Source organism: Phaseolus vulgaris, chromosome 1 (genome assembly GCF_051622355.1).
Source record: "Phaseolus vulgaris cultivar YP4 chromosome 1, ASM5162235v1, whole genome shotgun sequence".
Classification (NCBI taxonomy): domain Eukaryota; kingdom Viridiplantae; phylum Streptophyta; class Magnoliopsida; order Fabales; family Fabaceae; genus Phaseolus; species Phaseolus vulgaris.
The window spans coordinates 39359142-39431230 of record NC_143498.1 but is presented as its reverse complement, the minus strand read 5'-3'; the positions used below and the strand labels follow the sequence as shown (position 1 = coordinate 39431230).

Below are 72089 nucleotides of genomic sequence, written 5' to 3'. Positions count from 1 at the left end.
TGAAACCTCACGTAGTTCCAATGAATGCATGACAATAAACCTAATTCTAACTTAGAAAATCTTCCTCCAAGCATTAGATGTTTGTTTTGCACTATCCAATTACTAAGATTTTTATACAATGATAAATTACAAAATATTTTATAGAAATATTTTGCTTTATGTATTTCACTTTTAAATTTCTTCCTAGACATGTTACCTTTTTTCACAATTGTTTTATGCTTTCACGGTTAGTAGGTGCACCTATTTCTAGATGAAATGCCCACCTTAGATGTTTTCTCTAGTTTTTTTTATCTTCAACCCAATTATTTTTTGTTTATCCAAAAGGTTTCTGTACCGCCCAGGTAGTCGGAAGTGATGACGTGGCAGCAAGCGATAATATAGGCGTGTTGAACGGAACACCTGGCTGACATAAGGGAAGGAAGTCGAGGAGCTCGTGTAGTCGCCAATCGTTAAGTTGGCGTGCTCCGATCTCTAGCATATCTAAATCGGCGGTCACCAGGTTTGTGTCGTAGTCGCCGGATGCGAACCCAGGCGACCAAGTGATCAGAGATCGCCGAGAGGAGGACATCGCCGAAAGATCAGGACAGCTTGTTCAAGGCTTTTAAAGGGCACGAGTGCGAAGGATGAAGTTATCAGATGATCATTCCCTAGCTAGCCAGAGGTTGAGGTCAGGGAACAACTTACCAGGACATGCACGGTGAAGCAAGTGAAGCAGATCATGATGGCGGTCGGCGAGACCACAGGGAAGGTGTGCATGGTGACACCCCGTACTCGCCACACAGAAGGGATCGCGCTCCAAGGCAGCTATACACCGAGTTACTCCTTGCATGGGTAACTTAGTCGAACAGCCTGAAGAGTAAGAAGTGACGCTCAAGCAAAGGACGCTCCAGATGGTGACACGTGTACAGCTGGATGCGAGCCACGTGTTCAGATGTCTAACCGTCAGGAGAGAGAAAGTGCACAGGTATATAAGAGATTCTAACGAACTTCTGAGGTATGCGCGTTTAGAACACTTCTTTACGCTTGGAGAATACTTGAGTGACTGAGAGAGTTTTTGCACGGTTCCTTGAGTTCTTAGTTTTCTCTCTTAGAGTTTTGGTCGTTCCGTCACTGACTTGAGCGTCGGAGCGTGATCGGCCGCAGCGGCACCACTCTGTCTTTTGCAGGTTCTTGAGGTGAATCGAGGTGTGAAGGACGGACGCTAGCGTGGTGCAAAGCCGATCCAGAGGAAGAATACCTTTGACGAGGCGAGGCTCTTGCGTCCTGGTCAACCGGCATGATCAGTTTCACATTAGTGTTATTAATGTAAAACTTTTATATTGAGTTATATCTACTTTTGTTTGTTTCTATTCTTCTTGATCTAGTGTGAAAATTGGTTTAAAAAAAATTATTGAATTTCTTCAAAATGTAACTTTCATATTTCTTTTGGATGATAAAAATCTTAGTATTTATTTGAAGAAAATAAGACATTAGGAAGATCTTTGGAGTAAAATGTAGAAAGTGTTGGCTCAATAAAAAAATATTTCTTGATAGTGGGGCACTTGCCTAAACTTCATGTAAAAGACCCCACATTTTAAAGAAACCTCAAAGCATAGTGCAGAAGGTAGAAGGTATCAGATTATGTATTTATACAACAGGAAACCCCAAAACAAAATAACCAATGTTACTAATTCATCTTTTATTGAACACTCTATCTAGTTTTAATAGCAACTTAGAGTAGCATATAAAATAAGTCATTTTAGTTCCTAACCTTTTTTTCCTGTAATTTTAGCTCCTTAAATTTAATTATTTTACTTTTGGTCTTTCAATATTTCCACGCAATTTTGTCCCTTAATTTTTAGTTATCCGTAACTTTATTCAATTTCCAATTTAATTATTCATAATTCTTTGTCACTTTGGACATCACTGTGGATATGACATAATAAGATTTAGAGAAAACGTGGTACTCACAACTTTAGCAGCTATATAAATTTGCTACTAAATACGAAATGTAATTTGATAATGATTTAATATATTTTAAAATTGAAAGTTAAATAAAGATAAGATAATTAAATATTAAGAGACAAAAATTAAGGGATAAAATCACAAGGAAAAAATACTAGAGTTAGGAACTAAAAAATTTATAAAAATATAGGAACTAAAATTACAATTCAATATAGTTTTTTCAAAACTAAAATTTTTAAAATATGTGTACGTGTTAACAAGTTGATTCTCAATAACTACCAAGAGAGAAGTTGAATTTACTACGTGATTTCAATTGAGATTTACTTAATGAGAACTTAAAGTGTAATGTTGACATTTGAAATCGTGATGTTTTCCATTATCTAATATTGATTACAGTGGTTCAAAGTAAATGGTTTACGAAAAAATTGACTTAAAGTTGATTAGATTGAATTGGAAAGGTCATTAGATTTGAATGGTATTGTTATAGACAAGTGGCGAAAGACTACATTATGTAAATAATGAAAATGAAAAGGAAATGAAAGAGTACATTATGTCATGCCACCAGTCGTAAATAAAACCCATACCCCTTTCATTCTAATCTGTCTATAAAAGTGATACCAAATAAATACACATTTTCGTCCACTACACAGATCCAAAACAATACCAAGTACAAAAGCCTTCTACTTCCCTATGGATCAACAACAGCACTATAAAACAATGCAACCATTTCCGAAAACTAGTCAATGAAAAATTGGTAAAATAACATTTTTAATTGCATGACATTTCTACTTCCAACCGGGGAAAACAATCTCAACCTCTATATCACTGTCTCTCTCAATGTGTGTATAAAAAAATACAAACCGCCAATATTTTCCATTACAATGGCAACCAATATGCTGAAATGTCTCTAAAAATAGGAGGGGATGAAAAAAGTAATATCAGATTAGATGTGAAAAAGAATAATTTAAAATGCTAGCAAAATCTGCTTTGTATGATTTCTATCTACGATCTATACCTGAAATTTACATAAGCGCTTGGGTAATGATCGGGAAAAACCCCATGAATCCAAAAAACTGGAATGCCCGTCATGACAGCCAGAAGAGCTTCTATCATTGTCTCTTTTTTTTCCTCACAATTCACGTAACACATTATCTTCGAAATAATTTCTGGCCATGGCAAGGAGTCGGTCAAAAAATTAATTAAGTAATAAGGTCAGCATGATCGTAGCTTGGTGGAGACAACGGTGGCATTGCAGATGGGAGTGATTCATCTATAACTTTCAAAATTCTTCTTGCAGTTGTTTGGGATAACCCACCAGCATCAATTTTTCTAGAAGAAAACATATCTGATCTGGAATTCCTAGTTGAATTGCTACTGTCAACAGATTTTAAAAATTTCTCTTTTGATAACTTCGTTTGAGCAGCTTTTGCAATCACAGAGCCAAACACACCAGATTCCCTCAAACTTTGAATAATAATCTGCAAAGATAAGTTATAGGTGAAAAAATGAAGACAGTTTCTGGCAACTATGTTGATGAACTATGTAAATTGTTAGGAGAGAGACCAGAAAGCAAATTCCAGGTATGTGAACTTACCATGGGAGCATAAATACGAGTCAAGATGCCTTTTCTCATAAGTTTTATGTTAAGTGCTTTTTCAGTCCAGACAATGCGTTCACGATACCTACGTGAAAGAAAAGGCCCATTTAAAATAAATAGTTCAGCTGGTTATATACCCTGAACCCCACCTTAAATAATAGTAAGAACAACACCTTAGTAAAAAACTATGTAATTGTTATCATATCACTACTTACCATTGAAGCATTTCTTCCTCAGTTGCAGTTGAAGCAATTATGAAAGCCTAAACAGAAGAGTTGTGTCAGATTAAAAATATAACATACATCGATACAATGTCAACCTTTGTGTGGCCTTAGACAAACATCAAATTGTCAAACCCGTTAGATAATCTTTGGAATATAAGAATGTAATCACAACTAATACTTTACTTTTTAACCTAGATAAAACTGGTAAAATTTATAACTACAATTATCTAAAGCATGTAATTGGCAACTAGAACTCACAGATCTATCAAAATCCAACATGAAGCATCTTTTAACATCTTCTTTAGTAGGCTTGCAGCCACACCGATCACGTCTTGAAGTCAAATCAGAAAATTTGGTGTAGGTGTAATGCAGAACAGCAGCTTCTTCCAATTTTATCTCACTGATGAAAGATTTGGCATACAGATCAGTGTAAAATATAGACACAGAATAATGCACTCTTCATTATTAGGTATTAACATTAGGGCTTTCAACATTTTATTCAAATGATTCACAAGGAAATTAACAGCAATAAGCAGCTACCAAGTATTTCAGAAAAAGGTCAAACATAAAAAGAAAAGGCAGCAATACATTCACAAGGAAATACACCCTACACTTCTTTCAACACATTTACGATTGTATGAAATTTATTTGAGATGAGACCTACCAAAACAACTAAGGCTTGTACAAGATAGCATGTATTGCTGGGAAATTAGGAGGTAAGACAATATGAGATCAAGAGTTTACACTAAGCTCGAAATAATTATAGGGTAACCTATATATGATACACGACTCAAATTTTTTATGATTTTCAGCTTGTATACTAGACATTTATTAAACTCCAAATAAATGCGGATTCAGTAATAAGTACCCTTAACAATAAAATCATGTTGATAGTAAAAATGAATACATATGCACATGTCTTATATAATACAAACTCATAAATTAATGACAGGCAGCATCAACATACTTGGGTGTCTTCATATAGTTGTGCCATCTGTGGGCACCATTAGGACGGAGATGATCCTGAATCCTTGCAGCTGATTTCCCATTTCCGTAAGTAAGAAAATAGTTTGGATTGCCGCGGGTTGCTTCTTTGTAATTTCCAAAATATACATCCTTTGGAAGATGGTCGTAGTTCTTCTTGAACATTGAAACCTATGATAACATGCAAGCTAAATGTGTCAATAACACACTTGATTTCCAAAAGCATAAAAAAGTTTGATACAAAGAACAACATTAGCAAAAAGGCTCAAGACATGGTAAAAATCTGGAACTGCAACAATATCTTTTTACCCAACACATGCTTTTCGTTTTTTAATTTAATTAAAAAAACACTTAGAAATTGCAAGTCTGCAACAGTGACATAACAAGTTTTTCAACAACATATCTTTAACCAACCAAATACCACCAATTGATATGAAAGTGCATGCAAATTGGATTGGGTTTATGTTTGTATACTTTGTATTAGTGTAATGTAGACACTGCTTACCAAATGACTTATTTGGACAAATTTTTCCATAAGGACTTGTGAGAGAGAATAATGAAAAACAAGAAGACAAAGTTAAATGAATTTCTCCAAAACTTAAAATTAGCTTATGCACAAGTTAATTAATAGAAGCTCTCTCTTATATGACTTCTCTAAATGTTTAGTTTTTTAACTTCAGCATTAGTTAACTTACAGAGAAGCTCATTTCCTCTTTTCTTCTAGAAGTCTTTAAGGAAAGTTTGTCCAAACAGATCCTAAACTGTATTAACAAGTTGGATTCTGAATCACTCAATCCTACCAAGTTAGCTTTTGCCTCATTTCAATTCAATAGACATTATTAGAAGTTAAAAGACTCCTGTAATAAAGTATAAAATTATAAAGAACCAATCTTCAATGGCTAAAAATACATCATTTCTGCGCTGTAAACATTGCATAAAAGGTTCATTGTAAAACACAAACAGACAGAACTCTTGATTATGAATGCATATGCATGTCTGCTTTAGTATAACAGAAGTTATGATAAACATGAATAGATTTTACTATTTTTACAACAGATGTTATCATAAACAGATATTAAACAGTAATTAATAAAAGAAATTATCATATCAATTCAATATTCTTTTATTTGATACTAGACACCAAAGTTAAAATGACAGTCAAAAGTCCAAGTTAAAACACGGTCTGACTTGCACATAAAACTACAATGTGTGTGTGTGTAACACTGTCATTTAGGGTTCATTGTCAATTATGTCATTTCTCTGACAGGTTAGATTCAAGGACAGTCATGAGGGGGGAACAGAAGATAGAAATGCAGTGCAACATGATTTGCCCATTCCAGCCCTTGGAGGAGCAGTAGGGTGACATGCCAGAACACACACACCATAATCATGTGATGCAGCCAGAAATCGTGATTCATGCAATTCCAAAATGATTCTGGTGATCGCTATGTAATTCATGCCCAAAAAAGATACAATCTCCAATTCGCATCACTAGCATATGGAATCACATTGTGTTGACTGTATCATATTTAAATTAAATTTAAATGTGTTACTAACTACACTGGTTTAAAACTTAGGGAAGCTATTTTAACAAATACCTCACTGAAAGGCTCCTTGATATCATCTCGCTCCACACTGCTTTCCTGAAACAAATAACATTCCATAACCAAGTTTAAAATTATCAATGAATACCACAAGAGCAAAAAGAATACAGTTCGGTCAACTATATCAAACAATAGTTTAGTCAGGATCTAAATAAAATTCCTGCACTCACATAATTAGGGAAAATGACCATATCAACATTTCCAGGCACATCCGCTAATAACTGTCTTAAAGAATACTCTGGTGTTCCTGCTGGATGCATCAGCTCATCAGTGTCCAGATGGATGATCCAATCCATTCGAGAATCCTAAAGAAAAAAATATCATCCAGTCCAGAACAAAATAAGATCATAAAAAGATAAACTACAATGTTGAAGGTATGATAATAATTAATCCAATAAAAGAAATCACAAACCCATACCCTTGCCATGACAATAGCCATTTCCATGTTCAAAGATTGCTTCACAAACAACTCATAGTTACATGGTTTGTAGAAGAAGCTTGCCAACCAAGTCTCATTCCATATTCGGCTGAAATAATAGAAAATAGAAACATGCAAATAAGGAACAAATCATTTATTAAACATTAGCATGTAATTTTAAAATCCAGAAACTCCATACAAATAAAAAATTTATGAAGATTATTAGAAACTACTGATCTCAATATCTTATGCTGTGAGTGCAATAAGAACCTCCCAATAATGAATTTTATATTTTAAACCAACCCATCATTTTAAGATATTTGGCACTTCATCTTATATGCACAAGTCATATCATAATTCATTATCCATTATACTTTATCCATTATTCTATATAAAAGAGAGTAAGATTCACAATACTTGGCCCCCACTAGTGCTAGGATGTTCTTCACAACTAAAACCCACTGAAGGGTAAACTAGACAATTCATAGAAAAGGTTTCATGTCTGAGAATCACATTATAGCCAGAATGGGACTATTATGACAAACAAAAATAAAAGCAATAGAGCACTAGATCAATCAAGCCTTGATCTAAGGTCGAGGAATCGTTTGACCAAAAGAGTTTAACTGTTTTAGCCATGATTTAACTGCTCAATGCTGGTTTTCATAACAAAGGATAAAACAAGGAAAGAATTTCCATGTGGATCAGAACCTTGGTGACGTCAATTTTTTCATATGCCAGCAAGATCTTCCAAGACAAGCATTTGATCACATACATATTCTGAATCCCATCATTATGTCCCCAAATAGGCATACATTTAGATTTAGATAAAAAGAATAAGCCAGAATAAAATTTCTAAAAAATACAACTATTACAATCCACAAAAGAAACAGTGATTTAGTGGATAACTCAAGCTCAGACCTCCACCAAAGATCTCCATCAACAAAACTAACCACAAATCTACCAAACAATTTAAACATAAACCTCCAGCAAAGATCTGTATCAACAAACTATACACAGACCAGATCCAGATCGCATCTCAAACTTCAAACTCAGAAAAACAGACCACCAGCACAGAAGTACACAGAATAAAAACAGTAAACCCCGTTTAAACAATAGAAAAAAAAAAAAAAAAAAACATTCAAAAACCACGCTCTACAAGTTCGTTTGAAAAAAACACTCAACACTCAAACAGTAAAAGAAAAACTCCAAAAAATGTCTCAAAAGTGAAACAAAACAAAATACCTTTTAGCTTGCTGCTCCTCTAACTCCCTCGTTCTAAAGATAACCTTCACCCCCTGATTCAAAAAAACAAAAACACGTTTCAAATTCCAATCAAAGATCCAAAAAAAACGTCAATAATCCCTGGATAGCAATAAAAAAAAGTGAACTCACGGGAATGCTCTCTAAAACCCTAGTGACATTAGGCGACGCAGCCTTCCCTTCCACAAAAAGGAGGAAGTTGGAGACTCCGATGACCTTGTGGTAGAAGATCCACGGCAGCGTCTGCTCCAGCCCCGCGGAGGTGCTGGTGGTGACACATATCTGAACGAATTTCAATAAAATAAAATAATCAACACAGGAAAAATCAGAAATCACAAATTCGTAAAAGAACGATGATGATGATGATGATGGTAGTGGTAACAGGAAGGATTTATGATGGGGGGTAGGGGACCTTGGGCGAGAGGTGGGAAGAGTAATCGAAGTTCCAGTCGCGGAAGTACGGGAAGGAGGGGTTGAGAGATTGGGAGAGGGGGTTGGCGCAATTGGAGGGGCGGCGAGAGGGAGTGGAATCGACAGAGGACATTCCGGGGAACTGGGGTTGATCGGGAGACCAGCGGGTGAGGGGGTCGGTGACGCCGCCGCGCCATTGGAGGATGAAAGCGATGGAGGCAAGGGTAAGCGGGAGGAGAGTGAGGAGGAGGAGGAGGCGCGAGGAGGAGGGTGGTGGTTGGTGCTGGAATTGTCTGTGGGAAAGAGCACCCGCCATCGGTGGAACTGTGAGGGATCAAAGTGGTGGAAGGCGCATGTGATGCGATATGATGAGATGAGATGAGATGAGAATGTTGTCGTTTATATAATGTTTGGTTTGGTTGCCTATATGAGAGTGTGGTGAGAGGAATGGAAGAAAGGAAGAGGAGAAGAAAAGAATGAGAGAGACGACTCACTCCAAACTGAAATACACGTTAGGAACAACAACAGCTGAAAGGAGCCGTTTTGTCGTTGCCATTTTCGTTACTCTAACCACTTTTTTTCACCTTTTTTATTTTGCAATAAAGTTTATTCTCAGATAATAACATTCGTAAGCTGGAATAGCTCAGTTGGTTAGAGCGTGTGGCTGTTAACCACAAGGTCGGAGGTTCAACCCCTCCTTCTAGCGTTTTACTTTTTTTATTTTGATAAAATCTTTATAAATTTATACTATTTTAGTCATTTTAGAATAATATGATTAATGTCTTATGTGATGGGTTGATGGATAACTTTCATCTTTTGAATTGAGATTTGGTTAGAGAGGGTGAGTTACAATTGGATATGGCATCTTTCTATTTTGGCTTTGTTAATTAATTATAATGGTTGTTTTAGTTTCCTTCTTAGTGAGGGTAGATTAGAGGGACATTCAGTTTTATGGTTAATAAAGATACAATTAATGTCATTACATGACATGTTTGATAATCTGGTTCAAGCTTAAAGGGAAGCCAAAAAGTAAAGGTAAAAAATCTGATATCAATCAATTTTTGTAGACAAATCACATTCAATAAATAATTTAACTTTTTTTCTTCTAAAGGGTCTTTGTAAAATTAGACACAAAAAGTTCTTATCTTCAAAGGATTTAAAGTGCTCACTTTCTTCAACCTTCTCTTTTTAGTAGAAGGTCCATCCCATATATTAATATTATGGGTGTAGATTCTAGGAGATTCCAAGAGAAGTAAAATTAAAATCCATTGTTAACTTTTAATTAAAAAAACATATTACCACTCTTTCATCTACCATTTTAAAAGCTTTTGTGTGTGTGTTTTTCTATTTGGAATTGACCCAACATTTCTTACATAACATCTGAAAAAAATCTAATTTACGATTTCAAAGAATTTTGATTTGTAATCTAGTTATTTAATTTGTTTTCCTTATTTACTTCTTTTGGTTATGCCTATGGTTAGATACATGGTAATGAAATGTGCTGAAATGGTGATAAATTTAAAATGGGAAGGAATGAAGTATTTTTGAAATGGTGATAAAGAATATTCCTATTTATTTGTGCTTATATTATATTAAGAGAACAAAAATACTATAAAAAATTAGGATGGGAAGATTCATGTAGTTATTATGTTCTTTTGACTCTCTAATATATTTTCTATTTTAGTTTGTTGACTTTCTTTTCTCTGATTTTCTTTTATTAATTTTGGTCATTTATCCTTTTATTGAATTCATTTTAGTCTAATTTATGAATTATGGTGGTAATTGCAAATTTTTACTGAAAAAAATTGTCATAATCGATAAATTAGACTAACTTAAAACTAAGATAGAAAATGGAAATGAAACAAATAGTAGAAAGATCAAATCTAAGAAAAAAAATATAGTTAAAGAACTAATTTGTGTGTCTCATGAATATCTCTTTAAGTGTACTAAAAAAATATCTAAAAGCTAAAGATTAATTTATTAATTTTGTACCGTACATGACTAAACAATTCTCGTGCGTGTTGGTATCGAGTACCGACAGAACAATACAAAGTTAATGATAATTAAGTCGTACAAAAATTATGTAATGTAAATTCTAATTATCATGCACTACTTAATCAATGCCTAATAGTAAAAGGGTTCATTAGATATTATAGATAAACACTACAACTAAGACAAAGGTACATCATTATTATAACATTTATTGCATTTCATACCAAATACTTACTTAAACGTCGAAGAACTTTTGCAGGTACCTTCCAAACGAAAATCAAAATTAAAAAAAAAAAGAACGAGAACGACAAAAAAAAAATTAATTATCCAACTAATTAATACTACTCTTTCAACCCCTCACACAATCACAAATTCATAAATTCATATATTCGAGACGTTGAATTCATTATTGAATTTTACCTTTAAGAATAAAATATTTTTCACCTATGTATATAGTTGGAATAAAACTCTAAATAGCACATTTAATGACACATTTAAATGTTTATGGTAACTACTTCTCTCCTTTAGGCGTAATTATTAAATTCAATTAAAGGATCCAAGTTACTAGTTTAATATGTTGAAAAAAAATTAAATAAACATAGAAACATTCAAATATATTAAAAGTCATTGAAACCAAAAAAAAAGTTATAGTTTGTAATAATTAACACATAACACGTTCAAAACATAAAATTAAGCAATGCAAATTCACAGATTTAAATACAATAAATAGTAATAAGTCCAAAATGCTAAATTTGTATATTATTTTAAATCCCATGATAACATTTATTAAATTTATATTTTTTAATGCGACATGCGCTTATGATTTTAATAAAATCCAATTGAGGACAAAAAAAAATTCAAAAATCAATCTCGTCAAACCAATCTGAGTTTAAAAAATAGATAAGTATTCAATTTATTTTAGTGTGTGCACGCACTTAAGTGATAATATTATTAGTATTAACATTTTAAGTAGTAGGAAGTTTTTTTTCCCTTTGAATGAAGTTTTAGGTGTGAATCTTATAAAATAAAGATTTAAGAGTTCTCATAAGAATTCATTTGAAATTATTTATTTATAAAAAGTAATTTTAAAAGTAAATGTTAAAATTCAAAATGATTCATCTAAGTTCTCCTTTATTTAACAAAATCCAAGGACGAATAGTGTATCGCACATGGTCGGGTCCACAACATCCATGATCGAGATTCTTACAAGAATCGAGTACATTTTGGAAAATCAAGTCTAATCATTGTTTAAGATGGTCAATTAAGCATAATCTATGTGTACGAAATTTTCTCTTTACATCAAGATTAACTCGGTAAGTTGTGTCAAATCAAACTCACATGTATAGAGGTCTCATTGGTACTACAAATAGATGTTCTAAGACAAAACAGTGGTACGCATTTAATAATATATAGTACTCTTAATCACTGAATACCGAATATTAACTTTAGCATCAGAGAACATTTTGCAGGTACCCTTCCTCTCTTGACCAAAACCAAAACCTGAGACATTCCAAGGACTGACACCATAACTAGTGAGACGAGATGTTCTCAATCCATAAAAAACATATAATAAACAGAAGTCAATTTCATATTCATAAAACATGTTCACATTTCCATTGCTTGACCATAAATCGAGATCACAATACTTTTTTAATAATTTATTAATATCAACTACATATTATATTAATATTTATATTATTAATACTATTTTTTTAATATAAGTACTTTAATTTAGTAAGTATATTAGATTTTTAAGAGGAAAGTGATTTGACTTAATAAGTAGAAATCAATTTAATGAAAACTTTAATAGGTTAAAATCTAATTGTTATAATTAAAAAAAAATAGCATGATGTCTCTTTATTCTTCCTAGTAAGTAAATGGTCGTCCCAATGATATATTTGGCATATACCTAATTGTGTTAGTATAAGGAGGATGATACATGGTTATTGTACTTATATACATTCAAGTGGGCCTAGATAGTAGTAATAGTTGTTGTTGATATTGGTTGCTCTTTTTGTATTCACTTCCTTATGCTCAATCGTTCCTCCTTCGCTCCTCTTGTGCTCTTTGGGACTTCAACTCTTCAATTCCTTGGCACTCGGTCGGGAGTTAACCTGTAGAAGGTTCTCCAACGATCAAGTATGTATTATGTATTGAGAGTGTATGATGTAAATTGATAAAGGTGTACCTTACTCTTGTGTGACAATGCCTACTTATAGTGCTCATAATGGGTTATTTCGTTTATGGGTAGTACGTAATGCATATATTTGCTAAAACAACATTATTTGATTTATCACGTGTTACCGAATTTATAGCATATTATCTTATTTATAACATATCTCTTTATTTTATATTAATATATTGAATCTATCAGGTCGGGCAGCTTCTGATACCGAGTGACTTGGTCCACTCATCTCCGACCGGTACACTTGCCACCAAAGCTCAAGGGAGAACCTTCCAGAAGAGCCTAGGTGTGATCGTTTGGTGTCTCGAGGTTGAAAGTGACAGTTTTGATATTTAATGGTTTGTAGCATCAATGGTGATTAGACGTACGTCACTCAATGCTTCGTTTGAGTTTAACCTAATTTTTTATCTAAAATATCTAACGGTTTAGTTGACTGTGTCGTTTCTTGCTCGAACCATTTGAACTCTTTGGATTAAAGTGAATCCAAAGATTGAGAACAAAACAATGTTTTGTCCTTTCATGATAAGAAATATATAAATAACGGTTCATTTCGAACTTTTTTACGTTTTACTCTGTTCACTTTAATCAGTTGAATTTTGAGGAAGTTGTGCTTCCATGATTTGATTAGTAAAAGGATATCCCTTAGGTTCCTCCTTAAAAATAACAGTGCATTCTGATTGGTGAAGCTTGGTTGATTGATGAGTCTGAGCATCTGCCTTGTTGATACCATTTGTTGCTCTTCAATACTATTCAGGCCCTACGGTGGACGCCAATTGTACCTGTATAAACTAAAGTAGGCCTAAATAGTACTTGGAATTGGAACTGGTAGTAACAATTGTCGTTGATATCGGTCGCTCTTCTCATATTCACTCCCTTGTGCTCGGTCGTTCCTCCTTCGCTCCTTTTGTGCTTCTTAGGACTTCAACTCTTCAATTCCTTGGCACTCGATCGGAGTTAACCTGCAGAAGGTTATTCGATAATCAAGTAATTACTCTGTATTAAAAGTGTATAACGTAATTGATAAAAGCGTATCTTACTCTTGTGTGACAATGCTTATTTATAGTGCTCATAATGGACTATTTCGTTTATGGATCATAGTTAATGCATATCTTTGTTAAAACAATATTACTTGATTTATCGCGTGTTATTGGATTTATAGCATATTACCTGACTCATCACGTATCTCTTTATTTTATCTTAATATAATGAACCTATCCGGTCAGTTGGCTTCTAATACCTAGTGTCTTAGTCTACTCGGCTCCGACCGATATAGTAACATATTTTTATATTGTACAACCAATAAATATTATCTCAATCATGATACATTCTATTCATAAAGAATCATTTTATTCAATTAATCATCACCATGCATACATATTTTTTCTCTAAATCTCAAAAAAAAATCATCACATCCTAGAGAATAATCTTTAATTTTATTTGTAACTAATTTTTTTTTATATATCTCAAACTAAGATAATGCAAGTCTTTATCCTTGATCATGCAAAGAAAATCCTAATTCCCAACTCACATGCTACAACTAAAATGATTAAATAGCATTGTCCCATTTAAATTCATGCTCCAAAAGTTGTAATAAATTCCAATTCTTTAATCATCGATAAATTTTCAAAGTTGTTATGAATTCCATGTTTTCAATAAAATTGTGTAATATAGAACATAATTTAGGTCGATTATCAAATTGTATTATATTTAATGTTTAATATTATTTTTATATAAAGCTTTAGAATGCAACAAATTGAAATGAAAACATAAATAAAACACAAGAATGGAAAATAAATTAAAAAAATAAAATGTCAATTCACATATTCAAAACTCATATAATTCTTCTTCTCATAGTTTTCGGAAGATTTAGATTCATCCAAATTTGAACAACTAATTTGTTCAATTAATTAATTCAATCAAACAAAGATTATTGAACGATAAATAGAATCAAATCAAAATATCATTTATAATTATTAAATTAAGATTCAACCAATTCCTAATTTGATTTATAGAAATCAAAATGCAATTTAATATCATAAAGTGCAAATCCAAGATTAGAGAGAAGAAGAACAAATTTGAAGCGTTAAGCAATCGGTGAAAAACTCAATTCATATTAAAATTCAAGAATTAGTTCTCTATTGATGAAGAATGAAAAACACAAAAGAGAAAAAAAAATGAAGAGACAATTTCAAAATTGGGAGAAAAGAAAAGAAAGAGACAATTTGAAAATTGAAAAAAAAAAGGGAAAAGAAGAGGCAATTTCTAAAACTATTAAATGAATTCAATATATTTAATTAGAGCGCATCTAGGTTATATATAACCTCTAGTTAATTACAGCGCATTTAAGTTATATATTAGCTAATTATGAACCTCTAAGATAAATAAAGGGAAATCAAATCAACATATGTTTTCTCACTTAGAATTATGAAATATTAACATATTTTGACTACATTATATTAAAATCCAAGTGGAAGATAATCAATCCATCCTAAGTAATATATAAGTTCTTCAAAGGCATACATATTATACTAATTATAAACTTGTGTCCCTCAACAATCACAACACATCCAAAAATAAATTGTAGATGCAATCACCACACTAGGTATTGATGTAGATACTAACAAATCAAAATATTACTCTTTTAAAAGGAATTCATAATTTTTTAACACTCAAGCTAAACAAAAAAAAAGAATGTGTTGCCCTAGAATCATATGTTACGCTTAGTGTTGAACATGCAATAAAATATGTGCCTTGTACTAGATTGTCTAACTATTAAGCCGCGGCTACACTAATAACAAATACTCAATCATTTGATTTAGGTCTCTACTTACTACTTTAGGGGTTCTGTTGTATTGTCCCAAAAGAAGTAGATTCCTTCGTACACCTGCAATCTCTATCCAAATACATAGCTTCTAACATCAGAAGCAGATAATCTAAGAAGAGGATTGTGTCCTTAATCATATGTAGCACACCACATCTAAAGCATTTCATGGAGAACTATTGTTGAGCTACCACCAAAAGTACCATGTGTCTAACTACTTATCACTCTATTGCTAACCTTCAATCTTTTAATCACTTTAGCTTTTTCAACAAGTGAGAAACTCTTTAATAGATAAAGGAATCATTACCTCCTTTATTTCCTATCTCAGTCCATTTTCAAACGTAACTTGTGTATAAAATATGGCTAAGTGTTTAAACTTAGTAGCATACTCCAACATAGAAAATATCACATTGCACAAATTGTGTGAACTACGTTTCCTTACCATATCTGACGTCATGAGGAAAATACTCTTTCAAGAATCTCTCTCTAAAATTTTTTCATTAAAGGACATCACTTCTAACACTCATCATTTTTTTCATCCTCATCCAACTAGAAATTAGTCTCGTTTGTCAACACATACACAAAATAAGACAATTTTTTCTCTTCCAGAATTTGAATTACATAAAATATTTTATTTATATATCTAATACATTGATTTGGATGATTTAGACTAGATCACCCAATGAATTCACAAGTTTATGCCTCATAAACTAGTTGAGTTATATTATGTATGATGGTAAACTAAGGAGTTATCTCAGTTATCTGTCTAGTCGTTTCAAATTGATGTAATGCATTCTAATGTTGTTGAGTTACACTGACACTTTACTACTACAATGTGGTTGTTGTCGCCTTTATGATTTATTCCATTTGGGGAATATCTAATGTAGGATGAGAAGTAGGTGATTCACTCACCATCTTTAACACACAAAGAAATAAGTTTAGAAAACTCTACATATCAAACATAAAATATCCATTCTCCATAATTTTACCCAAAGGATCAAAGTACTTTGATACCACAAATGTAATTAACTCCCCTTTTAATTTGCACATCTACTGGTTGGATACACACACATATACACAAATTTTATCTGCATCCACTTATATGTTTATGTATATATTATTACAACCACTAAAATTCAAAACTATATACCTATGTGAACATATTACATTTCAAAATATTGGGAAACTGAATTCATCTTCTTAAATATGACCAATTCCTTTATTGGTATTTTCAACATGATATACTTTTGTACCAAGTATGATCATAACAACTCACATACACACACAAGGGTGAACTAATTATTTTAAATAAACATCGCACAACATGATATACATGTAAACAACGCTAGTCTTATCACACTCTCACACAATAATTATAATGGAATCACTTATATTTAACAATACAAGAATCTTCAATTACATAACAATTAAATAGTGTGATTTGTCACACTTAACACCTTTTTGAAGACTTGTATTAAGCATGTTCCTACAAAGACTAACACCTAATACATCAAAATCGCATTGATAAATATCAACCTCAGTTTCTTATGTTATGGTGGTTCATTGCATATATTATAGAAAACCTTGATACAAGAACATCATTCAATTTTTCACCACTTGATATCTTATCTATGTGATTAATGGGATGTTTCCTTTCTATAATGAGTTATGTGCTTAATATTATGATCTTTGTGACTAGATTATCATCTCAAGTATTACTTACTACACAACCATAATGTGTCACAACACACCCACAAGTGACAACACATCTATAAAGATCGCAACACTATAATGCAATTCACTTATCAAAGATTATACACGTATCATAGATTTTTTTCATCTTAATTAAATGATATTATCTTAATCAAAATGAAAATTAATGTTTGTTTGTACTAATCAAAATCTCAAACTTAGAATTATTTAATATGGATCTAACTAGAGGAATAGTTAGGAAACAAGATATATACGAATTTGGCAATGTTCTCGCCAGTTGAATCAACTGTCGTTGACTTCAAAGGCATATGGTGACTCCTCTTATCTTCTGGTGGTTTCAGCTCTCTCATTGGGTAGCTGAGAGTGGCTCCGTTGAAACAGAGGGGGTCTTACCTCTTGATTTCACTCCGACGATCAAGTCAGTACTGGGCAAAGAAACAATAAGTGTGTAAAGCAGTTTCAGTCTTAGAAATGGCATACCTTTTCTAGGGTTCTTACCACCCTTTAAATAGGTTGTATTAGGTCAACTTCCCTATCCCTCAAGGTTCTTTCCTTAAGTGGAATTACAGTTCACTGGTGAGGCATCATGTGACGCGTTGCACAAGCTTAGTGCAGTCGCGACACAAGACTTGCCTCTTTTGGAGTGCAATCTTTCTAACAGCATAGCCGCAGGGTACCTACTCATGTACCAGCGTTGCGACATCATAAGTTCTGTGGGTGCCTTAATTATTCATGTGCCAAGCATGTAGTCTTTCCCTGGAAATCCTAACCCTCACGGGCCTTAGCGCCTCCAGGGTGTTGAAGATGGATGAAGCTTCTTCTCTACCTAGTTTTAGTGTGTGTTTGAGGTTGAAAACAACTAGTTTGATTTGAAGTTTGTAATGGATTTAGATGGTCTTGCATTTAGGCTTGTGTATGTGTAAGGTTGCCTTTTGCTACATGACCTATCCTAGATGCCTAATCAAGCTTAGATCAAGCACATGAAGTGGTTAAAAGTTTTTCAAAAAGCCTTTTAGAGTTTTCTCAAAAATCAGGATATTGCACAAAAATAAACTTGTTTCTCTGTAAAAGAATAGGTTTATTTTTGGTTTGCTGAAAGGATTTTCGAAAGTTGGTTAGGGCACTAAAGGTACAACTCAGTTAGTTATTTCAGTTAGCTGAGTAGGCAGTTTTCCTAAAATAAATCTGTTTAGTTTTAAACTGAATCTGTTGTTTTCATAACAGTTTTTCAACTGTTTTTTGAAAAGTAGTTAGAAACTGTTTTCTATATAAAGAAAAGCTTCTCTCACATGAAAGGTTGTTGAGAAATCACGTTTTTGACAGAGATTAAACACTTTCTATGTGAGAAGAAGGATTGAATTGAGTTTTTTTGAAAGGTTTTCCAAAGGGATCTTCAAGTGTGCTTGTTCTAGGAAAACCTTGATCTTGGTGAAGGTGCTGGTGCAGTTCTGCAGCAATTGAACTACTGGTTTTGAGTTCTTGCATCTTCTTTTCAGGTGTTATCTTTCCTTTATTCTTGTTTGTAAAGGTGTAAGTGTTAGTCACTCCTTGATAGGGTTTCTTGGAGTGCAAGGTGTGCTGAAATAGGGTTTTTCAGCATTGGTTGTATTGTTCTTGTAGTGTTCAAGAACTGTTGTGTTTGTAAGTGATTGAAGCTGGTTTTAGTGGATTCCACCTTGGGGTAAGGTGAAACTGGATCTAGCTCTTTATGAGTGAACCAGTATAAAAGCTTGCTTGTACTTTTCTTCTCATCCCTGCACTTGTTTTTGGTTTTTGCTTAATTCTGTCAAGAACGAAATCTGTTCATTTGAAATCAAATCTGTTAATTCTGGGCTTAATAAAAACTGTTCTTCTTAATCTGAAAAAGTTCTCTAATCATAAACAAAGCTTTTGAATATAAGTTTGTAATTGAATTAAGAACTAACAGTTTTCTTCATAAAATTCATGTTAAAGATTCATTGCCTTTAAAGCTTTGTGTTGAATAAATTTGATTGTTCTTTTGGTATAGTGTGTGTTCTTCAAAACTGTTAAAAGTGAACCAATCTGATTTAGCTATCTTTCACTATTTGATCTTAATCCCAATCTGGTGGAGTTCTGTTTGTGTTAGTCTGTTTTGAAGAATCAATCTATTCATTCTAAAATCAATCTGTTCTTTTACCTCTGATATACTGAAAACAGTTTGTGTTTGCGAAAATTTTATATGTTCAATTCACCCCTCCCCTCTTGAACTTAGACACTAAGAGACCCAACACAGGGAACACTTGCTTGTTTCGTATTCGAATGTACTATACACACCTCATGCATGATCCTCTCATGATTTAGGTCTTTCTGGTATCTGGGTGTTAATTCACGTTAACTCATACTATTTGTGGGGCCCAGCTTACGTGGCCCATTATTACTATTGGACCATCGAGGTTTGATGTCGACCTCCTCTTCAATCGAGGTCTGGCCTATAGACAAGCCCCTAGGCTCGAGCTGTAACTTTGTTTCAGCAATGAGGCTAAGTGATCGTCTGTGGCGACCTACGTGACACTAGGGTGACAGGATGTAAACAGTGCACCGAAGTGACGTCTCACCATACTTTTTTAATCAGCGTACACGTGGCAAGATCAACGGCTAAGACTCGTTGCCACTTGTGCTTCCTCGTATACGTTAAACCCTTCAAACCCCTACGCTCCTTCACTGTTTCATTTACTTCACTTAGCATTTCTCAAGCATTTCTTACTCTCAAAACGCTTTCTCTTCTCCTTTAACCACTTCAACCTTTGAACCCTAATTTGCTCAAAGGTATGCTTTTTACTCTATGATTGCCCTTGTTTTATGATTTCGATGCTCATAACATGCTATAACTGTTCTGGGACTGTTTATATTTCTGCACTTTATGATTTACGCTCTTCGTTCGAGCATTCTCTGTTTTTCTGGTTTTCAGAGTCGCCCCATCTTCTTCCTCTAAAGCTTCGTTTTTTCCTTCTTTTTTAGATTTTCTCTTTAACATGGCTCAACAAAATCCTTCTCCGGCCTCAACTCCAAATTCTACCCCAACTTCTACCCCAACTTCAACTCCAACCTCAACTCCAAACCCAACTCCTTCTCCCTCCGACTATAGGTCCTTGTACTGCTGGGCGCCTAACAACCTCTTAAAGGAAACTTCCAGCTTTACCTCCTTCTCGAGCATAGCAGCCTATAGGAAGAAACACACCTGTCATAAGTCTCGCGTCTTCGGGAAAGACCATGACGTAAGGGTTGTGCCCTGTAGGGTTGGTGAGCCCATGTGTTCTGAAGAATCATCAGACCCTGAGGGACCCTTTTGCTTTGTCTACTCAACTGTCTTTTGAAGGCTCTCCCTGGGCCTTCCCTTCACTCCCTTCGAACGAGCCCTTCTCATTGAGGTGAATGTCGCACATGCCCAACTGCACCCAAACAACTGGGCATTCGTGAGGGCCTTCGCAATCCTGTGCCACTGTCTTGGCCATACGCCATCAGTGGACGTGTTCTTGTACTTTTTCAAGAAACCGCCCCTTGTCAGTTCATCCAACTGGAACCCTAATGCCAAACAGTTGCATAGGTTGTGGCCAACGGCTTGGTGGAACTCGCACCAAGCGTTTTTACTGGGCCCTAGCCTCTTATTAGTCTTCAGTGGAGGCTTTAATCTGCTGGCCACGTCGGGGATGGCGATCAGCTCCTTAAGGTCCACCTGAAAACTATGTCTGGTGGAGGTCGTGCGCGCGCTGGTCTGGGGCTTCCTTGCTTCGTATGGTGGTTGTGCTCCCGGGGCTTTCTTCTCCATCGTGGACTCATGTACCCTCATAGGCTGAGGACGACCAGTTCCCCGAGGCCGGACAGGGCAAACGCTACCGCGTTTTTATGTGACCTGGTCCTCCACGACGTTGTGGGCCACAACTCGACGCCTGATCTCGCAAAACGTCTTGGGATGACATCTTATCATTGAATCGCTGAAGGGTCCTGGCAGCACTCCCTTGTTGAAGGCATGCAACGTCATGTCTTCTTCCTTGGTGTGTAGTTTCACCACTTGTGCTCCAAATCTGTTTAAGAACTCTTTCAATGAATCTCTCTGTTATTGCCTCACATCAAAGAGATCGTAAGAGACTAGAGGGGGAGCCCGACTGACAATGTATTATTCTCTGAACAACGTTGAGAATTGATCGAATGAAGTAATATGTCCGTCAGGAAGACTGACGAACCAATCCAACGCTATGCCTGACAGCGTACTCATGAACAGCTTGCAGTGCACGACGTCGGAGCCTCCTGAAAGCATCATCTGGGTGTGGAAAGCTGTGATATGAGCCTTTGGGTCCTCTACACCTGTGAGGGTGACATTCGGGCCCATGAACGTGGTTGCTATCACAGTGTCCATGATCACCTGAGAGAACGGCATGGGGCGAGCCTTAACTGGCATGGGAAGGGCCCACTCATCTACCGTGCGTTCTCCTACATTTTGCAAATTCATGCGCAGTTTCTCATTGGTTCTCGCAACTCTTCATTGCTTGCTTGTGACGCGGCCAGGTCGACCTGGAAATGATTCTGGTCAACCCTGGACGCTACTACCGCCTGCTGAAGGGCACGTATGGTATCCATGAGTTGTTGCATGGTGACGTTGTCTCCTCCTTCTGTCGTAGTCGATCCTTGCCTTGTGTTTCTCATGTTGCTGGGTGGCTCTCAACACGATTGTGAATGGGACCTAGTTTTATCGGGCCCCACGGTGGGCGCCAAATGTTCTCGTCGGTTGACTCAGCCGTCGTTGACTTCAAAGGCTGATGGTGGTTCCTCTTATCTCCTGGTGGTTTCGGCTGTCTCCTTGGGTAGCTGGGAGTGGCTCCGTTGAAACAAAGGGGGTCCTACCTGTTGATTGCACTCCGACGATCAAGTCAATACTGGGCAAAGAAACAATAAGTGTGTAAAGCAATTTCAGTCTTAAAAATGGCGTACCTTTTTTAGGGTTCTTACCACCCTTTATATAGAACTTCCCTATCCCTCAAGGTTCTTTCCTTAAGTGGAATTAGGGTTCACTGGTGAGGCATCCGCAACACAAGACTTGCCTCTTCTGGAGTGCAATCTTTCTAACAGCATAGCCGCCAGGGTTCTACTCATGTATCAGCGTTGCGACATCATCTGTTATGTGGGTGCCCTAATTATTCATGTGCCATGCATGCAGTCTTTCCCAGGAAACCCTAACCCTCGTGGGCCTTAACGCCTTCAAGGAACACTTGCTTGTGTCGTACCCGAATATACTATACACACCCCATGCATGATCCTCTCGTGATTTAAGTCTTTCTGGTATCTGGGTGTTAATTCACGTTAACTCATACTATTTGTGGGACTTAGCTTACGTGGTCCATTATTACTGTTGGACCACCGAAGTCCAATATCGACATCTAATGTCGACCTCCTTTTCAATTGAGGTCCGAGGTCTAGCCTGTACTAACATTAATTTTTTTAAAAAAAAATAAATAAAAAATAAATAAATAAATAAATAAAATATATATATATATATATATATCATTATCTTTATTCGCGTAGAATATAAAATTTATATCTTATTTTTCTTTTATCAAATAATGATTTTCTGTCTTAATATTTATGTATTGAAAGCAAGTATCCATTATATTAGAACCTATCACAAAATAAAACATATCCCAAAATAAAACCATTTATCAAAGTGAGAGCAATATAATAATATATTCCGCATTGGACATCAACCCACAGAGCAATCTTACAATCTAGGTCAATACCTCATACATGTTAATCCTTCAACGCAAAGTTTTGAAAAATATATTAATTCTTAACTTTGAATCCATACAACAACCGTCAGAACAAACAATCATGCAAAAATAATAAAAAAATAAAACAATCCTTAACTATTATATATTTTACTCTATCATATATGTTAACAATCCAATGAGTATGTTAATGTTTATTTATTTTTAAAAAGTTCTTATTTAATAAAATAAGCATTTTTTATTTTTTTATTTGTCTAGTCTTTATTTTAAAAATAAATATTTTTACATATTTTAAAATAGTTTTATTTATTTTAATAAGAAAAAATTATCTACCTCTTAATAAGTGATATTGTAAAATTGCTTATTTTAAAATCAGTTCATTTAAGTGTTAGAGATCCCACATCGACTAGAGATAAGGACCTTTCATTGTATATAAGTAGGTGTAATCCTCAACCTTATGAACTGGTTTTATGGGGTTAAGTTAGGCTTAAAGTCCACTTTCAAACTAACTAACTCAATGTACTAAAATTGTTTAACTTTTTAAAAAACTGGAGAAAAAATTCTGTAATTGAAACTTTACAGGATTAAAGTTTCACAACTAAAACTAGATTTAAGTCTTTATTTTTCTAAATTAAGAGTGTGTTTTCATTTTATTTTATTTCAATTTATGATATTTTAATTCATCAAAATTTACCAAAAAACCTCATCTCTATGTCTATGTGTTCTGTTTAAGAACAATTTTATTTTCTAGTTATTTAAGTTTAACTAGCAATCGACAAGATAGTTATTAAATAATAGCTGGATAAGTTTTACTTTATATATTCTGAAGCAATAAACAATTCTTACATTAAAATGATTTTTTACAATTTTCAGATAACATCGTGTAAAGAAATATTAGGTACTTCAATGTTTTATTTTATTTTATTTTAAACTGCAGAAAAAAAATTGAAAATTATTTAAAATATTAAAAGCAATATAATAATTAATTATTTGTATAAACTTAAAATAAGTAATGATAAATAAATAAAAAATTAAAGTATAAAAAGTTAAATAAATAAAAAATTAAAGTATAAAAAGTTAAATAAATAAAAAATTAGAAATTATTCTTAAAATAAGCTATATTTTAAAGAATTTATTAAACACTGGTATTAGCTTATGGAGTAGTGAAATGCGTTAATCTTACCAAGTCCAGTTTCTGAATTAGGATTAAACAAAAAAAAATGTTTGAAGCCTATAAATTGTGACTTGTAATTGAGTCGTTGGAAGTTTAATGACTTCAATAAATATCAACGCTTATGAGAGTGAGAGTGAAAGTGAGAGAGAGAGAGAGAAAGAGTGTGAAGGAGCGACGATCGATGCAAACGAAACTGTGATTCCAATTTCCATTGCAATGGCATCGGTGCGCGATGCTCCGGCATGGAAGTTCCACGTGTTTCTGAGCTTCAGAGGAGAGGACACGCGGAACGGTTTTACGGACCACCTCTACGCTGCGTTTAGGGGACGCGGCTTTGCCGTTTTCAGAGACAACGAAGAGCTTGAGAGAGGAGAAGTCATCGCGCACGCGCTTCTGAAGGCGATCGATGAGTCTCTGTGTTCCGTGGTGGTTCTCTCGCCGCGCTACGCCTCTTCGCGGTGGTGCTTGGACGAGCTTCTCAGGATTCTGGAATCGCGAGCGAAGTTCGGTCGCAACGTTCTGCCGATCTTTTACGACGTGGATCCCTCAGACGTAAGGTATCAACGAGGAACTTTCTCCGAAGCTTTTGCGAAGCATGCGGAGAGGTATGGAAGCAATGAGATTCGGATGTGGAGACAAGCGTTGAAGGTCGTTGCGGATTTGGCTGGCTGGACCTCTAAAGACAAGTAAGTCTAATTTTTGGTTTACTAAGATATGACTTCACGATTAATTAAAGGACAAAATCCAGTTTAATTTGGTTTATTTCACTTTAAAATTTTACGTTTAATAAAATACATTACATATCTTCAGTATGAAACTCAAAATTTAAACTAATTAAACCAGTAATATAGTTTTTTAGAAAGCAGATCCTATTGTCAATGGACGATTTAGGTGATGTGTGGATAAACTTTTGATTAGAAAGTTAAAATAAATTGACCTTTTTCAATAACTTAAAAAGAACTCTTAATTTTTATATGAGCTCTCTCCACTCGAATAACTAACTCAATGAATTACATAAGCTGATTTAACTTATCGAAAAAGTCTGATTATTTTACCTTTCTTATTTTTTTTATAAGCATTTACAAAAAAAAAATATTAAAACACAGTTTTAAAGTAAAACATGTTTATAAAATGCTTTAATTCAAATAAACGGGAGATTCTAGGAAGTTATATGTGGATACCATACTACCTAAAAAGAGAAGGGGAGAAGAGACACGTTGGTAGAAGAAAGGATATAACATTCTAGAAAAAGAGAAACAGACAAAAAAAAGTTATTAGTGTTGATAGAATGTATGATATTTTTTATTAAACTATTATTGAAGTTGGAATGCTTGATATCATGGTATGTGAAGGAGTCTATATACCATCCCTCTTAAAGTATAATTAAGAGGAACTAAGTCTTACTAGGATCTTTTATTTTTGAAGCAAGAAATACTGGGAAAATGTTGGAGAAACTTATTTGCATAAATATAGGTTGTATTGTGTTGCTTTTAAATGAAATTATCATTTTATACTGGTAACTATTAATTCTTGGTAACTAAAATTAGTAGCAGTGGTTATTAAGATGAATATCGGCCGGAGAATACTTCTACTTGTGTTTTATCAACGTATTGTCCTAAATCATGTCTTTCATTAACCAAGTAGTGCAATTTTTTACGTTTAATATGGAAATAAGTAGATTTTTAAGAATAGGTAAGTTTGGTCACGATTTCACTTTCATACAACCAAATCGTGAGTGACAAGGTAATCAAATCAGGACAACGTAATCAAATCATGTCAAGTTGTCATTTTTAAAATATCTGTCCATGTTGATAATCAACATAAAAATTTAAATTACTTTAGAAAAAAAAAACCTCATTAACCTGTATATGAACTAAGGAAAGAAAATGAATTAGGGTGGTCTTTGTTGAAGCAAATTTGATCATTCTTTTCATTAGAAACTTGTTGATGTTTCTATTATAGGCTTTTGCTACCAAAAAGAAAATAATCTAGTTTAAGATTTTGATTCCTAAAATTAATGTGCTCTAACTGTATTTAACTAAGGTTATTTTATAATCACATCAGGAAGCCAGTTTTTCCAAAACAGGATTCCATTATATTTGTTTTAAGTCATGTTAGGAAATTGATCTTCCTCAAACCGACTGCTCAACATTATGGTTTTTCTTAGATACCAAACCGATTTCTCGGCATAACTTTCTTTTTCTTTCTAAAATCAATTTTAAATTAGAAATTTAATATTTTTTAATGTATATTTATTTTTATATAAGAATGATAGCATTTTTTATTGCGCCAATATAATAAAATTATTTGTCGAATTTCAACTATATCAATATATTTAATTAAGATGCATTACAGTCAATTGGTAAAAGCACACATTTTGACTCATGGTTTCCATATTAAAGGAGTCAGCAATCCAATGTGTGCTACGGAACAGCATTGACCATAGTGGTTAGTTATTGTCAAGCATAAGATATATGACTTCACTCATGAACTATTAAACCCCCACTTTTTTAATCACCACTAGACCTACAAACAAATGTGTTTGTAAGCAAACGTGATTAGGAAGAGGAAACAGGAGTAATTGAGGAAGGATATGAAAACAAGTGGAGAGAGTAATGTATAGGATTTAGCTATCTGAAGTAATCTCACATTTGCATTTATAACCTATAAGTCATCTCTAATTACTCTATGCAGCTAATAAAGATATAAAGTAATGGTTTTTTTTGTAAAAAACCTCACTATAAATCCTAACCTAAAAAAATAAAATGGTGGCACTAAATCCTTTAGGGGATATTTCCTTGTTTTTAAAATTTTATGAATGCACTATCAAATTTTTTTTTCATGAAATATAAATAACAAGATACAAGGTGACATTCTTTTCAAATCATGCAAAACCACGATCGAGAGCAATAAAGAAACCCAAAGAGTAAGCAAACAAATGCCTAGGAGACTGTAGATGTTTGGCAAAGAACACAACCTTCCAGAAGTATTACCCTAAGACAATAGTATCCCCCTATTGTAACTATTGAAAATTTTTGCAAACGAGAAACTTCAATTAACACACAAAAAAGGCGTAGTCCTAAATCAAACCTTTATCAAAATACATCCTCGTGATCATTTTGTTTCTTTACTTAATTATAATTCATATCAATTCACTCATTTCAAACCTAATCATTTCTTATGCAGGCGTGAAACAGAACTCATTGAAGAAATTGTTGCAGAGGTGTGGGAAAAGTTACAACCTAAATTGCCATCCTATGATGATGAACTGGTTGGAATTGATTCTAGGATAAAAAGGATTTATGCACTTTTAAGAACAGAATCAGAGGAAGTTCGCTTTATGAGGATATGGGGCATGGGTGGTATTGGAAAGACAACATTAGCCAAGTTTGTCTATAATAAAATCCATGACCAATATGATATTAGTTGCTTTCTTGAGAATGTTAGAGAGGTTTCGAGTGAAAGAGATGGTCTGCTTTGCTTACAAAGAAAATTGCTTTCCCATTTAAAAATAAGAAGCATGAGAATTGAAAGTTTGGACCAAGGAAAGGAAACATTACGGAGTCTTTTATTCAATAAGAAAGTTCTCCTTGTCCTTGATGATTTAAGTTCTGATATCCAAGTAGAGAATTTAGCTGGGAAGCCAGAATGGTTTGGTCAAGGGAGTAGAGTAATTATAACAACTAGAGATAAGCATCTACTTAAATCATTTCATGTGTGTGAGAATTATGATGTTCAGATCTTAAATGAGGATGAATCCCTTCAACTCCTTTGCCAAAAAGCGTTTAGAGGAGAAAAGCCTGAAGAAGCTTACTTAGAGTTGTCTAGTTCTGTGGTTCAATATGCTGGAGGTGTTCCTTTGGCCCTCAAAGTGTTGGGTTCATTTCTCAGTGGAAGAAGTGCTTCCGTATGGGAAGACGCTTTGAAAATGTTAAGGAAGGATGTTCAAAATGATATTTGTAAGACTTTAAGAATAAGTTATGATGGATTACGAGATAACGAGAAGGCTATACTTCTAGATATTGCTTGTTTTTTCAAAGGAAACACCAAAGATGATGTAACACGAATATTGGAAAATTGTGATTTCAATCCACTGATTGGTATAGAAGTTCTAGTTGAAAAATCATTAGTAACTTACGATGGATTGCATTTGGGGATGCACGATTTGCTTCAAGAAATGTGTAGGAATATTGTTCTCCAAGAATCTCCTAATGATGCCAGCAAGAGAAGTAGGTTGTGGTCACTCAAGGACATTGATCAAGTATTGAGAAATAATAAGGTAATTTTTTCTTTTACAAGTTTATTCTTGATTTACAAATTGTTCCTCATTACTCCTTATGTTAATTTTATGTCATGTATTATCAGGGAACTGAATCCATTCAAGCTGTAGTTTTAAATCTGCCTGAGCCTTATGAAGCATGTTGGAATCCGGACGCTTTCTCAAAGATGAGTAATCTTAGATTGCTCATGATATTGAATAAATTGCAACTTCCGCTTGGCCTCAAATGTCTTCCCAGTGGATTAAAAGTTCTTGTATGGAAGCAATATCCTCTTGAATCACTGCCAGTTGGAGCCCAACTGGATGAACTCGTTGAACTTGATATGTGTCGTAGCCAAATAAAACACCTTTGGGGAGGAACAAAGGTAACATCCTTCCCTTCAATATCTGGTTCTTTTGTAATTTATTTTAAGAGCTAATATATACATTTATTTTTTTCCAGTTTCTGGAAAATTTGAAGATCATCAATTTGAGAAATTGCAATAATCTACTCAGAACTCCAGATTTCACTGGAATTCCAAATCTTGAAAAATTGGATCTTGAAGACTGTGAAAACCTAGTTGAGGTTCATGCATCTCTTGGACTTCTTAAAAAGCTTTCGTACGTGACATTTGAAGATTGCAAAAATCTCAAAATCCTTCCAAGAAAGTTGTTAATGGATTCGTTAAAACGTCTAGTTCTTTCAGGCTGCTCCGCAGTTAGAAAGCTTCCTGAGTTTGGAGAAAGTATGAAAAGTCTATCCGTGCTTGCTTTAGAGGAGACTTCCATAGCTGAACTACCCGTGTCTGTTGGTCACTTGACAGGTCTTACTAATTTGCTTTTAGAGGATTGCAAAAATATTGTTCTTCTACCAAATACATTTTCTAATTTGAAATCTCTCAGAAGGCTCAATATCTCTGGTTGTTCAAAAATTTCTAAACTGCCTGATAATTTGAATGAAAATGAGGCTTTGGAATCTTTAAATGCAAGCGAGACTGCTATTAGGGAAGTGCCGTCATCCATTGTTCTTTTAAAAAATCTCAGACTGCTTTTATTTCGTGGATGCAAAGGCCTAACATCAAACTCATGGAGCTCACTTCTCCCTTTTGAGAAGATTCTCAGGTTTAGTAGTCATCCAACTCCAAAGAGATTGATCTTGCCTACTTTTTCTGGTCTATCCTCATTGAAGAAACTGGACTTTAGTTATTGCGATCTCCGTGATGGATCAATTCCTGAAGATCTTGGCTGCTTGTCATCATTGGTAACATTAGATCTAAGTGGGAACAATTTTGTACGCTTACCTGGTTGCATCTCTGAACTTTTGAAGCTAAAAAAACTATTATTGAAGTGCTGCCCAAGCTTGGAGTCATTTCCTAAGCTGCCACCAGAAGTACATTATGTAAATGCAAGTGATTGTGGTTCAATGAAACCGTTATCAGATCCGCAACAGATATGGGGTCATTTGGCATCATTTGCCTTTGACAAGGTCTGTCAATGCATCTTTCTCTTTATAATACAGTCTCATCTCTTGTTAAATTTTTAACATGCTGATTTCCTTTTAACAGTTGCAAGATGTCAATCAGTTTAAAACCTTATTGGTAAGTCCAGGAAACGAAATTCCATCATCTTTTTTCTATCAAAAGCATCTCAACCAAGTCCAAGACATAGAATACTTGAAAGAAAACTACATTTGGGCTGACTCCACTGTGTCAATATCGATGGACTTAGCTCAACTTCGTCACCGGTATCATAGAAGTGAATGGTGGGGACTTTTGGTTTGCCTAGTTGTAGAAGATGTGGAGCCTTCACCTTCACAGGAATATCGCATTGGTTGGACTTCAAAAGTTCCTAGATTCGAAAATATTGTGCAGCAGCTGTGCCACAAGATGGAGCAGGGGCCCATCACTGGAATCCCAAATCATAAATATCCTCACCTGTTGATTTTATATATTCCGTTCTATTCGGCTCGCTGGTTTTATGTTCATGACAAGCTTCAATTAATATTTTATTGTTCTAGCCTCAAGAGCAGATTAGTGATAAAGAAATGTGGATGGCGAATATTATGTAAGGAAAATGCTGAAAACTGGCGCAGCAAACTGTCTGAATGCAACACTAATTCCTCCGATCAACGTGTTTCAAATCCAAGGGGCGGTTGCTTATCTCCGCACTTTTCATCTTGGAGATGGATATCTCGTCTCAAGGTTCCCCAACACTGCAAAACTTTCCTCTTGGCTATCCTCTGTGATCGCTTGCCCGCTAATGAAAGGTGCACATTCTGCTGCTTGGAAGGGACTGCCATCCATGTTTTACGAGACTGTTCAAGAGCTACTGCAATCTGGGTTCAAATGGTTCCTCCAGAGGTGTGTGATCAGTTTTTTTCAACATCTCTTCATGACTGGATGCACAGGTTCCTTCAGAAGCCCTGGTTTCCCAACAGGGACTATTATGTTGACTGTTTGAGGTTTACTGTTACAACTTGGCTGCTTTGGAAGGATAGAAATAGTTCCATCTTCAAGCGAAATTCTCCAACAGATAATGATGGGTTGTATTCTCTGATTCAGTCTCTGGTAAAAGAATATGCAATGCTTTTGCATCTAAAAGGGGAAGAGGGTACTTCTTCTGCGAATTCTCTTTCCCAGAACTCTCGTCTAAAACTTTTTATCAAGCTGAACGTGGATGGCTGTTGCAATGACAATCCTGGAAATGCTGGTTATGGGGGTCTCTTTCGTGACGTAGAGGGGAAGTGGCTTGGTGGGTTCTATGGATCTCTTGGCCTTGCAACGAATGTGAAAGCTGACCTTTTTGCCATTTGTCAGGGTTTGATCACAGCTTGGGATTTGGGTTACAGAACCGTGCTGGTTGAAACTGATTCATTAGAAGCAATAAATCTGATTAAGGAGGCCAACATTGAGGATTGTGCCTATGGTGACTTGCTTGCTGACATACGCTCCCTCATGCAAAGAAATTGGTCCTTGGACTTGATCCATTCTCTTAGACAAGATAATGCATGTGCAGACATTTTATCAAAGCTTGGAGCTGAGCAGCATGAGGTCTATTGCTTCCTGGCTCATCCACCGCAGCAGCTTCAGCTGGCATTGCTGGCTGATGCCCTGCAAGTTCAAATTCCTTGCCTGTAGTTCCTTCTTGCTTTTTCACCGTACTAGTATGTTGACCTGCAACGGAAATATTTTAAATATTTAATATTTAAATAATAATATTATAATAATAAAGCTATACATCAAAATTAAGAATGAGTCAATTAAAATTATAAATCAAAATTATATCACTTATTCAATTATTAGTAAACAATCAAGAATACATAAGATAAATCAATTATTCAATTATTAGTAAACAATTAAAAATACATAAAATAGAAAAAATAAAAATTTATGACCCAAATTACAAATAACATCCTGTATTATATTTATCGTCGTAACAAAATACAAATATATTGAGATTGATCTTTTCTTAAATTTAAAAGGCAGACTTGATCCATAAATAGTAATGTTTTGTTGTGAAACGCTTGAGTATTTTCTTTGGCAAGAGATGTTTTGTAGCATCATACAGAATCTTGTATATACAATATCCATGAGGTAGAATAAAAAAAATAATTTTATAAATCATATATTCATGTAACTGTCTTATACATGTTAACCACATAGAAAATGGTAAACACATTGTTCCAAAAACAACAAGTCTTAAATGTATATACACCTACATATGTTTGCATAATATTGTAAATCACTGTATTATGTTTTCATATTATTAAATAAATACTTTTGACATAGTAAATTGTCACCTAACGCAATATTTCATGAATTATAGGAAATACTATTATAGAATAAATATCAACTTCATTACTTTTGACTAAGTTTATTTAAGGCTCAATTCATACAACAATTTTTCAACAATTTCATGGGAAATGTAAAATAAATTGCATAAAAAAAGATGTATGGTTAAATTCAAAGCTTTATAACAGAAAATATACTCAGTAAAAGAACAAAACATACTAAAAAAAATACAAAATGGACTACATAGTTGCTTTTCTTTAGGTGCTATAATATGAGCATTGATCAATATTGTATTTAATGTCAACACATCTCAATTCGCATCTTATGTTAATTGCATCATTGCAAAAAATAATAAATAAATGAGAAATGTCAATATAAGAATGGACAATTAATAGAATCGTGGAAATATTGAAAATTATTAAGAATGATTGAGTACCTGTCATAGGTTTTGTCTCAGTAGTTTAAAGAAATGTACTGCTGAAGTTAATAGTTATGAAACAAATAAGAAAGAATAATATGATACAATACATTTAATTAGCAAAAGTTCTATTGGTTTTTGGTGACTATGCTGCTTGTTTTTGTAAACAAAGAACCATATACCTGTCTGAATAGAGTTGAAGTTTGATCACTTTATTTAGGAAGCATTATGTAACAACACATGTGTAAAATATTATAATATAGAACCTGTGTAAAGTATAATAGCTTCCTATTTTTTGTACTGAATATCCCCTTCTTTCTCACTAAGTACAATGGATTTCCTATATTAAAACCCTCCCAAAGAAACAAATTCATCAAAACAAAATTATACACAATTTAAATCATGAAATTTTTTAAGAAGTTATAGATGAATACCTTTCTTTGTAATGCATTATAGTCATGTTGAAAGATTTACTGTGGAAATTAAGAGGAAACTTGTAAATACAAAAAAAAATATTGGTTTCCTTTTCCTATATTAGAAGATATATTAGAAGAAAGAAATGAGAAATATAAATAGTTTTCGATTAAAGAATTTTCATACCTGATAAGTATGGTTGTAACATTATGTTTCAAACATTTTCAAATATTTCTCTGTAAACCACATTAGTAATTGAATTAGTGGTATTTCCATCATCATCCAAAATCAATATTTTCAATCCTTTCTTGGATTTTACTTTGGAAACAACAACATATAATTGTTCACGTGTAAACACTGGACGTGGTAAATATAGACCAACTTTATTAAGAGTTTGACCTTGGCTTTATTTATTGTCATAACAAAGCACAAAGATATTGGGAATTGTCTTCTCTGGAACTTAAAAGGCAAGCCTAATTCAGAAGGAGTCAAATTCATTCTAGGAATTAATATGTTAACGCCAATATTTTTTCCGGTAATAACTTTGGCAACAATAACATTTTTCCCCAAGTGAATGACTTGTAATCTGGTTCCATTGAAAAGTCCATTGGCTTGATCAATATTCCTTAGAAGCATTATTGGAACTCCAACTTTTAATTTAACACTGTGATTAGGAATTCTGGAACATTTTATATCATTCAAAAATTCAGTTGTAAACCACTCAGCTTGAGCATTTTCTTGTTGATCAGATTGGCAAGGGGAGTCTGAACTTGAATAAGTAACTTCTTCTCTGGGGTTTAAGGTTAGAATGAAGTCATTCACTTGGTCCACACATTCTGTAGTAGGACACAGTATTGCACCATCATCAAAAAATCCATCAGAGTTCAGATTCAGCATGTACCCTGGATAAACAAATTCAACCAAGTGCAATAAAGGTTGTTCAACATTTAGAATTAGAATGTCTTGTGGTTTTTCAATAGTTGCTTGTCCCAACTCATTTAAGTCCATATCTCCATCTCCAATGTGAAGTATCCAATCTGCAAAATCTTTTATTTCTAATGCAGTTTGCTTTGATTTTTCACTGTTTAATCTCATATTTTCTGTAACTTTGAAGACTTTGCAATGTTTCAACAATTCTGAGTAGTTCACTATTGCCTTCACAATGTCATATCTTAATCCCTTTTTTACAACAAGCAATATCTTCCTAAAATCACCTCCCAAGACAATGACTTTGCCACCAAAAGGTTTAAGAGCATTTTCTTCACTTACAGTCGTCATGACATCCCTTAGAGTTATATCCAGAGCTTCAAAACAGAACCTATTGATCATTGGAGCTTCATCCCATATAATTAATTTAGTTTCAATCAACAATTTGGCACGAAAACTTCCTTGATGTATGTTGCAGGTTGAATGTTCATTTATTAACAAAGGAATGCAAAACGTAGAATGAGTTGTTTTTCCTCTAGGTAGTAACAAAGAAGTTATACCACTAGAAGCTACATTTAACACAATCAACCCTTTTGATCTAATTGCAGTAGAGAAAATTTTCCACATAAAGGTTTTTCCTGTGCCATCATACCCGTATAGGAAAAAAAACCGCCAACTTGTGACAGTACTGCTATCATTATATTCTCATACACAACCAGTTGCTCCGCATTTAGAGATTGAAAAAGAGAAAAATGAATTTCAGACATTTGTATCTTTTCATAATTTAATTAATCAATAATGAATCTATTCTCATAAATAAAAGAATCTGAATGAATAGGTTGTGAAAGACTGTTAAAGTCTTTTAAAGATTTACCATTAGAAATCAATAAGTCTTCTAGTTGTAGAAGACAAAGGTTTTGAATTTGATCATCTTCAATTGTAAGACCTAGAAAAACAACAACATTTCATATCTTGAACAAAATAATATGTTATAAAGTTTGAGGAAAACAGAAAGTTATACCTGGTAGGTTAAACTTTTTTCTTTTTTTTTGTATACAATGTCATCAGATAACAATTTCCAAGTTTTGTTCCAAACTTCCTCGGGTCTAGACATAGTATTCATGAGTAGCAGTGTAACAAACAATCTTCTCAATTGAGTTCCTGAAGCAAGGTTGCTGGCCTCTATAATGGCATCAATAAATTCTTTATCATCTGCCAATATCCCCATTGCATAGCAAGCCTCTTTATACATTTTGTAAATTACACCATTAATAGTCTTGATGTTATCATAATTACAACAACCCTTTTTAAAATTCAACAATAACCTGAAATAATATAATTCCCCTGAGCCAGGAAGAATATATGTAAGTCTTCCAATATTAACTCCCATATTCCTTGGTTTCCATTCTCTTTGTTCTGCCATCCACACAAAATGGTTAGGGTATTCAGAATAAGTCAAAATTTTCCCCTCTGGATAGATTTTATTAGCCTCAAACCAAGCTAAAAACATTGTTCTTTTATGTTCATTTGTATGCAATATCTTCATTGTCTTTAAATAGAATGGCTTGCTCGTATAACAGATGAAAAGTCAACCTTTGAACTAGAGGTCATCTATGATGAATGTCAAAGGCAAATATTCTCCACACAGCTTCACAGGGAGATATATATCTACAATCATAATATTGTTTAATTTAATCTATAACTGGTGTCTCAGTAGAGTCTTTCTAAGGATTAATAATTTTCAAATTTGCTCTATCTGGACCTTTGTTGACATATTTAAAAAAATACTTGATTGAATTGGATTTGTTGCAATATTTCGTGTTAACATGAGCCTGGTACCTTAGTAGTAGCAATGGGCTATATGGGACAACATTTCTATTGTCTAACTTAATTTCATTTTTAAGAATGAATATTCCTTTATCTCGACGTCTGTAACATGGATATCCATCTTCATCAATAGTAGTCAACAATTTAAATTTCTTTGGGTAAAATTTTGAACATGTATCGTTAGTCATGCAAGGTAAGGAAAATCAAGCGGCTCTGCATGGACCATGTATCATGTATGTTGCAACTGCCTTTGACAATTTAGGATATAAATCTGCATGTGGTAATTATGCTGAAATTACTCCATCAATGTTTGTTGGAGTTCTTAACTTTTTCTCTCCATCCAACCACAATAATATGTGGGCATGAGGCAAACCCCTTTTTTGAAATTCCACAGTGTACATACCTATAATAAGATAGAAATTGTTTGAATTATAATGCATAAAACCTCAACGAAATTTTAAAATATGGATTAATGTCATTACCTGCATTAACTTTGCCAAAATATTCATCTTTTTTTAAGTCAACCATCATTTGATCTAATTTCATCTTGAATACTCTGCAAACTATGTCTGGCCTATCAGAAGAAGTTAATCCTCTTGATGTAACAAACTCACGTATTTCAGACCAATTTACATTGCAGGTAATAATGATAAATAAATCAGGATATCCAAACCTTTTACAAATTGCCATTGCATCTTGACAATTGTTGAACATGTACCTCATTCCTCCTGTAAATGATGCAGGTAAAACTATACGCTTCCCAACTGCAGAAGAATTTGTTTCTCCTCTATTCATTGCCTCTCGTACACCGTGAAGAATATCACAACATATTGTTTTTTGGTTTCCTCTTATGAACGACAATCTTTGAGCTTCAACCATAGTATATGCATCAACCAAGAATTGTTGAAACAATCGACGTGAATGGACTATATTTCCAAACTCAACACTTCTTTCTTGAATTCTAAATGCAATGAATTCTCTTAACGATATACGACTTCTTTTACGTTCTTTGCTATTACTTCCAGAATTACGTATTGGAATATCTTATTGATACCCATCTTCTCCAAAGGGGGAATTTTAAAGGATATTGTAATGGGATGAAGGTTGTATGTTTCTCATGCAACCTAAACAATTGTCCAGAAATTTTTTTCACTATGATATCTCGTCCTACATCCATGTTGCTCATATCACCCACAATTAACGCTGCTATCTCATCAGTTGTAGGGGTATTTACACTCTTGGATCTTTGAACCAATGTCTAAATAACCTCAATCCAAAATCTGAATGTACATCAGAATTTACAAAATCTTTGACCCTTCTAAAACATTTTGCCAAAACATTGTTATCATCAACATCTTGGTAAGATCTTGAATCAATGATTTATCAAACTTCAACTCTTTCAAATTGGACCTACGTAAAATTTAAATAAATAATTAATTCAAAATGATTTTATAAATGAATTTCCTGAAAATAAACTAACCTAATGTAACACATACCCAAAGTGAGATACTCTGTTTGAGACTTCATTTTGAGTATCATATATGTAAAGTTGTGTGAACTTGGGCGTTTCTCCACTATCAGGGAGTAAGATTCCAATCCTATGATAGTTTTGTCCATGCAGAATAAATTGAGGAGGCCCAAACCCATCATTTTCCGAAGAGTGAACTTTTCCTCCAATTGAAGTAAATGAAAACATACTATTGTAACTTCTGATATATTGTAAATAGTGTTGGCTTCGTGGATCTTGACCATTTAATAACTCTAGCACCAATTTAGGAGGTTGTTGTAGGAAAGGTAGTTGTACTTTTCCTTTTTGGCAACACATAGAAAAATCAACCTTTAGGCCAGTCTTTGCTTTCAGAGATCTTTCTTCATACCACACCTCGGCCAATCAATATTCACATTGAATATTAGGTTGTCCAAATGAAACAATATAGATATTGAAATATTAAATAAGGTTATACATTACCTTTACATTAATGCATTTAATTTGAATACAAAAGTTAAAGTTAGAGACATGCACCTTCATTTTCAACTTTTGAATACAATTCAGAAGTGTAAACTTTTATGCTCTCATCTGGACACAAAACACATTAAATCAAAGTGCTTTTGAAGTAATTAACTAATTTAAAATTAACATTTAAACTTTTTTTATTACCATTATTTGCTTCATTTTGCTCATCTTCTTCAAAATTCAAGGTCTTGGTAACTGATTGCAGGGCTTGAGCACTATATGTATTGGACCTGTTATCTAACCACATTGTGTTATTACCATTATTTGCTTCATTTTTCACATCTTCAAAATTCAAGCTCTTAATCCTTGATTGCAGGATTTCAACACCGTATTTACTGGACTTGTTATCTAAGCTTATTGTGTTATTAACTACACTTCCTCGATTGTAATTACCTATAGAAAATATGTTCAAAAATGCAGTTAATAAGTATTAAAACATTTGGTAAGTTACAAAGTCAATATAATTTGTATTTACTTTTGGTCATAAATGTATGAAAATCATTCATTTTTTAAATTTATAATTGTAGTACCTCTTCCTGGGTGATATTTTTTGCACAATCTAGCAATTAAGTTTTTATTATTTCCTCATGTATCTTTGAAAACATTTGGATTAATAAAAAACAAAATAACATGTTTCTATATTAGTATATGTTTAACTTTGTACAATCAGTATCAATTGTAATCAACCTAAGTAAATGAGGAGTTATGAAATCACCATAAAGGTCTTCTGTAAGGCTACTTTGTCCATTAGTAATTGTTCTCAGTGATGACACTACTTTTGTCGTTGAATGCATGTTGTTGAATTCTTTGTTAGGAGTCATGTTTTCAGACACTGGATAATATCTGCCCATAATAACCGATGATTGAGAAGAAACATAATGAATTGAGTTGGCAATATTTTGACATACAACAAATAATTTCAAATCAGTGATGTGAATTATCTTCAGTACTATAATACTATAATTAGTACACAATTCATCGTAAGAACATAATGTAATTAACAAACTTAAGAGGTAATTACCTTCAATGACATAGTGTGACAGTTAAACAAAACGAAATGCCATTGTTACAAATGAATTGATTGAATAGTTTAAATTAATTTTAACTGTAAATGTAATATAAAGAAAGGTATAGTACCTGGTCTTTTGATATTTGTATTGCGCAATTCAAACTGTATATTTTTTCTTTTTCTTGTGGCATAGTTTGCATCATCGAGATCCAAAACTAAAACAAAAGTAATTAGTTAAAAAAATTATAAATAACATACATTAGTTTAAACTAAAAAAATAGATAAAATTAAGTTTACCAAGGCTTCTCCCAGATAAGGATATTGCTTTCTGATTTTGATGATCATATTTCGTTGTTCTTCCATTTGCTGCATTTTCAGGATAACAAACTAAACAAAATAAATTATAAAATAAAGTAAAAAGTATACACAAAGATTTACCATTTAAACCAAAACCAAAAAAAAAAAATCAACTTACCATTGGTTATCTCAATTAACGGTTCTCTGTTGGGAATGACGTGTTCTGCAAATAGCAATACATTCTATTATATACATTCAAGTTGAAATGGTTATCTGAGTTAATGGTATTCCATTTGGAATTACTTGTATTGGAAATAACAACAAAAGTAAAAATTTTGATGCTATAATTAAAAAAAAAAACTGGATTTCTTTGGTGGAAACAGAAAAAAAAAATATTTGAAGTATTTTGTATCATAAACTGTTTTCTCATTATTTTGGGTAAGAAATAATATTTACGATAAAAACTACATTGATGTGCATGTTAAGAAAGACAATGAAGAACATATATGACTCAGAAACGTAAATATAAATGTAGTTGTATTCCGTGATACATTATCGTTTGCCTGAGAATGGAAACCAAGTCTGTTTCTTGTAGCAAACTTTGGCCTCAGTTCCTCCATAACTTCAGAGAGTATTGTACTCAGAACAAACTATTTTCAGGTAAACAAATCCTATTGTTATAATTACTTAGTGTCTACACTATCTTTCTTTTGCCGCAAAATTTTTTAATAGATTTGGAGGAACATTAGTTCCTTATGTCTCGATACTTTTGCCATAATACATTTAATAAAAATACTTATCGGATTAGTTACTGTGCAAAATATATACATGTCAGAGTAAGAAGTTAATAAATTTTTAAAGGATATGAAGTTAAAAACAAAAATCTATTAAACATTTAATTGAGTATAACTAATACCAAAAACCAAATATAATATTTAATTTCATGGATCATTAATAAAAAAAGTTAGACATGCAACTTCTTTAAAGAGCATATATGGTTTTAATAAAACTATATTTAATTGTTGATGTTCTTAAATTAAAAAAGTTACCTTTCACCAGGGAACCCAGTTGTACTCTTGTCCATCATTTCAAAATATAACCTAATTAAAAAATTATAATAAGAACAATAAACTGAATTAGCAATTTAGGCAGTATCAGTTTTCAATGAAGAGAATGTAATGCATGAATCCAAGTGGATATAAAAAATGGGAACTTAACTTTTAAACTGTGGAAACAAATTTGCTTTTCTATTGAAAAGAATGTCTTTCTATTTTAAGCATTGCCATTAATGAAATTCTTGTTTGACTTTAGAAACAAACCACCTGCAAGTAAATATAGTTGTCAGGTTGAATACAAAACAGATTTAAAGTGGCAATTATTTGTAAAGAATAACCTTAAAGATGTTAGAATGTATGACTTTAAACTAGAGGGAGGGTGAATGGTTTAAAGAGGGTTTTCACAAACTTTTAAGTCTAGAATGAAATTACTTCGAGAAACACTTGAATCAGAATTCAGTTTGCCAAAACACAAAGCAAATAAGCACATCACCAGAAAAACAATCGGTTGTTTCGCAAAAACAATCAGTTGTTTATACCAGTTCACAAATATAAAAAATGAATTTAAAGAGATTAAGGATAGAGATAATGCACACAGAGGTTTATATTGGTTCACTCTTAACCCAGAGCTACATCTAGTCTTCCCAGAAACCACTGGGGAATCCACTAAACAATCAACCCTAGATTACTTACAAAACAACCAAAGAAGTGACCTTGATCCCCTCAATACACACACTTCCTTTGGTCCAGCACAACACCACTAAGAATGTTGATCTTGATCCCCTCAAGAACACACAACACTTCTCAGCTATACACATAGAGTTTCTTTCAAAGTACAAAGGATTACACTTGTTACAAAAAAGATCTAAAATCAATACAAGATAAATATCCTATCTCACACTCTTTGATCAATTGCAATCTCTAAGCAATTCTCAACTTTTTCTCTTAAGCCAAAATCTGTCTTATGAAAAACTAAAATCTGTTTTTCTATTAAAAAAAGTTTTTGTTTGTTACATAATCTTAACAAACTATTTATTGCTTTTAAAGATTGGTCAAAGCATTAAAAACTGGAGTGTAAACAGTTAGAAAATCATTTAATGCTCAGTCAAAGCACAAAACAGTTTTCTGTTATGGTCCCAAAACAAACAATCAGTTGTTTTGGTTTGACAGCAAGTCAACCATCAAAAACAGTTTTCAACCTTTCTAAAAACACCTAAGTATAAAACAATCGGTTGTTTCGACAAAACAACATGTTGTTTTTCACTTAGTTTGAAAAAAAACTTTTCATTTAAAAGGTTTGAGAATGCTTATGCGTTGGATTCAATCAAGAGAGGATGTATACAATTAATCTAACCCAGATCCTATCTAAAGACAGCTCAGCAACAACAAGCACATCCAGCCTTTCATCAACCTTCAAAGGGTTTGGATTATTCTAAGCTTGAACACACTTGGTTCAACAATCTCCCCCTATTTGATGAAGAAAAATCCCTGATTGCTTGTGTTGGATTTGATTGAATCTGAAGCAGTTCCTGCAAGACACAGTTTTGAGCAAAGCACAATACTTCTGATATAGGGTTAGAACAGAAACAGAAACAGTATATCAGAGCAAAATATCAGAGCAGAAAAACCTATAAGGCTTTCTTTAAACAACCATACACACTATAGAGTTTTGCATAAATAGAAGATAACGAAAACAACAACACACACCATAAATCTCCTCCTATTTGTCTTCACAAATAGACAAAAAGAAGAGATATAAAGATAATTGTTCTAGATAATACATAATTAAATAGCAGAAGCAGAAAAACTGATACAAGCCCAAAAAACAATCGGTTGTTCCTGTTGGGTTTAATAGTGTCAAAGTTCAAGAGGGGGGGTGAATTGACCTTTTAAAAGTTTCTCGCAGAAACAGTGTTTACCACAGTTTACAGAAAATAAATCGATTTATGTGACAATGAACAGATTTATTTTGGCACTGTTTGTGTGTTTGAAAGGCGTTTATACAGCAAGGTTAATCACAAGATTATGCAGATAGATTTTCCAGATGCACACACACTGATATTAGATTGAGAAACAGTGAATCACAAAAAAACAGCAAGCTTCAATTCCAAGCAAAAAGATTTAGGTTCAATTAAAGGCTTGACAATTAATTGAGTAATCTATTACAATCAACCTGTTCTAGTGGCTCTTAACAGATTATAAGTGTTCTTCTTGAAATCAAACAGTTTTCCACAAATTAAGAACAATATGAACCGAGCCCAGAAAGAACAGATTTATTTTTGATTGAACAGATTTATTTCTTTGTTGTTTTAACAATTATGCAGAAACTTAAGTGCAGAGATTGAGAGAGAATGAACACAAGGCAATTATACTGGTTCACTCAACTGAGCTACATCCAGTCTTCACCTAAACCAAGGTGAAATTCACTAAATCACAATTCAAACAACACAAATCCCACTGTTCTTGAAACCTACAAGAACTTAGGTACACTTGCTGAAAAACCTATTTCAGCACACACACACTCTTCAAGAAACCCTATCAAGAAGAGTGTACAACCAAACTTTTACAAGAAATGAAAAGTGAAACGACTACACCTGATTGAGGATGCAGAAATCTGCCTTAAACCAGTAGACAAGATTGCTAGAACAGTAGCAGCACCTCACACCAAGCTTTTGGAACCAAACAAGAACAAGCACTTTGTGATTTTCGAAATCTTTGAAGAACAAATGCTAATTCTTTGTAAACTCTTAATTCTCTGTTGTAAAACTTGTTTTCTGAAATGTGTGAACGATTGTTGAACTCAGAAACAAGTTTTCATTTTATAGAAAACCAACTTATAACAGATTTTTGAAAAACAGTTGAAGCTGTTATAAAATGAACAAATTGAAAATAAAATGAACAGATTTATTTTCAAAAAACAGTTAGAAAATTTGTTAAGAAGGAGACTTAGTCAACCATTCTGGTGCAGGGATAAAACTGAAAAAACGTTTAAGCTAGACATGGCACCAGAGACAAAATGAATCTATTCATTTACAGATGAAAAGATTTATTTTTCAAAACGAAAACAGAAAAGCTTAACTATTTAAACACAGTCGTTTTGAAAGGTAGAAGACTTAGTCAAAATATATGATGCAAGAAAATCTAATTTTCACAAGACTTAGCCAAGGCATCAGTTTAAAAATGAATCTGTTTATTTAGAAAATAACAGATTTATTTTTATGCAGTAAACGTGTTTTTTTTGTAAAACATGTGAAAAACAGTTTAAGAAATCTTATGCTTGTTCTTATCACATGGCCAGTGGTTATGAGGTGAGTTACTCAGCAAAAAGCCCACTCTTAAACAACCTCTAAGCACTACCTAAGACATACTTAAAGCAAAGCAAAATACACATGAAATGTACATAGAAGTCTTCATCAAACACATGTCTTGAAGGGGCAGCAACCATCTTCAATAGTTCCGTGACATCAACCGATTGTTTTTCCTTCTTTAGTCATCTTTGCCATATTGTAGATCATAAATATGATTCTGAACAGCTTTTATTTGTTCATCCAATGTCATGAAGCGTTAATCCATGTTGTTGAACCTGTTATCAATGTTCTGGAAGTTGCTTACACACAGATCATGAAGATTTCTTTGATTCTCCGCAAATCCATCAAGCCTATTGACCATGTATATTTCAAAAGAAGACATGGATGGCATTTCATCTCACTGATTCCCTGCACTTGTTCCAGCACCATGATTTGTTTCAGGTTGCTCTTCATGGTGAAAGTCCATGTCAGCAGCATGCTTTTCTTCATCAAGATTAGCAGCAGCACTTGATGAGGCACCATGGTCACCATCTTTGCTCACTCATTTGCCACCTATTTTGGTGAATCTCATCTTGCTAAGAGAGTCATTGTTCATCTCTTGAGTTGACTAAACCACCTCAGATGTCTCATCTTCCAGATTCACTGCACAGAAAACGTCAGAAAAAGCAGAAAATCACATGGTCATCACATGTGATCTTTGACTAGTCATAAAAGCTCTTAAATTTTCAAGATTTTGGAATATATTCCTTTATGACTTGTTGTAACTTCTTTCTGAACGTGATCAGCTTTCAACACAACTTCATTGACCAAGGATTCTTTCATAAATGTGATCTGCAACAGACAGAAATTCAAAAAAGAAATTAAATTCATTTCTTCACAGTGCAGTCAGACACAAAACAATCGGTTGTTTCGAGGAAACAATCGGTTGTTTTTCTGCAACAGTAAAACTGATTTTGAATTTTTAATCATGACCAGAAAGGGTTCAAAGCAGATGAATTTGAACATTTTAAAAGAGCTATTTAAGCATGAATATGACTTAAACAGGAATTAAAGATAGAGATAAGAAAGGTCTTATCCTTTATGATGTTCCTTCATTGAGCCATTTGCTTTTGATCAAGAAGCCTCTTTTGACTTGTTGAGAACCTTTGGACAGATACAGAACATTGATTCAGCTTCAATGTTAATCTTTTTCTTCCAAGAACTTGATCAGATGACTCAGTCCCTCATATTTCTCTACATTTCCTGCATAAAAATGAATTCAAGCAACAAGGTTTGGTCCCCTTACAAATATGGGTCCATTTGGTTTCTTTTTCTCATTTGAAACCTCACAACCTTTAGGAATTCGTTTCATGAAGCCTCTAGGAACTGAAAACTTTCTTATTTTGCAGAATCTAACCGAATGGTCTTTCTTCATGCAGTAAAAGCATGTAACAACCGGTTGTTTCGACTTAACAATCGGTTGTTTTACTGGCTTTCTTGAAAAAAAAATTGAAAACTTATCTTGTTTGTTTTGTGGATTAAAACCTAAACCAGCTTTTCCAAAAACACAGTTTTGAGATGCCAAGACATTCTCAAAGTTAGATTTTCCTTTCGAAAGCTTATCCACAGTATTAACAAGATAATGAACTTTCTTTTCAAGGTTTTCACAATTTTCACAAATGAGAGTGTCACACTTGCAAGAAGAGTTTTTGCAATGATTTTCCAGATTTTTAAAATCCCTTTTTGACTTTTCCAGATCTTTTTCAAGTGCCTTCACTCTCTTTTCAAGCCAGCTGTTAAGTTCTTTCAATCGGTTGTTTGAAAGAACCAATCGATTAGCTTCATCATGTGTTTCTTGAAAAGCTTCAAGCAATTCACTATAATTTTGTTCATTTAAAGAAGCACATGAACTTACTTCACTTGAGCTGCAAGACTCATTATCTTCTTCAGCAATCAAGCATATATTTACCCTTTCTTTTTCACTAGATGATGAGCTTGATGAGGATACTTCATTCTCATCCCAAGCTATGTAGGCTCTTTTTGTCTTTCCCTTCTTTTCTTTGTAGCTTGACTTCTTCTCCTTGCTTTCTTTATTTGGGCAATCTGCTTTTATGTGCCCTTGCTTACCACAACCAAAACAAGTATAGTTATTGAAATTAAAATCATTGGATTTTTTGTTTCCATACCTTTCCTTGTTGTTGTCTTTGTTGCGGTTCCTTTTCAAGAATTTGATAAACTTTCTGGATAGCAAACTAAGGTTCTCTTCATCACTATCATCACTGGATTCTTGCTTGCCTTTGTGCTTGACAGCTTTTAAGGCAATACTCCTTACATGCTTGTTTTCGCTTTCTTGAACATTGAGTCGATTCATCTCTAACTCATGTTCCCTAAGCTTGCCAAACAGAGAAGTCATACTCAATGATGTTAGATCTTTAGATTCAGATATTGCAGTTACCTTAGGTTGCCAAGCTCTATCAAGACATTGAGAATCTTGATGTTTAGCTCTTCCTTTTCTAAGGTCTTGTCAAAGGCTCATGAGATGATTGATGATGTGCGTGAATCTTTTATGGACTTCAGCAATTGTCTCACGCTTGAGCATTCTGAACATTTCATACTCTTGGATTAGAGTATGCTTTCTAGCTCTCTTCACCTCATTCGTACCTTCATGAGTTACCTTCAAGGTGTCTCACATTTCCTTTGCTGATTTGCATTGAGAGACCCTGAAAAACTCATCTGAATTCAAGGCAGAGGTTATTATGTTTTTAGCAATTAAATCAAATTTGCCTTCTTGCTTTCAGAATCAGTCCATTGAGACCAAGGCTTTTCAATGGAAGATCCATCTTTTTCAAATTTTGGGACAAAAGGACCATTTTCAATTGCATCCGAAATACCTTTGTCAAGTGATTCCACAAATATTTTCATTCTGACTTTCCAAAATTGGTAGTTCAAACCACAAAACAGAGGTGGTCTGTTGATTGAAGCACATTCCCCAAAAGGTAGTCTATCAGCCATTAAAAAACAGTTTTAGGATCACACTTAATAAATTTCAAGAACCAAGCTCTCGATGCCAATTGTTAGAATGTATGGCTTTAAACTAGAGGGGGGTGAATGGTTTAAAGAGGGTTTTCGCAAACTTTTAAGTCTAGAATGAAATTACTTCGAGAAACACTTGAATCGGAATTTAGTTTGCCAAAACACAAAGCAAATAAGCACAGCACCAGAAAAACAATCGGTTGTTTCGCAGAAAAAATCGGTTGTTTATACCAGTTCACAAATATAAAAACTGAATTTAAAGAGATTAAGGATAGAGATAATGCACACAGAGGTTTATACTGGTTCACTCTTAACCCAAAGCTACATCCTATCTTCCCGGAAACCACTGGGGAATCCACTAAGCAATCAACCCTAGATTACTTACAACACAACCAAAGAAGTGACCTTGATCCCCTCAAGACACACACTTCCTTTGGTCCAGCACAACACCACTAAGAATGTTGATCTTAATCCCCTCAAGAACACACAACACTTCTCAGCTATACATACAAAGTTTCTTTCAAAGTACAAAGGATTACACTTGTTACAGAAAAGATCTGAAATCAATACAAGATAAATATCCTATCTCACACTCTTTGATCAAATGCAATCTCTAAGCAATTCTCAACTTTTTCTCTTAAGCCAAAATCTGTCTTATGAAAAACTCAAATATGTTTTTCTATTAAAGCAAAGTTGTTGTTTGTTACATAATCTTAACAAACTATTTATTGCTTTTAAAGATTGGTCAAAGCATTAAAAACTGGAGTGTAAACAGATAGAAAATCATTTAATGCTCAGTCAAAGCACAAAACAATTTTCTGTTATGGTCCCAAAACAAACAATCGGTTGTTTCCACGAATCAATCGGTTGTTTTGGTTTGACTGCAAGTCAACCATCAAAAACAATTTTCAACCTTTCTAAAAACACCTAAGTATAAAACAATCGGTTGTTTCGACAAAACAACAGGTTGTTTTTCACTTAGTTTGAAAAACACTTTTCATTTAAAAGGTTTGAGAATGTTTATGCTTTTGATTCAATCAAGAGTGGATGCATACAATTAATCTACCCCAGATTCTATCTAAAGACAGCTCAGCAACAACAAGCACATGCAGCCTTTCATCAACCTTCAAAGGGTTTGGATTATTCAAAGCTTGAACACACTTGGTTCAACAAAAGAATGTCCAAATTAGTTATCAAAAAGATGAAAGCACAACATTTTAAACATGGATAGCATTATTTTGAGAATCGTAGTAAGCAAAAAAATGAAAACTTTATGTATGTTTGTTCTGGACAATTCAAAAAGCGCTCTTCTATTTAACCCAAAAAAGGAACCCTTGTAAGAAACCCTAAAATTTGTCAACGACCCACAAAAGCTCCCGTTTTCTTACATTGTCGATTTCAATAAATGTGTTGTAATGCCTAATTCCAGGAAAAGATAAATGAACAAACAAAAATCATGGAAGATAAATGCTTTAACCTTAAATATGTGAACTAAATGCATGTAAAAAATAGAACTTTAATTAATATTTGTATGCATAATCAACAAAGAACGAAAATTACTTTCACTTCCGAAACCATGCATACCTCTAAAGTGGGTATGATACTAACATCCTTATTCTCATGTCAAAATAAAAGAGAAATAGGGTCTTATGTTGTAGAGCTCAAGAATAAAGCATTAACAAATTAGAAATGTAAAACACAAAACCCACCAGATTCTGCTAAGATAGAGAAAGGAAGTAAGTCAATCTGAAAGAAAGGATGGAAGCACAGACATATTTGCAGCAAAGGCTTCTCTGTTGGAAAAAAACATAACTTTGCTTTCAATATAGAAATTCCAAGAGATGAAAAGTGAATAATGAATTGGGAAGTAAGGTTAGGATACCCAATGGTTTATTTTGTGTTTCCAGAAAGTTCCAATGTCTACCTTTTTTATTTATCATTATTATTTTAAGTAAAATAATTTTCAAATTAATTTTATTTTAATTTGAAAATTGTATTATTTTGATTTTGATGATTAATTTTGTTACTTTTTAAAGTGTCTGTAATATTATTATATTATTATAATTTTTTAAAATAAATTTAAAAAGTAATTTGTTCAAGTAATTTGAAATTTCAGACAATACTTTGATGGTATATAAAATTTCATAGATAAAAAAAATTAATCTAAAATTTCATACACAATTTACTATATTTAATCATCATTATTATAATTATAATAATTAATATAAATTAGAAATTGTTCATAAAGACAAATTTACTTCAAATGTGAATAATTCAAATTCAAATTAAATATTAAATATAGTAAATAACTATTAAACAATTCATGATCAGATTATATTAGTTTACATTGTAAATAGTACATGAATTATAAAAGAAAAAAGGAACTAATTAATTGTCCCCATAACATTTACATTACAATTATTTGCTAATTTGATATTTCAATAAAAATTATATATGTAAATTTTATTGTTTGCCACGAAGTTCATCATGTAGGTACATTTCCAAAAAGATCTTGCACTAATTTCTGCAATTAAAAAGAATTATGTAAAAAGTATAATTAATTACATTATAGAAACACATTTAAAGTAAAATGGATAAAAGAGAAATGTTTGTTCCTTAACAGAAACATGTTTTAGGTGAAAAGCATATTAAACTATGCGACCACCTTCTTTGATATAAATTGAAATCAAATATATGAAATATATAATGACAAATGATCAAATATTAATAAAAACATATAGTGCTCATAGAAACAAAAGAAATTTAAAAGTCCATATAACAGAAGTCAAAATGTATGCCAAAACACGTCAAAACAATCAAAGGATTTAATACATCACTGGGTGATTACTAATGAATAATATAATAACAATCACAATTGCACAATATATTAAAACCAAATGAATACCAGGTAAAAAATAATGAAAGATATCTGAGTTTAATGTACTGGCAACTGTTATAATATTAAGCATATGAAACAATGCTAACACATTATAGACACGCTTAATAATGAATGAAAGTTTGAAGTAAAACATAGAACAAATAATACTAAATGAAATCAGATAAACATTAAACATAATAACAATAAAATAAACATAAACATTAATAATAATAAATTGTTCTGGTTTTCAACAAAGGGAAACTTAAGTAAACCACAAAAAGTAAATAGTTTTTCTCCTTTCAAAACAATAGAAAGGATTATCCAAAAACATTAAGAAATCTAATTATAGAGTTTGGCCTGTCTTTTATAGTGACTTTTCATGAGTAGCAGAACCCTGATATCAGAAGAAGGCATCATCATATGACATTCAAATATAATTTTGTGTTCTTCACAAAAGGAATGAAGACTACAAAAAAATTTCCAGCCCCTGCCAAATTTGATGTTTGTTGAAGGAAACCTTCCTCTTAACACTTTGCATTGAACATCATGTAGCAGCCCATGTAGCGTAACGTTTCTGAATTTCGTTTTCAGAAGATATTCTGCAAATGCGCCGCGCAGATCCTTCAACAAAATGAGAGTAAGTATTGAAGAAAAGCAATACAATATAAACCAAAGCATTTAAAAGAAAATATTCTTAAACTAACCAAAAAATTTCCTTTGATATGAAAAGAAGACAACGTAATGTCAAAATGTTCAAAGGGACCCTTGGTCAGTGGTTCCCTTCTTTGAACTTCCTTCAAATAACGATTAACACCAATTTCACATATCACTCCCATAAAAACAGTTATATTGAAACAACTTAGACCACCATAATGGAAGAGTATAGAGTGGTCGCCTTTAAAGCCATAAAAGGAACTCAAATTCGACCATTCATCCAAAATTTGGAGAGACAATAGATCTTGGTTATAATATACTGTATGGACGTTCCCTGCACTATCTGCGAGGATCCACTCCTTAGCAAATTCTCCTTGAAACTCAACAGTGAATGCACGATCAACATAACCACTCTATCCATTGTGAAAAATAAAAGAAGTCAACAAAATGCATTGATGAAAAAAGTAGGTATTGAAGAAAAATAAAATAAACTACATACTTGTCCGTGGATGTACATTGAACAAAAAAGACCTCGTGTATCAAGTTCATGAATTTCTTTAGCAGTATAAACCATCTAAGTGAATAATAAACAATGGAGAGTGAAGGAATTAGGCAACAGTAATATAGAAACGTAAATAGAAGAAAAGACTAGCATTCTGAGTAATGAAAAGTCAAGTTTCTTACGTATTTATAGCCAAATATCAGTCGTGACCCTTTGATATCCATTGTCTCAAACAACATGTCGTTTCAGTTCAAGAAAATCAATACATAATTAATAATGAATAATAAGAAAAAATATAAAAATTAATATTATTTAAAAATTAATAAATAATAAAATAGTCAATCATGAATAGAAGATAAGATAATTATGTTAACTGTAATTATTGCTACACCATTGTCGTTCAAGTATCTTATTAAACAATAATGAAATAATAATTATTACAATTCTTTTAAGCCCTGGATGAACCACTTCAGCACTTAACTGACTGTCACTCGCTAAATCAACAGTTTCAAAATGCAATTCAACAACTTCATTGGAAAAAAATTTAAACAAATCCTGCAACATGAAGTAGAAATATTAGTAAGATTTAGTTTTTTAAACTAATCATTTAAATATAAAATACCTGAGGAACTTCTACAGAGGAATCGTCTTGTTCGACATTTTTAATACTGTAGAGTCTTTTCTTCTAAGTATGAGGTTCCTTGACAACATAAAAATTAAATTAAAAGATATACATAATTAATTTAGAAATAAAATGCAACACAAAATATAATAAAATAAAATAAAAATAAATACCACACTTTAAGAACCACCATGAGAAAATCTTTGGATAATACTCTCATCAGTACAATTTTTTTTACACGAAATGATTGGTCAAACCTGTTAGATTGATCTTTAACACAACCAACTTTAAACAACACGACTTTGTCTATCAAAAGACCAAATTCTTTGGGCAGTACACCAGAGTCAGCGTTCTAGAAATTTAAAAAAAATAGTATATTAATTTATACAATAACCTTTTCATATATGCATCAACAGACATATGCATTATTGGAAAATTACCTTGTCATTACTTTCAAATAATTCCGCACAAGATTTATTGATCAGTGTAGTTGCATCCCTGTCAAAAAGAACAAAAGTGGTGGAGTCTGTCTCATCCATTACTCGCACCTTCAGCTTATACCTGAAATATGAAATATAAATAAAAGGTTAAGAAATATATTATAATAGATTTTGCTAATATAGAAAGTAATGAAAAAAAAATGATGGCGTTTACGAAGAATACCTTGGTTGCACTTTCATAACATGCTTATTACATTTCTCACAAAAAAATATTTTCGAATCCTGGTAAACGACTTTATTGCATAAGCAAGCCGTGTACCACCATTCATCATCAGCTACAATATTTTTTATAGTAGCTAAAACAACAAAAGTGCTTTCTTGAAAACAAAAAGAGGTTCTGCAGTTAAAGCATACATAATTGATTTAATTAAATTTTGACAAAAAAAATATAATGATACCTCCTTGCAATCTTTCAGGCCATGAATAGGGTTTCTTGGAATCAAGTGGATAAATTCATCATCAACATAGAATGTTTTCCAGAATCACACAACTGACTGAGTCCTTGAGTAGGAGAATTTTTATTTTCTATCATCCTACAAATGTTAAATTTGTAGTTAGAACGTGTCATAATTTTCTAGTACTGAATGACAAAGTACGTATTGCAGTAACCTTTTCTTAAGTTCGTTTGCCTCTTTAGACTGTAAGTTATATATTAATTCCATACAATCCAAGTAGTTTTGTAGACAAACCTTGTCTACAATCAAAATAAAATACATTATGTTATAAGTACATAAATTTAAGTAGAATAATAAAAAAATAAGTTACAGTTTCATGAGTAAACATACCCTGGAAAATCTTGACTTTAGCAAACTGCAAACTGATGACCACATTTTGCAACTCTCCAGATGACAAAAATGTGTTGAGTTCATCAACATAATTGCCAAATAATGTACACTCCATGCGCAAGCTATTGTAAATAAAATTTGAATTATGTAAAACAAATTTTGGAATGGTTGTACTACGAAATTTTAGCTTACCCATGAACTTCAATGGAAATCACATTTAAGTTTGTTGATGAGCCTGTTCTATTAATATCCCTCTCAGTGCCTACACTGGTCAGTAAACCAATAACATCTGGAAGAAGAAAAATATGTAAGCACATATGGAAACAAATATGTTGAACCAAAACCATTATAAGTAAACTTACCAACTAAATAATGAGTATCAAAACCAGGGGCTCTTATCACAGACATTGGGGTGTACTGAGGTATTGCACATGATATCAAACCTACATAGCTAACCTTAGTTCCAAACTTGAAATTAATCTTGTACTTGTGACGGGTTGTTCTATAAAATCCTGAATTAGTTACCTCACTAAAGAAATTGAAGGAATAAACCTTATCCTCAAAAATATGATTTTGAAATTTATAAATTAGTGTTTTTCTAACAAAAACATGAATTTTATCACCCTGGAAAAGAAGATTCAAGATTAACCATGATTAGAATAATTGATATTGATATTTAGTACAAAACAATAAGAAAGGAAATGATAAAACAGTTCACCTCTTTATCTTGAATCACCATTTCCATTGAGAATGGAAACTTGCTTTTCTTGAAGTCCGACACAAACCACAATCGAATTACTCTTGCTATCATAATCTAATTTTCATTCTCTGGATTGATATCTTTGATTGAATTTGTATTTTGTCTTAACAAAGACAATGTAAGCCTGACTTTTTAAGTAAAAGGAAAATGCAGACTGCAAATGTTGATGCTAAATGCGACTCCAAAGAACATACCACGCATCTATTTATATAGAAGAATCGGTTCTTATTTATTTTGACAAAGTAAAAAATAATTAAAATTTAGATTTCAAAATGAGTACGAATAATAAGAAAAACAACGAGTATTATGACACAAAGAAGAACTAAATAAAGAAAATCATTAACAATAAATGATTATTGATTTATACAATGTTTCATGAAAAGGAAAAGATTTTTGAAAGAATCAACCATAAAATGGTCTAATACTTACTGTAACGTTAACATTATCATAAAATTCTTAACTTTTAGGTCGTGGATATAAAATTGTTTTTCCACTCCAAAGAACATCATTCTACTTTAAGCATTACCATTAATGAAAATGTTGTTTGACTTTAGAATGAGAAAAATATCACGTTATACAAACAGACATCCATGCAATATGTAAAAGAGATGAAAACCCAAGTAAAAAATTTGGTAAATTTACATAAAGATGTTCCAAAAATGGAAACTTGACATGAGTTTTTTGCATAATTGCAAAAGAACCTTTCTGCTTTAAAAAAAAAAACTCTTGCTTTGGAAACCTATCTATAAAACGCAAATTGCAAGCTTACAAACTTGACCTAATAAAATTAACTTTTCAAATTTAGAATCAAGGACAAACCTTGATGCCTGCGAAGATTGTAGAATGTAAGGATCATGAAAAGGGTAAAATGTCATAAATATGTTAGAATGGATGGCTTTAAACTAGAGGGGGGGTGAATTGTTTAAAGAGGGTTTTCGCAAACTTTTAAAACAAGAATGAAATTATCTCAAGAAACAATTGATAAGAAATTCAGTTTGCAAAACAACAATCAAAAATAGCAGTACCAGAAAAACAATCGGTTGTTTCACATAAACAATCGGTTGTTTATACCAGCAAACAACAAACAAAACTGAATTTAAAGAGTTACGAATAGAGAGATTGCACACAGATGTTTATACTGGTTCACTCCAAATCTAGAGCTACATCCAGTCTTCTCAGAAAACCTCTGAGGAAATCCACTAAGCAATCACACCTTGATCACTTACACCACAACCAAGAAAGTGACCTTGAACACCTCAAGACACACACTCTTCTTGGCCAACACACCAACACTAAGATTGCCTCAAGAACACACAGCCAATCTCAGCAAACACAGAAACGAAACTTGTTCACAAAGTACAAGGATTACACTTGTTACAGAAGATAATCTGAAATCAATACAAGCAGAATCCTATTCCACACACTTTGATCAATCACAAACTCTAAGCAATCTCAGCTCTTTGAAAAGTTCAAAAACTCTTTTTAAAATCTTGTTACTCAAATCTGTTTTTCTGAATTTATTCAAAGATGTTGTTTGTTATCAAATCTTAACAACTCTTAAATTGCATTTAAAGATTGGTCAAAGCATTTAATGACTGGAGCGTAAGCAGTTAAATCATTTAAAGCTCAGTCTAAGATAAAACAGTTTTTCTGTTATGGTCCCAAAACAAACAATCGGTTGTTTCCTCGAATCAATCGGTTGTTTTGGTTTTAACAGCTCAACCATTTGAAAAACAGTTTTCAATCTTTTCTCAAAACATCTAAGTATAAACAATCAGTTGTTTCGACAAAACAATCGGTTGTTTTAACTTAGTTTGAAAAACATTTTACTTTCAAAAAGATTGAGAATGCCTATGCTTTAGATTTAATCAAGGGATGGATTACAACACTCAAACTACCCCAGAACTAAACTAAAACAGCACAGCAACAGCAAGCTCAGCCAAGACATCAACATCCTTCAAAGGGTTTGGATTCTTCAAAGCTTGAACACCACTTGGTTCAACAAAATATACATAGAAAGGTTTAACACAGTTTGAGAAAAAATCAATATGCTAAGACAAACATTCTGAGTCAAACATTCTGAGTCAAACATCCAACAAAAGTAATGTGGTGTTTAGGAAATGACGAAGTTCTTACCACTTTCATTTCATGATACAGTATTGCTTTCCCATGCGTACAAAAGAACGAAAAAATCGTACCTTGGGGGTTCATATACAGTGGATTCAGTTTCACAAACATGGAAAGAAAAGGGAAACCTATGAAAAGGTTTAACACAGTTTGGGAAAAAATCACTATGCTAAGCAAAACATTCAGAGTCAAACTTCCAACAAAAGGTAATGTGGGGTTTAGGAACACTTTCATCTCATGATACAGTATTGTTTTCCCATGCGTACAAAAGAACGAAAAAATCGTACCTTAGGGGTTGATATACCGTGGATTCAGTTTCACAAACATGAAAAAAAAGGAAAACCTATGAAAGTAGCGGTGGCTGGGACAACAGAGCAAATGTGACAAACAAAGAACACAGTCATATTCATCAGGTAAGGTAATAAAACCAACAACAAAAAATGGAAGAGAGGCGGTGAAGGAAGAAAATTAGGTGTAAGTTTAGATAGAAATTGGCAGATGTGACAAAGTAAGGACTCTGCAACAATAGTCAAATCCCTAAAAAGGCAGGAAAGTAAATGCATCTTTTAAGAAAAACTTTGTATGAGCTGAAAAAAAAATGAATTTCTTTAATTGATTGTTGGTGGACTTTAAACAAAATTGATTTGACACTATCTATACAAACCTAATCCTCCATTTGCTTAAATAGCATTACAATTACATATAATCTTTTGTATTTGAATTCATTTTCAAGTTTAATATTCTTATGTTCATATTATGTGATATTATTACATTATTATACTTAATTCTTCATTAATTTAAAAAATGGAATCTTTGTTATTTTCAAAGTTGATAAATAATTATTTTATACTATTCAACATTTTTCAATTTGTATAATTTATTATTAAAGTACAAAAGTTATAAAAATTATAAATGTCCACATAATCTTTTCTATTTGAATTTATTTTCAAGTTTAATATTCTTATGTTCATATTATTTGATATTATTATAATATTATACTTAATTTTTCATTATTTTAAATTTTAAAAAATGGAATCTTGTTATTTTCAAATGTGATAAATAATTATTTTATGTTTTTCAACATTTTTCAATTTGTATTATTTTTTAATAAAGTACAAAAATTATAAATGTCGACATAAATTATTTTTTATGCTTTTCATTATTTTTCAATTTGCTATTTCAAAGTTCTTAGAAAAAAATATTTTATGCTATTTAACATTTTTCAATTTGTATTATTTTTAAGTAAAATAAAAAAAATATAAATGTATTGAGTGAAAGAAATGATAAAATCTATACATATTTTAGAATGTATTTACTCAAAAATTCATAACTAAAAAACACTAAGCAATATTAAGCAGAATAAATTTTATCCACAAAATGGACATTAGAATAAAAATTCTAGAATTATATTGGTTTGCTGCACAACAACTACATCCTCTAGTGCTATCTTTAGTGAATGTTGTAAAGTTATGCAACCACCTTGTCATTAAAATAAAATAAGGCATGATGAAAAATATAAATCCTAGCTCTTAATGATTTGATTTGGTAAACATGTAATTTACAATATTTGACTCTTATGCGTTCTGATGAAAAAAATTGTGATGAGTCCGCTCAATTTCTATTACAGATGAGACATTTTAAACTTATCTGAGAGTACTGTACATTTGTTTTACAGATGACACGTGTTTAAATTGTTTCAGATAATGAATGAACAATCTAAGACGTTATGTATGCATACTATAGGGAACAGATACAATGCAAAACAGAGTAAATTCACACAAATTAAGTAATAGTTAACAAATAACCACCAAAATTAAATATTTTTCTTCGTTTAAAAACAACGACTGGAAAGAATTAGCCTAAAAGCATAACAAAAAAACTTAAAGACTTGGTTAACATAAAAAATTGTCCTCAAAAACTTGTCATCAACAGCAAAACCCTGATATGAGAAGATGGGTTCATGCTCTCGCATTCAAAGATAATTTTGTGGCCTTGACGAAAAGAATGACGACGACAAAAATTCTTCCAGCCGCTACCAATTTTAATGGTTCTACAAGGAAACCTTCCTTTTAAAACCTTGCATTCGACATCCTTCAATAGTTCATGCAGTGTAATTGTTTTGAATCTACCTTGGTGAAGATATTCATAAAATGCAGGAGGTATACCCTTCAATAACATCAAAATAATAAGTAAACAAAAGGAATACAATAAAGCAGTCGTATTTTTAAAAAAAATCAATGATAAACTTACCAGAGAACTTGCATTTACGTCTAACGGAGACAACTTAATGGAAAAATGGTGAAAGGGACCAATGGTCAACGGTTTCCTCCCTTCAATTTCATCCAAATAACGATTAAAATAAATTTCAGGGACATCTTCCATATAAACAGTTATATGGAAAGCGTTTTTGCCGACATAACGGAATAAGATAGTGTGATCCCCTTCAAACCCATAAAAATCAACCAAAGCCCATCACCCTGTCATGATTTCTGGCGACAACAAATCTTGGTTATATTCTACTATATGTGCATTCCCTGCGCTATCTACAAGGGTCCACTCTTCACCAAGTTCTTTTTTAAACTCAATAGCAAATGCACGATCAACATACCCAAACTATAAATTTTGAAATAAAGAATAAAAGCAAGCAACTATAGAAACTGTATAAAAGTATAAATTTAAGAAAATACAGAAAAAAAAATACATATTTCACCGCGGATGTTCATTGAACAAAATAGACCTCATGTGTCAAGTTTAACAATTTCTTCAGTAGTGGGCGCCATGACAATGAATAATAGAACAACAGAAGTAAGGAAGTGGGAAAGAAAGTAGGACTCTGAATAATAAATGAATGTGTTGAAATCAGGGTTAAAAGAATAGAAAAAGGCTACAGTATATAATATAATATATAATGATTACTTGTTGCACTAAATCTGGAAAGAAGAAATAATGATCTTGAAAGTCGTGTATAAAGCACAGAGTACTGTCACAATATACGAGAAAAGCAAAAAATAAAGAATATATAAACAAAGAATAAAGAATACAAAACGGGCACAGTATAAAATAATATATAAAAAATTTAAATTTCTCAGAATCCAATAGTTTAATGTTCTTATAATGATTACTTGTTGCAACAAATATCTAAAAAATCTGCATTGGAAAAATAAATTAATATGTTGAAGGCAGTGTATAAAAAATTTATAGAGAACATCCACAGTTTAATTAATAATAATAATATATGATAATGATTACTTGTTGAAGTAAATATCTTAGAAATCTGAAATAGAAGAAGAAATGAAGATCTTGCAAATATCTAAGAAAGCTTCCTATCTAAGAAACTTTCATATCAACAAAACTGAAAAAAATAATAAGAAAACAGAGAACAAAGACTATGGAAGTAGTTGAATGCATCAAGTAAGCAAAAAAGAAATTCCCATCCCATAAGCATATAACATTCTTACCATAATCAATATAAACATCAATATGAAAGGGGGCAAAATCATAATGAACATCAATATGAAATTAAATGAACAATGGAATGAGAATAACAGGCAACAAACCTAGAAATTTTGAGCAGAGAAGCCTAGAAACAAAAAAAACAAAAAATGTCTTGGCATAAATATTAGAGTTTACCAAAAACTGTTGATGAACATCAATATGAAAATAAATATGAACATCAATAGAAATGAAATTAATCATGGAATGAGAATAGCACACAACAAACAATTAAATGGGATGAACATGAATATCAAATGCATCCAAAGAAGAGGTCAAAAATCATTACCTTTTACGATTAAACCCTCGAAAACCCTAGAAAGCAAAAAAGGAAAAAAAAAACTTCAATCGGTGACTGAATATATGGTGGATTTGGAAATATAACAAAATAAAAATTAAGCGTAAAATGAGTTATCTTTTAATATTCACCATAAAAATGAACCATGAAATGAGAAGAGGACGCAACAAACAATTAAATGGGATGAAGATGAATATCAAATGCATCCAAAAGAGGAGGTCAAAATCATTACCATTTACGTGCTCTATTAATCTTCACGTTTTCAACCCTAAAACCATATACTCAAAAACCAACGCCATTAACAATTAAACCCTTGAAAACCCTAGAATGTAAAAAAGGAAAAAAAATCTTCAATCGGTGACTGAATATACGGTGGATTTGGAAATATATCAAAATAAAAATTAAGCGTAAAAATGAGTTATCTTTTAATATTCACCATAAAAATGAACCATGGAGTAGAAGAGGACGCAACAAACAATTAAATGGGATGAAGATGAATATCAAATGCATCCAAAAGAAGAGGTCAAAATCATTACCATTTACGTGTTCTATTAATCTTCATGTTTTCAACCCTAAAACCATATACTCAAAAACCAACGCCATTAACAATTAAACCCTTGAAAACCCTAGAATGCAAAAAAGGAAAAAAAATCTTCAATCGGTGACTGAATATACGGTGGATTTGGAAATATATCAAAATAAAAATTAAGCGTAAAAATGAGTTATCTTTTAATATTCACCATAAAAATGAACCATGGAGTAGAAGAGGACGCAACAAACAATTAAATGGGATGAAGATGAATATCAAATGCATCCAAAAGAAGAGGTCAAAATCATTACCATTTACGTGTTCTATTAATCTTCACGTTTTCAACCCTAAACCCATATACTCAAAATCCAACAACACCATTAACAATTAAACCCTCGAAAACCCTAGAATGCAAAAAAGGAAAAAAAATCTTCAATCGGTGATTGAATATACGGTGGATTTGCATCAAAATAAAAATTAACCGTAAAAAGGAGATATCTTTTAATCAGAAAACCTTAAAAACACAACATAGATGTGATAATGAGATGAACAAACGATATAAAACATTACCTGGTCCATGGAGAATGAACAAAAGAAAATCGAACAAAAATGAAAAAGCATTCGATACAACAAAATTTATAATGAAAAAAAATCCTCATTACCATTTCAAATTTCAAAAGAAGGCGCCATTTCTGCAGATGGGTAATGGTGTTTTTAGGCAAAAGTACTTTCCAATAGAGCAACTCTGCAGTTACCGAAATGGTGAAAAGAGTAAAGGAAAAAAGGAGAGAAGGGGGCAAAAGATTAAGAGGAGTTTAGGGCTTCAGAGAAAAACAAGATGAGAGAGAAAAAAAAAAGTGTTAAAGAGAGAGAACCAAGAAAGCGAAATGATGGAGAATGGGAAACCAAACGGCAAAGTCAGTTTTAAAACGTGGCACGTGGCACGTTTTCGTTTGTCCAGGTGTGTTGTGTTGATTGGTGGAAGTTTTTCTACTTTTAGTATTAAATCTTTTTGGGTTTTTTTTCAAAATTTTGTGGAGAGGACACGTGTTTAAACTTACCTTGAGAGTCCTCTCCATTTGTATTATGTATAGATACTTGGGATGGATTCCGATTTGGTGTGTGAACTTAATGGAGAAGATGCAATGTGGCTTGATGCAGAAGCAGAACTACAAAGTACTAGAAAAAACTCAGATACAAATGCCTATGTGTGAGTGGATCTATTCTTTACCTTTTTCGTTTAATTAACTAACGTAGGACTCGAGGTGCCGCTAGGAGGTTCAAGAAGAAACTATGGAGGTGAAGGGAGAAATTCTGCATTGTCCAAGTGGGACAGCTCAGAAATGCGGCTAATATGCACTTACTTCCAATCTCCTATTGAAGAAATCGGGTGTTTCTTTCTCCACTCCTATATTTTTCGAAATACCTGAACCCTTGATGGATGATTCTAGTGTTATGTAAACAAAAGATACTTTCAAAATAAAAAAATATGCAAGAAAAAAAATCATTCTAAAATACTCTTTCTAAAATATATTTTTTAACTTCAAAAAAATTCGAACATAAAATATGTTCCGGAAAGGATAATTTAAAATATTATGAACTGCCTTTTTTGAAAACAAATTACGGACTATCTTTTTCAAAAACATAATAAATATACTCCTCCATTTTATTTCAGATTTATCATTTCCATAAATATTACAAATACCAAGGGATAAATAAAAATCGAGACTTACCTACAAATCACATTTCCCAAAACATCCCATTATCACCAAATTGTCATTGGAAACCGTAAACACATAAAGGGAAAGAATCTCATCGACTGCTCTCAATAGTGTGTCTGAAAATGCAATGAAGAAAGAAGGAGAGTGATATAAGCTGACTTTGAGATTTTTAAGAACTTTCAGGTTAATTTTGTAAATTCATATAAATATAGGGGTGCATAAAAAAATGTAAGAGTTTAAGAAGAAACATCTGTTATTGCTTCCTGCACCCGATTCCAGCGGAAAAGACAAAACTGTCTTTAAAAATAATTTCCGAAATATGTGCTTTGGATTTTTTTTTACGGAACGAAATTTTATATTACGGATTTTTTTATCCAGAATGGGTTTTTCATTTTTTTTTCCAGAAACACAATAATTTTTTTTCTGGATTTTTTTTCTGAAATGTATTATTTTTCAATTCTGGATTTTTTTTGTCCAAAATAGAATTTTAAATTTTGTTTCTGGATTTTTATTTCCAAAACTCAATAATCACTTCCAGATTTATTTATCCTGAATACATTATTTTCAATTTCAGATTTTTATTTTCGGAATTAAGGGCATTTTTGGAAATTAAAAAAATATGTTGGGTGCAGGTTAAAAATGATTGGGTGTAGAAAGCATTTGCCTTGAACTTATTATGACATGGACAGTACAGACTACTGGATGATGGCAATTTCATTTTGTGCCCGCATGCTTTCTTCTTGCAACTCCATAAAACACATGAAATGATAATTTTACCCTTTTTTCATCTTTTTTATTGACACCCTTTTCCATCTTTTTCAGATTCATACATTTTGAATTCTAGAATTCAAAACATAAATTATATTTCAAATTTTATAGTTCAAAATGTATTTTTCAACCCAGAAAATACATTACGAACTTTACAATTGAGAGAAGACATTGAATTATACAATTTGAAATTGAAAAAAAAAATCCTATATCTTTTGCTTAAGGGTAATTTTGGAATTGAAAATTTTATGGTGGTGCATAAAGAAATTGCCCGGACTGATAAATAACAAATTTTATTTCGACCCATGTTTTTTTATAATTTGTTCATAATTAAAAGACAAATAAAAGAAAAAATCAAATGAAATTAGTAATATAATAAACGAATAAATTATGAAATTATAAAAGAAATATAGATTGCTATAAGAATAAGGTAACATAATACCAAAGAAAACTGAGCTTTGGTTTAAATTCAAAAAACGATTACAATTTTATCCGAGTAAACGAATGGGAAAATAACATCCCAAATAAAAATAAAAAGTAAAAGCTTAAATCATCCCATAATTTAGCATATTTATTATTTTTCTCCCCTCACAATTTTAATTCCATATTTAGTCTTTCAATTTGATGAAGTTAAACAATTTTAGTCCATTGTTAATATATAATTAAATTATTCACATTAATGTATCCATTAGAATAACAAAAAATTATTATTAATTTTTTAGATGGATAAGTAATTGGTATTATTATCATTAACACAATACCTATTATCAATTAGATATTTATTAAAAGTGAACTAAAATTGTTTCATTTTAAGAAACCTGAAATACGAGATCTGCAAAATAGAATAAAAAAAGTATATTTAAAGCAAAAGGTGTAAAAATGGTCTAACTGTGCATGACAATAATTCCTTTGCAATTCCTAACCTTAACTCAACTACATGTGTTAAACCTAATGATATTTATGAGTGAAAGGGAAAGGTCTAAAATTGAGAGATTGTTATATACAAAACAAAAGATGGATGAGGGAGCATGTGAAAACCTTATAAGGACTCAGCAAACTGGGGGGCGTCCAAGTCAAGTTCTTGTCTCATCACACAGTTCATAAACCAATCACAACTAAAAGTCCGGATCCCTTTCTTTGCAGCTTCCATTGCTTCTTCCGTGTCTTCTTCGCTCGTCACAAAGATTGTTGTTGATGTTTCGTTTACTTTCTCCACTCTACTAATTACCTATTACAAATTTAAGTCAAATTTCATCACAACCCAACTCCACAATAACAGAAGGTAAATACATATATTGTGTGAATAACATTATGCATTATGAAATGAAAATTTTATAAATGGGCACACACATTTTATAGTGGATGTATTATGTTTGGATAAATACCTGAAGTCCATATGTTAAATAAATAGAATGTAGACCAAGGTTCACTTTTGTGGTTAAACTACGTAATTAATCAACCAACAGTACAAAGCTTTCGATCCATGAACTATGTTGACCTTTCCACAGAGGTTTTGTAGGCTTTATACATGTTTTCGAAAAATGTTGAACTAATATTTCAAACGGAAAATATTTCCAAATATAGAAGCAACTCTTACTAGGGTAGCTTCGCATAGAGTGAGAATTTTATACTAATTTTCACTACAGATGCACTATTGAAATAAAGATTATCCAAACATAATCACTTCATTCCAAACTCAGTTTAAATCAAATTAATTACGCTAAATTGAAAACTTCCAAAAATCAATTATGTAAATGCTAACTCAAGTAATAGATAATCAAACACAGGGTAGAAAGAACTACAAGAAAATATAAATATATACTGAGACATGACCTCCATTAAGAAACTTGGAAGCTAGTTTCTGAAACTAAGTTTACTGAATTTATTTTATCAAGAAGCTTTTTTGAAAATAGCGAAGGTGGACCACAAAAATAAGCGGAAAATATTCTCTACAGTTGCCTCTAAATTAGAAACCTGAAGTATAACGTATAAGATAGACATTTTTAAAAGCATGGATACCATGTGACCATAATTTCTTGTGTTTAGATGTTTCGTGCTTTAAACATGTCGAAATGATAGGAAATAACATATGCAGCACTGTTTAAGGTCTGCTTAAATTTAAGTTTCAGTAAAAAAAATAATCAGACTTACATTACCACCTGCGGACATGACAATTGCAGACAATATTTTAGCGGGAGTTTGAACATGAGCTGCAATACATATGTTATAACCCTTGAACAAAGTGCGAGGGCTAGCTTTTGCCCGTAAAACTGCACTTTTTAAATCATATTTGTACTTCAGCGGATAATCCGGATCGTTCAGTATGTGAGGCAGTTCATCTGCAGACTCAGTTTTAAAAATTAGTGTATGCTATATGAATAATAATAATTGGATATAGACAAAAAAGTTTGTTCCAGTTTACCAACAAATTTGCCTTCACGAAAACTTTCTTTTAACCAACTTGATGAGATCACCCAAGCACTGTATGGTCAACAATAACTCCTTGTTATAAATAATCATCATGAGTAATACATAGAAAAATGTAGTAGACATATATTGATAAATAATATGAACAACTTCATAAGAATCAGACTATAAAAACATCTTCGACACGTTTAGATTTGATTAATTTTTACGCTATACCATTTTTTCAATAGCTCAATTTTATCCGTAAATCAAGATGCCAACTAGCTTCGTATTAAAACTATATTTCAACTTAAAAGTTCAGTATGACACTAAGCAAGTTAGCATTTGAAAATAATATTCTGAACCTACCCTGAACAAAGCGCAGTACAGAAATTCAGAGTTTTTCTCACTTTTCCTGTGACAACGTGTGTGGTCATACTTCCACAAGTGGATATAGTTCCACCAAGGTCTTCAATCACCTATACATAGAACAAATGTCTAACGGTGTTAACTTAAAAATAATATTTAGAACTCATTGTTTTAGTTAATTTCCAGGTTCTATGCTGTTACAAGAAAAAATTAGAAAGCTTAAAATTAGAGCCTTTTTTTCCTGCCAGCAGCTAAAAATCGATCGTGGAAAAAAGAATGGCAATACAGTCGAAAGGAAGAGCCCAGGTCTCTCAAGGACAGTTTAAAAAAATGTTACTCGTCAATTTATCAAAACATCTATAAAATGCTTGGGTAATTAGACATACCTTTGTAAGCTGTGTTTTCTTAGCATCATCAGCAATATTCATCAACATAATTCTAAAGCTTTGTTTAGTAGACGGCGGTTCTATGTTGATAGGAGCTTCTAAATGTAAATTATTCTCGATACATTTTCCAGAACCTTTTGTAATCAAAGGATCATGAAGGACTTCTACAAAACAGGGATTGGCCTCATCAGTCTCTAAGATAAAACCGCAGCTAGAACCTGATTGATTGTCAACCAGCTGGCTCCCCTTCACTCTTTTTGACTTCAATGAGGATAAAGAGGCTTCCCAGGTCCTCTTTGCACCTTTTGTAGATTGAGAACAATAATTCACATTAGCATCATTTCCATCCTGTAAACTTTCTGCACCAGTGGCCTGTATATCATCATTTATTCGGGCAAAAGGAGCAATACTACCACAACATTGCTTAGGATTATGACTGTCAAATCCTGTTCATAGAGTAAGAGGTTAGTTACAACATAAAATACATAAAAACATCAAATAGCCCCTACATAAGATATTATGTTTACTACCTTTTTTTGCACACTAAAAGGATATCATTTAAATTATAAATTATATATTCACATTTGGAAATATGGGAGATATTGATTGATGCACTACCACTGAGTGTCATATTCTGTTGAAGATTCATCTTTCACCAAAGCTTTATGGTGACTTTTACCTGATGTTGTTCGACGGGAACATTTATCTAGAAAATTCAAATCTACGTGTAACTTTCTCAAAAAACTCCCGCTGCTCACCTTCAGCAATGGCAGGTGTAGAGGAATTCTGATGAAACTGTGAAGGGAGACAGTTCGTAGTGTTAGCATCATCGGCTAAGAATTCTTTCATTACGTGGCAAACCATGAGAGTTGAACCACCAAGAAAGCATAATGATTTCTGAATATCAGCTTTCACAGGTAACCTGCGGGCCCTTCCTTTGGTACCCACCTGTGCTATTTCTACAAAACCCTGTAGTTGTAATTCAAAAGGGGAAGCATCATAACATCAGAGAACTAAGGGAGCATCTTTTACAGGACCACTAGCATGATCACATATGAATCAAGTATAGAAATGAAATATCAACCATTTATACAATAAACCAGAAATTACTCTATGATCTGCTCAAGCTTCCAGGGAAGTTTCATTTCTAAATTACCTGTTTAAGCCAAAATCCTTCTGATTCTTTGTCTCCCCAGCATAAAATAGAACGAATGCCAACACTTTGAAGTCTTTTTCGTAGCTCTAGAACCAATAAATGACCAAAACCCTGCAGGATATTAACCAATGATTAATTAAGATAGAAACCTTATTTGAACCCATATTACCACGAGCACAAAACCATGTAAACAAATAGACAACAGATGACACAAGAAAGAGAATTACGAAAAGGCTTATCATGCCATATAAGTTGCCACATATCAATATAATTATACACATAAATGAGAAGAAACAACATCCAAATACAGCATGTCATTTGACTCTCTTAAAAAAATGACCTTGGCTTAACAATAAAATTCAGGTAACTTCCAAAACAACTGAGACCTAGAAACTAGATGACCGTGTAAATTTTCACTATTTAATGCAATTATCTACTGAAAATTATTGTAAGATAAAAAGGAGAAAAACAAACAAATTACAATAGGAGCTAAACCAGAAGCTTTATTTAGTCTTGTAATCAAAACGATATGAATGTTCCTGTGATTAACCATTGCAAGTTTATTACTTGAAGCTGACTCCAAATGAGACATTTTCAGAAGGGAGGAAACGCTTATTACTGAAATAAAGAAGAAAAATGTAAAATGTAGGAAAGACCTTTCGTTGATGGATTGCAGTGACAGCTGCAAGTGGGACCTCGGCATATTCTGTATCTGCAGGGATGATTTGGTATGTAATTGCTGCTATAACCTGCCAAACATAGTTTAATCATAATTTAAGATGTAATAAATTAATAATACATAACTACTATACTTCTCTAATTTCCACTGCTAAGCTTCGTTATATAGCTCACATTAGAAGATGGTAAGAAACATTTTTTTTCGTTTAATTTCTAAGCCTGGTGGTTTCTAAGATGAAAAGGGAGAATTATTGGCAAAGATCTCAGGCAATCATTGAGACAGTGTCAACTTGTTTGTAGAACACTCCATGGTTAAACATATTCTGCGATTTGATTACCAATCCAAAAGACTCCACTGAATCTCATAGCTAAAATTGTCAAGTTTTCTCTTTAAGAAATATAGACACACCCTGTTATATGTTGTACTCAAAAGTACAGCATCTCAGGGCTAAGTTTGTTACATTACGCTCACTTTTTAAGAAATTGATACGTGTTTACTATAATGTGTAAACAGTAAACATACAAGAACAAATTTCCATAATTTTAATTTAATAGGATAGGATAGTGTGGCATGTAGGCTTAGAAATATAACACTGATAGAAAACGTGTTCCAATTTGTGACTTAGTTATCTAGCAAATATACATTTACCTTTCCTGAATTTCCAACACAAGTGGATTTTACCAGTAGGGTTCGATATTTCCTGCAAGACAAAACCTACTGTAAAACCAGATAAAACAATTTCACACAAAAAAAAACTGTGAATAAATATTGTGTTCAAATCATCACAGTAAATAAACTAGTAGCAAGACAACCATGGAAGCATTATGAACATGCAAGCGAAAGAAGGAGAATAAGAAGTTAATACCCATTAGTCACACATCTCTCAAGAAACTTGGATTGTTTTCCGGTATTTGCAGCATAATTCATTCCAGGTAGCTCCGTCTTGTACATTTGTAATACTTCCTGCAAACCCATTTACAGGCACATTTCAGATAGGCAAAATGGGAAGGTTAATTTGTTACACTAAATTTAAATATTTTTAAAAGTATTCAGAAAAGTGAATGAATCGTGCTATTGCATTTGAAATAACTTACCACTTATTTATAGCGTGTTTGTCATGTCAGTTTTGGTGGGAAAAAATAACATTCTTTTAGTAATTATGGTAGTCAGCCTGATTTTGAAGGTATCTAATGAACATAATTTCATTCAAACTTTTTAGTTTTAATAATAGATTCTTTTGGCCTTAACTATTGTGTTTTAGTCGCAGTAGCATTTACCATTATGACTGGGCTAAATCACGCAAAAATTCAAGTTGTTGTTTCTTTAAATTAAAACAAGAAACAAAATCCAAGTTAAAGAATTAAAGAATTAAATCTACAACATCTTCTAAACAAAATTGAAGGCAAATTTTCTAAAAGTGTATTCTCTTGAATTTCTGAAATTAAAAATTTCATGTTAAATGCACCAAAAAATAAGCAAATCGTTGGGTTTAATTATAATGAATAAATGATCCGAACAAAGTTTGAAAACAAAACATTTTGAAGAAAAAAGAGAATGATATCTCGAACTGATCGGGAAAAGAATATATATACTTGATAATTTGAAGTAAATAAACATTTGATAATTGTAAAACAATATCTTAAAGACAAATTATGAATTTGATTTTATGTAAGGAAAAGAGAATTATAAAAAAGAAGTCAGATGGGGATGGTTTTTGGATCGTGCACAACATACCCTAAACCTAGTTTTATTTCTTGCCCCGTACAATATGAATTTGTATTATACAAAATCATCATTACAACAAAGAGTGGACCCAAGTCCCAATAAGTCATGCACAACACTCTCCAATTGTAACTAATCACCCAATTGGACCCTAAATAGGTGTGGAGAGCTAGAGTGTGTTACCTGAAGGTAGGCTTTAGTAACAGAATCAGCATCTTTAGGATTAACCAGCACGAACTCATGCTCTACGAAATTATAAACCAAATAGAAAACACTAAAACATGTTAACGATTATTTACGAGTTACTATTAATTACGCAAGATTAATGTAAAAACGAGTCACGCATAAATATAGCATTGTACCTTTATGACCAATTCTAAAATCCTCAGAAGCGTTCTCGTGGTTTTCAACAACTGCAGCTTAAAGGAGCATTAGTGAAAACGGTTAATCAAATCGAACAAACTCAAACGGCATTGCGTTTCATATTATTTGAGCAGTACCTGACACTTTGATCTTTCCGCTTCGGGGAAGCGAAATTACGACGGCGTTTGAATCGGAGGTACAGGTGAAACGAGTGGCTTCGACAGCAACCTCGCAGTTACCTGCGCAATGGAAAGGTGAGAATCGAAGTTAGGAATGAGCATTGAGTCAGGTTGTGAATTCTAGGGTTTGAAGAATCACCGATGGAGATTGGAGAAGAAGGTTTTCGTTTTGGCGCCATGCTCTCTTTCTGTTTCTGTGTTTTGGTTTGGATTCGAAGAAATTCAAGAAAGAGCTGAGTGCCTTTTATAGTCGAAGATGGAGGGACTGTGCGCGCCCGATAACATGGTCAAATTGTAGGGTATTTTTGTCAATAAAAAACTTCAAGAAAATTTTAGTGGGATTTTTAAATTATTTGCTTTTTCTAGAAACTAGTATTTGTATTTGAAAAATAGTTTTTTTTTTACACTGCTCCACCCTACATTCACTAAATATTAATATTTTAATTTTTTTAATTTTTAACATTTTATTTTACCTATATTTTTATTAAGGAAATGTTTTTATTTAAAAAAAAATACAAATATTATTAATATTTTATTGTAGTCGTAAAGGAGAAAAAGGATGTCAAAATATTATGATTCATTTGTGTTTGTGTATGACACGGAAAGCGGAGAGCGTATTAATCATTTTTTTCACCTACTATTAGTTGAAAATTGTATTAACAAAAAGGAAAAATGATGAAATTTAAGATGTTTTTTAAAATATTTAGCATGAAAAATGATTATTCAACAACTCTGGCTAAATAATTTTGATAAGTAACAAAATACATTGAATTTTTATAAAAATAGGATAATTTATGTTTTTCTTTTTTCTAAATAATATTATTTTTTAAAAAATTATAGATATAGAAAAATCATAACAACGTGTCATGATTTTAATATAAAAAAATAAAGTTATATCAACTTCAGTATAACAAGTTTAAACTCATGTCAAAAATGGTATCACATTAATAATATTTATTAATATTCATAATTTTTTTCAAAAACAACTTCAATAAAAAGGAGAAAATTGCTCCATTTTTATATAGAAAAAATAAAAATACATAGCATTAGATACTGAACACCAACATATTAAATATATATATATATATATATATATATAACATTAAAAAAAAGTATATATAAAAACTGAAGTTGGTGTGCAGCTTATTTTCATGAAAAAAAAAGTTTAAAACATTCATGTTGCATCTTCCTTTTTATTTGATAGGATAATTGATTTAAACTTTTCTAAAATACACTATATTCTTATGGAAGGTTTGCAAACTTCTTTTATTAGTTGTGATATATTTATCTATATTATTATTAAATAATTCATTAAAACTGCTTATTAGCATAACATATGTAGGCATGAAAAAAATCGTATACCATGCATTTCATTCAAAATAAATAATCACTAGTATATAACCTTTTTCATGTTTTCTATCTTTTGTACTCAACATCAAATATTTTAATAAAGTCTTGCAATAAATTCTAAAGAAAGTTAATTAAACAATTAAGTTTTTTTTAAAAAAAAGCTTAAAATGAAATTCTTTTAAAAATGAATTGATTAAAATATTTCGAATAGCAAAACAAACACATTAAAAATCAGTTACACAATAGAATTCAACAAAATCAATCAATTAAACTATTTTTTTATAAGGAGATTAATATGTTAAAATTTATTCTGATCAATAAGATTTAAATAACATTGTGCAAAAATTAAAGGGAAAGGAATAGAAAAATCACACATTATAGTTTTGTGTTCACTCTTTCACAAAAATAATGTATTTAGATTCTCAAATACATCAGTTAAGATTTCACTATATCAAGTCTTTTACAACATATAAATACTTCAAGAAGACCACTCTTGAACCTACAAAAGTGTTATATCCAACAAATAATCCCCGGTTACACTACTACAATTGGCAACCCTATCCAATTACAATCTAACACTACTGAAATATAAGGACAATCACAATTTAATCACTACAAAAAAATAACAAGGTTCAAAGATTTAGGATATCTCCCTTAACCAATAATGTATGATCCAAGTAACTCCAAATAAATGCTCCAAGAAAATAGTTTTTTCACACAAAATAATAACTCTCTAAAAAGGTTGAAGTATTCTACAAAATCATATTTCAAACGTTCTATCTGAATGATCAGAAAAATAGAGTTATATAAAATTTGTTGTGTGAGTTTTAATGGATTAAAAGTTTATTTTAATATGTTGATTTCCTTAGAGTGAAAACAATTAATTAATTCACATTTTCAATATGTTAAAACTTAACTGACAAACAACCTTCCGAAAATACAAGAATTTTTATTTTTAATCTATTAAAACCTAGTTCTAACATATTAAAAACACCTTTTTAGAACCACTTGAAGTTTCAAGTAATTTCAACAGTTTGACTCGATAAAAGAATCAATTCAAACATTCATTTCAATCTTTTAGGACCTCAATTAAGAATATTGTAACATATTAAATCATCATTTTAATCCATTGAAAATATACCACTACCAACAATGAGTTCTAACTAGATTAAAGAAACATCATTTTGTACTTTAATTGACTAAACAACTTGTTAAGAGGAGTAGAGACCCATACAAAATAAATAGACTCACACACACACTAAATATACTAGGTCTTCTTTCTTAAAGTCTTCATTCAAGGAAATGATTCATCAAATACTTTAGTTACAGCTGCTTCTACATACCTCACCTCAAAAAAGTTTTTGAAATTATTGTACAAGTGTCTAAGGTCAAGTCTATGCCCCATTTGTTTGGGAAATTTTTGAAACACTTGTAGCAATCCTTGCACA

General features: G+C 32.3%; 3 protein-coding genes, 1 non-coding gene and 2 pseudogenes across 5 annotated transcripts; 2 read left to right on the top strand and 4 right to left on the bottom strand.

Moving 5' to 3' along the window:
• Positions 1-2695: 2695 nt before the first annotated feature.
• On the bottom strand, positions 2696-8960 carry LOC137814007 (glycosyltransferase-like At2g41451). Its single transcript, XM_068616523.2, has 11 exons — positions 8444-8960; positions 8164-8313; positions 8014-8066; positions 6772-6880; positions 6524-6658; positions 6348-6392; positions 4733-4920; positions 4024-4165; positions 3757-3803; positions 3539-3626; positions 2696-3422 (listed from the first exon to the last, which is right to left on the bottom strand). The coding sequence occupies exons 1-11, from the start codon at positions 8756-8758 to the stop codon at positions 3144-3146; spliced, it is 1551 nt and encodes a 516-aa protein (XP_068472624.1). The 5' UTR covers positions 8759-8960; the 3' UTR covers positions 2696-3143.
• Positions 8961-9074: 114 nt separating this feature from the next.
• On the top strand, positions 9075-9148 carry TRNAN-GUU (transfer RNA asparagine (anticodon GUU)). The gene has a single exon. It is a non-coding gene; the product is annotated as a tRNA-Asn (tRNA).
• A 15003-nt stretch (positions 9149-24151) lies between these two features.
• LOC137814006 (TMV resistance protein N-like) lies at positions 24152-31553 on the top strand. Its single transcript, XM_090302212.1, has 5 exons — positions 24152-24751; positions 27252-28344; positions 28431-28709; positions 28787-29809; positions 29889-31553. The coding sequence occupies exons 1-5, from the start codon at positions 24162-24164 to the stop codon at positions 31458-31460; spliced, it is 4557 nt and encodes a 1518-aa protein (XP_090158338.1). The 5' UTR covers positions 24152-24161; the 3' UTR covers positions 31461-31553.
• A 1607-nt stretch (positions 31554-33160) lies between these two features.
• On the bottom strand, positions 33161-53147 carry LOC137815956 (uncharacterized; annotated as a pseudogene).
• LOC137815330 (uncharacterized) lies at positions 34889-52451 on the bottom strand (annotated as a pseudogene).
• A 9717-nt stretch (positions 53148-62864) lies between the features above and the next one.
• Positions 62865-69543, bottom strand: LOC137814005 (N-acetyltransferase). 2 transcript variants are annotated; one of them, XM_068616520.2, is made up of 14 exons: positions 69431-69543; positions 69250-69351; positions 69112-69168; positions 68933-68994; positions 67893-67990; positions 67676-67727; positions 67005-67097; positions 66349-66459; positions 65951-66161; positions 65193-65638; positions 64807-64916; positions 64454-64512; positions 64183-64370; positions 62865-63259 (listed from the first exon to the last, which is right to left on the bottom strand). In XM_068616520.2, the coding sequence occupies exons 1-14, from the start codon at positions 69468-69470 to the stop codon at positions 63071-63073; spliced, it is 1818 nt and encodes a 605-aa protein (XP_068472621.1). In that variant the 5' UTR covers positions 69471-69543; the 3' UTR covers positions 62865-63070. The 2 variants fall into 2 exon arrangements, with proteins under 2 accessions (XP_068472621.1, XP_068472622.1); XM_068616521.2 differs by having other exon boundaries at positions 69112-69162.
• Positions 69544-72089: the final 2546 nt, after the last annotated feature.

Bases quoted from the DNA above. Each gene is read 5' to 3' on its own strand.
- LOC137814007 (XM_068616523.2), bottom strand. From the start codon at position 8,758: ATGGCGGGTGCTCTTTCCCACAGACAATTCCAGCACCAACCACCACCC. The intron at 6,659-6,771 runs GTATGGGTTTGT...TTTTTTCTTTAG, and splicing joins TGGCTATTGTCATGGCAAGG to GATTCTCGAATGGATTGGAT. The intron at 6,393-6,523 runs GTGAGTGCAGGA...TATTTGTTTCAG, and splicing joins TGGTCATTTTCCCTAATTAT to GAAAGCAGTGTGGAGCGAGA.
- LOC137814006 (XM_090302212.1), top strand. From the start codon at position 24,162: ATGACTTCAATAAATATCAACGCTTATGAGAGTGAGAGTGAAAGTGAG. The intron at 24,752-27,251 runs GTAAGTCTAATT...TTTCTTATGCAG, and splicing joins GGCTGGACCTCTAAAGACAA to GCGTGAAACAGAACTCATTG. The intron at 28,345-28,430 runs GTAATTTTTTCT...ATGTATTATCAG, and splicing joins AAGTATTGAGAAATAATAAG to GGAACTGAATCCATTCAAGC.
- LOC137814005 (XM_068616520.2), bottom strand. From the start codon at position 69,470: ATGGCGCCAAAACGAAAACCTTCTTCTCCAATCTCCATCG. The intron at 67,991-68,932 runs GTAACACACTCT...ATGGGTTTGCAG, and splicing joins TTACTAAAGCCTACCTTCAG to GAAGTATTACAAATGTACAA. The intron at 64,513-64,806 runs GTAGGTTCAGAA...TTGACCATACAG, and splicing joins TGTACTGCGCTTTGTTCAGG to TGCTTGGGTGATCTCATCAA.